Raw genomic sequence first — 72,089 nt, forward strand, 5'->3', positions numbered from 1 at the left:
TTGGCACTCAGATCTTCAGGCGTTGCAATGCCTAACTACCACTAAAAAACTGGGCCTAATGCCCCAAATCAGCAAAATATGTGCTTTAGCATTAAGGGCTTAATGCTGAGATTCTGAGTGCCTCCATTTCCAGCAAGCTTCCATGGGAGTGGAAACTGCTCAGCCCCTCACAGCACCAGGACCTAAGAGCGTAGAGGAAGGTTGTCTCATCAGGATATAGAACTGAATTTCAGGAGGTTGAGCACATACAGCTCCCATTCACTTCACTTGGAGTTGTGGGTCCTCTGCACTTGTAAATCCCACATTTAAGATGTTCACTGCCCTAAAGACAAGTCAGCCTCTGTCTCAGTACTGATCACACTTAGATTATTTTTGTTCATCTTTTGAATGTTTTGGCTGGGAAGGCTGGTAGCAAAAAATAGAATACATGATAGGAATATTTTGAAAAATGAGAGAAAGCTTAAATATGTATTTTAAAAGCTGGATGGAGCAAAAAGGATGGCAACATTTCCAAACAATTACTGCATTACCAACTTCAGCCCTCATTCTGTAGTGAGCACTACACAGGCAGACTCCTGACCCTACAAAAGCCTCACTGAAGTCAAGGGAGCTCTGCACATAGCTTCACCTACACCAAGATAATTGCAGGATTGGTTTGTTTGTTTTTTAATATGCAATGCTACAGCCCTTATTCATGGAATTAATCCTTTCACACTGGCTTCCAAAGGACTCCTCGTGGGGGGTGGGGGGGCAGGCTTCTGGATCAGGCCCAATCCAGCAATCCTCTTGCAAACTTCTGTGGCTAAAATTATCAAAAAGTTATCTCAGAGTGGATTCTTAAATGGACAGCCTAAGGCTAAAAATTCACAACTGCACATGAAGTCCATAGGAGCTGCAGGCGATCAGCCCTTTTCAGATCCAGTCCCTAACATGTCTCAGGTTGGGCAACCACACAATGAGGGATCAGAGGCCAACTTTTGAAAACTTCAGCCCAGGTTACATTCAATAGGAGTTGAAAGCACTCAAGCAACTCATACAAGCTCTTCAGCAAATTGCAAGATCTGGCCTTATGAAAACACTTTGTTTCCACGAGTTGTAGCTTTTTGCAATACCTGTATTTTATCCTTGAATGTTCATGTGAAAAATATCACTCTTCAGATGGCCTAAACTGAAACTCCTGCCTCCCAAAATTATTAGAAATGAAAATATCAATGTGTGTGTTGATGGTTATCACAGAAAGAGGGCCTGATCCAGAGTCCCCGGATGTCAACGAGAGGCTTTCCCTGACACTGGGCCAGGCTCATTTTCTCCTTTAAGTCCATATAAATATTTGGTCCGTTTTGAAAGAACGAATGGGTTGATACTATAGTTCCTATAACAATGTCAGACTTTGCCCCATGCTAAAGGTTTCACACATTTCTTCTCATAGTCAGCACAGCCAGCACAAAGCCATTTTCAGAAGCAAGAAAAAGAAAATATAGACACCATTTCTACAATCTGACAGGCAGGAAAAATATTTAGCAGAAATGTTAAGAGTAAATTATAGCTGTTTACGCTACAATGAAGGACAAGAAGCTGCAAAATCTTGCAAAACGGAAACAATGAAGGATTGGACTAGGAAAGGGTTTGCTCTTTAAAAAAAAGACAATTGAGGTAACAAAACAAACACACAAATACAAACATCTAAAAATAAGCATTTTATACATTTCTTGTCAGTGCTTCTCTGAGAGCAAGTTCTTTAAACAGAACTTAACAATTTAACGATTTTTTTAAAAAAAATATGTCATCCTAAAATAGTCCACCAACCCTGCCCCAAACTTTCTGTATTTCTACAAAAATCGACACACAACACACTGCAAAACCCCTGTTCCTGAAAGGATGAGCACTGGAGTCAAGGCACAGTCTTTTCCCTACCATCAAGGCTGTGCATAAAAAAAAAAAACCAACAACAACCAGAACAAACAAAACCAAACACTGGGAAAGGAGCAAAACGGAGTTAGGTTGCACAGCTGCAGTAGGGCTCAGATGAGGAAAGAAAGAAAAACAAGTTTTTTTTTCTTCTATGTTCTGGGACCCAGAAGTGGCCTGCCAAAGAAAAGGCTCAATAGCAAAACCAGAATGACTGGCTCTTCCTCTTCTCCTTAGCGGTGTGTCCTCTGCCCCCAGGCAGAAACAGTCAAGAGTTTCAATATCATCATCCCAGCTGTGGGGATGCTATCTGGTGCTCAGATGCATCTGATCTTCAGAACCAAGAAGATTCCTTGCTCTTGTCCTGATGCTGTAGACCTAGTTTTAGGGAAGGGGGAAAAAAATGAATGAACATTTGATAAAACATTCCCTTCACCCAAAGAAAGTGAGCTGGGGTAAATATATTTATAAAAATCCTGTATTAATAGTCCATCTACACTACAACTGGGTTGGGGGGGGGACCTGTTTACAACACTGCTGTCCCCCCAGGATAAGTAAGTAGCCCTAAACTACACTAACGCCTTAGAAATGCTTGCATACTTCAGTAATGCTGATAGTTTACACTGAGCAAAACTGTATCATGTTTTAACTTCATTGGGAGTTGTAATCAGTGTAATCTAAGTGTTGTGTTTGTAGTATAGATGGGCCTTCATGGAGCATAAGCAGTTTTCTCACAGAATTAGCTCATGGTTCTACGAGAACTTTACCTCTTTTCTAGAAAGCCTGATACATTTTAACATTTTAGGATCTCAGAGCCATCTGCAGTTTTTCACCTTGAATAGAGGGTACCAGGGGTGGGGGGAATTCCCACAGCAGGTGAAAATATCAAGCAATTTCACCTATAGCACATCAGATTTTTAGCCAAGAATTGCTTGTGTTTTCACACAGGGAAAATAAATGACTTTTAGCTTGACTTTGGTATGAGTTTCTCTGATATTTTCCTTTATAAACGTCAAGGACCAGCCAATAAACGTGCTGTGCAGGGGCTTTCATGTTATAGCAGTAGAATCTGTGCTGTAATTTGGAATTTATCTAGTCCAGAGGGATTTACTCTTTGTTAGAGTTACATCATGAGAGAGCTAGCACTTAGAAACAGACAATACAAAGTGTAGAAAATATACATACAAAAATGTACTTGCTAGGTTACTTATAGCAAAACATATAAGCTAAGTGCTTTGATGTCCTATTACTTTAAGCAAAGTGAGAGAGACAAGGTGGGTGAGGTAATATCTTTTATTGGACCAACTTCTGTTGGTGAAAGAGACAAGCTTTTGAGCTGCACAGGGCTCTTCTTCAGGTCTGGGAAAGGTACTCAGAGTGTCACAGCTAAAGACAAGGTGGAAATTGAAAGATGTTTCCCATTATAGCCATAAAATGACAGTTATCACCATGAGAAATATTCAGCAGCATTTCTGCTCTATATTGAGCTATAAATAGTATTGTCTTCCTCTTTAGTACATGAACAGTGCCACTAACACATCTGTTGTAAATTCACTACTGGCCTAAGCAGGTGCAAATTCCCATTTGGCAAAAATGTCAGGAGAACAGCTTATTTTTATCATCATATTTAAACCCCAGTCCTGATTTGCTTAAACCTAACTGTAACATGTACTGGATCAGACCACCACCTCTTTCCCCCATGAATGTATATAGCTACACTGCTGATGATCAATAGCACCTCAGAAGCCAGCTACAAAGTGACTAGTTATCGCTAGTGGAAGAGAACAAAAATATATTGCTCCATCCATCCGAGGATTTCCAAGGCGTTTGCATATATTTGTGAGGGCTGCAATTGATAGGTGGGGAAAGTGAAGCACAGAGAGGTTTCGTGACTGTGATTATGCCAAGAACAGAACCCAGACTGTCCAACTGTCAGTCCTCTACTTTAATCACCAGCCAAGCACTGATCTTCAGCTTAACATAGGGATGGCAGAAGTGTGATCCAGGAACAAATGCAGCTTACAGACGAGCCAAATGAAGCATATGCCTACCCTAACCTTTAATAAGGAGACTACTGGTCCCAGGGTGCCAGGGTCCAGCTGCCTAGATCTGGATTGAACACAGCATGCTGGGACCTGTGGACTCTGCTGGCCATAATTCCATATTAAAGAGGAGGGAGGTTGTTGCTTGCTCCATTTTACATCTCCTATCAAATTCTCATTGTTCCCTTCAGTTAGGCAAAGTTTGGGCATCCTTGATGTAAAGTACCTGTCTTTAAACTTCACCCTGAGACTGAGACTACGGGACTTGGTTATGTGATGACACTCTCATTCTGTTTAGGTGTCAAATTTTGCTTCCCTGGGAGTGACACACACACCCAACCCAAAATACAGGGTTTTTTTAAAAGTTACTTCAAAACCAGCTGTTGTGATTATGTGTTATTTTCCCCTTCTATCTACAGAAATATTTTATAAAACAAGAGAGTCATTAGCCAGGCAGACACAATTAGAGGGTAAGAAAGTCATTAAGGTGCCCCAGCAAGCACTAAGGACTACTAAGAGGCCATAAAAGAGGGTGCGGGGAAAGGAGTTAATATGGTTCTAACAGCCTTAAAAACAAAGACATCTGTTTAAGAGGATGTAGGTTTGTCGACAGAATGCAATAGCAAGGGACTAACTCACTGATCAGCTCCACCCTTTCCACTAGGTGTCTTTGCGGTGAACAGATAGACGAGGTACAGTAATTAAGCCCATGCATCTATAATTCATAGCTACTGAAAAAACAAACAAAAAACTGAAGTTTCACTTATAAATCTTGAGCACGGAACAGTTTATATGCCTTTTCTTCATTATCTCCTCACCCCTTTTACTGGAAGACAATCTGCAGTTCTACAAGCATGCTGTCCCAGTCTAGCCAAGTTTCTGAACAACAGTGCTTTAACTGATAATAGGCTTATTGAGCAAACATTTTCCTCTTTATAAAAATGTCTTCACTTGTCTTGCATGACTCAGTATTTCCACATTTGAGAGAAGTGTCTATCTGTGAAATGCTGGCACTGTGATTAATTACTGCTTGTATTCAAAAATCAAGTCATTTAGAAGAAGTCTAACCCAGCTAGTGAAATTCAAAGACAAAGGGTCAAATTTATGGCAGGTGTAAATGGAGTCAACTCTCCTGAAGACTGTAGGCTGTGCTCACTTAAGCATGCATTGAATTTGCCACAGTGGCTTCTAAATATTTCCAAAAGGAGGGCTGCATAGGCAGCTGGACAAGGAGACAGAAGACTACATTTGATTTACTTAAATTGTATTTTATTCAGGTGATCCTCACCTTCAATATTGAGATATAGACCTCAAATACTCTAAAATCCTCCGTTACGTGGGAACAGGAAAGCTCTTCTTCTACTCCCAGAACATCTGTACAGCAGCAGCGCTTCTAGCGCACTCTTAATGGGTAAATAATCCTGTTCCCATTCCCCCCTGGACTACCAATGGTTCTGGAGGCAGCAGAATGAGTATGGGTCCACTGTACTGGGGGGGGGGGGTGGACAGGATGAAGGATGCCTACACTCCCTGGGTGCTGTACAGCACTGTTCTGCCACAGGCATGCTGTATCCCAGTGCATGGGAGGTGAGGAGTGGATTCTGAGGGTGGAGTTGGTTGGACCACAAGTTCCAGCAGCCATTCCCCAGGACTGTGAAGCCAGGCAGTCACAGCTTACTGCGAAGTTGTGACAGCTGTGGAGCAGCTTTGTAGTCTGAGGGGTAGGGTGTGGATTCCCCCTTCTCCTGGGGCCCTGGCTAAGTGCACAGCCAAGTTGTTAGACCTGCACATAGACAAAAGGGATTTAATCCAAGCAAAAGTCTCAAAGGTGCCCACTAGGGGTCATGGCCTAGTCAACGGCCTCTTTACATAGGCAGCAAGTGCTGGCAGGCTACTCTGTTACAGCCCGATCTAAAGCTTATTGAAGTCAATGGAGTTACACCAGTGTCAGGACCAGTTACACATAACGCACCGTAACGTCAGTTTTCTCCAAATTCTGTGCCTTGGGCTCTCGACTCTTCACCAGTTTATAATGTATTAAGAGATTTTGCTTTTGCTTAAAAATTGTTTAAGAAAAAACCCACAGCATTAAAGTGAAAGTTCGTAGGCATGTTAATTTTCAGCACAACATGTGGGGATTAAACTACATTTAATGGAAACGAGGTACCTAACACCCACCCCCGCACCACACAAAAACTGAATCCTTGGAAGTGTAAGAAGATGTGCAAAACAGAGATCAGTACTTTACCGAATCATTGTTCATGGAGCTAACAATGTTCTGAATCACAAATTCCCTGGGTGTTGATAATATACAAAGGAATCCCCTCTTCATGACATTAGTCACTGAAGTATTTTGGCATCATCTACTCATGAGACCAGAGATCTGACTTAGAACAGCAGAATTGCAGCAGTGTTACTGGCAAAATTACAGGCTGGTCTCCTCTGGTGATCAGAACACCCTCATTCAACATAATTCAAAATGAAGAATTTTGCAAAATATTTTTTTTATAATCCCATGTGAAGTGTGGCCCACAGTAATTATTAGAAAAAGGATAATTGCTTAAATATCGGCATGCCTGTAAAATGTATGCCAAATGATTTTTTATACTAATAATTTAAAGCTCATGGGATGTGATACTTGACAACTATAGAGGCTGATGTCCTTCTTTTCACCAAAGAGGTACAAGCAATGACAGCTAGAGTTCAAGTTTTCCTGCCAATATGCCGCTATCCTGTTCTGGATGGACCATCTCTCTGAAAGAGGCTAGTTCATTCCCCACAGCCATTGAGTTCTTAGCCTTTCTGCTGATACTGTCAGCATGGCTGCCAATTAATGCCAAATGTCATTATCCTTACCCTTATCCACTTAGAATCAATTTTCAGGTAGGCCCCTGAACAGTCGCCAATTGATATAAACTTGGTTGCTGCCAGCCTGAGCTAGATGTGAACCACTGATTTAGAAGTGAAAGGCTCCATATGCCATTACTATTCTCCTGGGCAGCCCACTCCCCTTCCCATGCAGGATACAAAGTAAGGTAGTCATAGTCAACCCAAGGCCTTAGAATGACATAGCTTTGGGGCCGTGTATGAGGCTCTGGGGGAGTGCATGCACATGATTGAAACTCCTTTGCTCTGCTTGATCTCATGCAGAATGCCAGTCACAAGAGCACTCCCCCATTCCACCCAACTCAGGCAAAGCTGGAGGAATCAGTTCCAAGCCATGCCCTTTCCAACAACCAGAAAGGGGGTAGAAGGGAAGAAAAGAGAGAGAGATTGAATATTGAATATAGTCAGAGAGCAAAGATAATCATGATGCAACATCCTACAATTTGCCTTTCAATGTCTTTATTGCGTCAGTACACAACTATGTTGAGTCATGAGGATGCAAATATTTCAATACAATGTTAGACTGCTGTGTCTCATGAGCCATTCCTCTGAGTTGCCCAGCCTTCCCGCCCCCCCAGAATCATAGAATATCAGGGTTGGAAGGGACCTCAGGATGTCATCTAGTCCAACCCCCTGCTCAAAGCAGGACCAATCCCCAACTAAATCATCCCAGCCAGGACTTTGTCAAGCCTGACCTTAAAAATATCTAAGGAAGGAGATTCCACCACCTCCCTAGGTAATGCATTCCAGTGTTTCACCACCCTCCTAGTGAAAAAGTTTTTCCTAATATCCAACTAAACCTCCCCCACTGCAACTTGAGACCATTACTCCTCGTTCTGTCATCAGCTACCACTGAGAACAGTCTAGATCCATTCTCTTTGGAACCCCCTTTCAGGTAGTTGAAAGCAACTATTAAATCCCCCCTCATTCTTCTCTTCTGCAGACTAAACAATCCCAGTTCCCTCAGCCTTCCTCATAAGTCATGTGTTCCAGTCCCCGAATCATTTTTGTTGCCCTCCGCTGGACTATTTCCAATTTTTCCACATCATTCTTGTAGTGTGAGGCCCAAAACTGGACACAGTACTCCAGATGAGGCCTCACCCATGTCGAATAGAGGGGAACGATCACGTCCCTCGATCTGCTGGCAATGCCCCTACCTATACATCCCAAAATGCCATTTGCCTTCTTGGCAACAAGGGCACACTGTTGACTCATATCCAGCTTCTCGTCCACTGTAATCCCTCGGTCCTTTTCTGCAGAACTGCTGGCGAGCCATTCGGTCCCTAGTCTGTAGCAGTGCATGGGATTCTTCCGTCCTAAGTGCAGGACTCTGAACTTGTCCTTGTTGAACCTCATCAGATTTCTTTTGGCCCAATCCTGTAATTTGTCTAGGTCCTTCTGTATCCTATCCCTACCCTTCAGCGTATCTACCTCTCCTCCCAGTTTAGTGTCACCTGCAAACTTGCTGAGGGTGCAATCCACGCCATCCTCCAGATCACTTATGAAGATATTGAACAAAACCGGCCCGAGGACCGACCCTTGGGGCACTCCACTTGATACCGCTGCCAACTAGACATGGAGTCATTGATCACTACCCGTTGAGCCCGACAATCTAGCCAACTTTCTATCCACCTTTAGTCCATTCATCCAGCCCATACTACTTTAACTTGCTGGCAAGAATACTGTGGGAGACCGTGTCAAAAGCTTTGCTAAAGTCAAGGAACAACACGTCCATCGCTTTCCCCTCATCCACAGACCAGTTATCTCGTCATAGAAGGCAATTAGATTAGTCAGGCATGACTTGCCCTTGGTGAATCCATGCTGACTGTTCCTGATCACTTTCCTCTCCTCTAAGTGCTTCAGAACCGATTCCTTGAGGACCTGCTCCATGATTAGGGTTATACACGGTGCTTAATTTGTGCCTGGGCTTGCCAGGGCTGTGCCCTGGCACCTGTAGTCTTGGCAATTCATAGCCCCGGCACCGCAGGGCTTTCTGCATCAGTTATGAAAATAATTAAATAATTGCTTGAGCCCCGGAACCTCTTTCATTACAAAATTAAGCACTGGCTATATACCAAACTGGGGACACTCCAGTGAGTCTGCATGACTGTGCTTACAGCACATGGCATTCTGAATAGTAAGAAGTAAGTAAAACATCTGTCAGTTTGAATCCTGATGCTTCTGCAAATGTATCAGCTTTCTCATAGGTTTTCAGAGGGATATATCAGAAGGATAAATACCAGGGAGGGAGAGGAATTATTTAAGCTCAGTACCAATGTGGACCCAAGAACAAATGATATAAACTGGCCATCAGGAAGTTTAGACTTGAAACTAGATGGAAAGTTTCTAATCATCAGAGGAGTGAAGTTCTGGAACAGCCTTCCAAGAGAAGCAGTGGGGGCAAAAGACCTATCTGGCTTCAAGATTAAGCTTGATAAGTTTATGGAGGAGATGGTATGATGGGATAACATGATTTTGGCAATTAACTGATCTTTAACTATTCAGGGTAAATAGACCCAATGGCCTGTGATGGGATGTTAGATGGGGTAGGATCTGAGTTACTACAGAGAATTCTTTCCTGGGTATCTGGCTGGTGAACCTTGCCCACATGCTCAGGGTTCAGCTGATCGCCATATCTGAGGTCGGGAAGGAATTTTCCTCCAGGGCAGATTGGCAGAGGCCCTGGGGGTTTTTCACCTTCCTCTGCAGCATGGGGCACGGGTCACTTGCTGGAGGATTCTCTGCACCTTGAAGTCTTTAAACCATGATTTGAGGACTTCAATAGCTCAGACATAGGTGAGAGGTTTATTGCAGGAGTGGGTGGGTGAGATTCTGTGGCCTGCATTGTGTAGGAGGTCAGACTAGATGATCACAATGGTCCCTTCTGACCTTAATGTCTATGAGTCTAACATAGCACTACAGAGTTGAGCTGCGAGCATAGATTGGCAATTATAGTCCAGGTTCTCTTCATTGCCTTGCACCTTGTGTAGTCACTTACACCTATGCAAAATGCATGTAAATACTACCAAATCAGAATTATCCACCAACTGTACCTGTGCACCAGGGATTTACACATAGGAGCAAGGCAGTGTGTTTCAGGCTCAATTAAACCAGTAAGGAGGTGCCAAGCTCTGTGACCTATGTTGAACAGTTAGCACTCTGTTCTCAAAGAAAAGAGTGAAAGCAATTGGTAGGTTGAAACTACAAGTTTAAAATGAAAAAAAAACCAAACAAACAAAAACAACAACAACAAAAAGCAAGTAGTTCGTAAATCACCTTCCCACCAGCTTGCATTGAACACAAACAAGTCAGGACCTATGGAGTAATCCACACCATGATAAAAAAAAAATGGGTTTTCTGATCTATGCTTCCTTAAATAACTCCCTATATCATCCTCAGAAAGTTGAGTCAACTGCCTGCCTTCATGACTGTTGGAATTGCTATCATGCTGAATCAGCCCACTAGTCTATCATTGGCAATGGCAATTTGCTGATTCTTCAGAAGGAGGTAAAACCCTCTCATTAATGTAACTTGCCTAAAACCACGTCATATGAGGAGGAAAACATTTGTTCCCAATCCTGGCAGATTATCAGTTTACAATGTGAAACATAATTACCCTTGTATCATCTGCACTGCTGCAGATGTTATTAATGGCCATAAAATTGTCCAGTACTTTAAAGAATCCTGTTATGCTATTTTTCTTAATTTCTTGAGGCAACAAGTACATAAGTACATAAGAACAGCCATACTGGATCAGACCAAAGGTCCATCTAGCCCAGTATCCTGTCTTCCGACAGTGGCCAATGCCAGGTGCCCCAGAGGGAATGAACAGAACAAGTAATCATCTAGTGATCCATCCCCTGTTGCTCATTCCCAGCTTCTGGCAAACAGGGGCTAAGGACATCATCCCTGCCCATCCTGCCTAATAGCCATTAATAGACCTATCCTCCATGAACGTATCTAGTCCTTTTTTTAACACTGTTATAGTTGTGATGAAGCACAGTTTGACTATATGTTGTATAAAGGAGGGTTCTGGCTGGGGTCTGCTGAGTTGTAGCAGTTAATATAGGAGACAGAAAGAAATGTTAAAGAGATTTTTAGCAGTTGACTTTAGCTTAATTATAATTGGGTTTTGGTTTCATGTTATTTTGACTGAAAAAAGATCCAACACTGTGTTCATCTGGCACAAGCCTTCCCCACCTGTTCTTTTCCCCCTGACACACATTAGACTAAGTAAGAGAGTGGATCATACTCTAGCAAATAGATCAGTCAACCAGAGGTATGAAAAACCCTCCCTCAACTGAAATCCAACAAACATCTCAAGGAAAGGGGAGCTGGAGGAACCTAATATTCCTTCAGTAACATAATTGCATGGAAGGGATTCCAAAAGTAACATATGGTCTGCATTGCTGCTGGTAGATAACAGATCAGATAAACACCCATCAAAGAAGGAAGAGCATGCAGTATAAACAAGCTCTAGGATACTTATCAGTCATTAGTGCCCTGCACACATGCTCCCATACAGATGCTAACAGTGGTGCTAGACTGCTACTGAAACTGAAGTTCTGCTACAATAAGGCGTAGCTACACTACAGCCTGCGGGTCAAGTGTGACCTGCAGTGCAGTAACTCCTCGCTTAACCTTGTAGTTATGTTCCTGAAAAATGCTCCTTTAAGCGAAACGATGTTTAGCTAATCTGATTTCCCCATAGGAATTAATGTAAATAGGGGGGGTTAGGTTCCAGGGAAATTTTTTTCACCAGACAAAAGACTATATATATACACACACACACAGTATAAGTTTTAGACAAACAATTTAATACTGTACACAGCGATGATGATTGTGAAGCTTGGTTGAGGTGGTGAAGTCAGAGGCTGGAAGACGGTGGGATATTTCCCGGGGAATGCCTTACTGCTAAATGATGAACTAGCACTCGGCTGAGCCCTCAAGGGTTAACTCACTGTTGTTAATGTAGCCTCACACTCTACAAGGCAGCAGGAATGGAGGGAGGGGAGACAGCATGGCAGAGAGAGACAGAGACACATACCCGGTGTGAGAGAGAGAGAGACACACATTGCCCCTTTAAAAACGCTGACCCCCCTCTTAATACACTGCCTTTTTAAGTAGATCAGCAAGTTGAGACAGCAGCCGCTGCCAGCAAGCTCCCTCAGTCCTGAGCCCCGTTGTGTCCCGTCCCCCCACACCGGCTGTGGATGGGGTAAAGGAGCGGAGGGAGGGGGACACCCTGACATTAGCACCCCTCTTCTCTCCTCGCTTGCACAGTAAGCAGGAGGCTCCCAGGAGCAGCTCCAAGGCAGAGGGCAGGAGCAGCACGGGGCAGTGGGGGGAGGGACAGCTGAACTGCCTGGCAATTGATAGCCTGCTGGGCGGCTGCTGCACAGGGAACTTAGGGGAGCAGGGGGCTGATAGCGGGCTGCCGGTCCAGCCTGGTTCCAAGCCCCCACCACTACCTCCAATGGGATGCTCTTCTTGCAAGCAGTGGATAAAGCAGGTGGCTGCCAAACACCGTTACAAGGGAGCATTGCACAACTTTAAATGAGCATGTTCCCTAACTGCTCAGTAACATAACAATGTTAATTGAGATGACTTTAAGTGAGGAGTTACTGTATTCTAAATGTGGCCTGTAGGTGCTCTCATCTCACCTATGAAGAGTGCAGTACAGTCATTATGGAATGATGTCTAATACAAAGACATCAGTCTGGAGTCTACATGATCACTATAAAGACTTTTAGGATGAAGACATTGCTTGCCGGCACTTGTGGTCTCTTTACATTGCATCCCCATATTACAGATGAAGGAGGCTGCAAACTGTTCCATTTTACAGAAGGTAGGTATGGTAATCAGGCGCCCCATGTAAAATGAATACATAAACTGCCTGGGCACTTCTTTATGAATTCACTCATTATTTCCTGCAAGATTTTTTTAAAAAACAAAATGCTTCGTGTAAATCATTTGGCTGGGTCAGGCTAAATGCTAGGAGCCCAGTTCCTACTGAAAGTCAGTGAGAGCATCAGTAGGAAGAAGTCACTGTGATGTTGCACCCCATAAGGCTTTATGGAAATATGCTTCTGAATGTATATATGACATAACTGGAATATGTCTTATGCTACATATGCCATGTAACGTATCTCTGTAAAGGTTATGGTCTACTGAATCTATTCATCCTATCTGTATGCATGTGTCATTTTGGTACAGGGAATCTATTTAGTCACTGCAAATAACTCCAGTTAGTCAAGCCACAGAAATGAACAAATGACCTTACCTGTGTCAAACCCAAAGCTTGGCACGATGTCCACAGTTCCGTGAAAGGCTCCAGCCCATGCTGAGGTAGCACTGGTGACCGTAGTAGGATCTGTCTTTGTCATGTCACACTGTGGAGCAGGAATCCTGGCTGCACGTACTGAAGGCATCAATAGGGATCCATACCGTGGGTCAAGGTGAGAGCTGGGATGGTGATGATGCATGTGTGGATGGGGGTGATGGTGATGCATGTACACATCATGCATGTGCGCATATGAAGGGCTAACCTGAGATGCTAAAGGATAATGCCAGGATTCTGATGCGGTAGAGGGAGGAGGTGGGGCAGTCTGATGAAGGCTGTGTCCTGGCCAGCTGCTAGGATCTGCTGTGTGGAAGGTGCCTGGTGCAGTGACTGGGAAGTCAGGGTGGACTCCACTCAAGCATGGCGGAGGTGGAGGTTGATAAGAGCTGGTCCAAAATGAAGTTGGGAAACTGCTCCGTTGGCTTGAAATTGTAGAGCTCTCTAGAAAAAAAAAGTATAAATACTGAAAGCAATTGACAGATTAGAACTACCAGTTAAAAACAAAAACACAGCACAAGTAGTGGGTGAAGTAGCTTGCCACCAGTTTGCATTGCACAGGAACAAGTCAGGACCTGTGGAGTAGTCCACACAATGCTCATTGAATGCTCTTTCTAATCTATCCGTCCTTAAGTAACAGGTTAGATTAATATATCTCAAGGACAGCAGGAACCCTTATGATCATCTAGTTTGATCTCCTGTACATCACAAGCCATGGAATCTCACCCAATGATTCTTGCATCAAGCTCATAATTTCTGTCTGAACTAGAGCAAATAATTTAGAAAGAATCCAGTCTTCATTTAGAGACTTTGAGTGATTGAGAATCCACCACTACTGCTACAGTATAAAGCTTTTCCTGAAAAGAAAGCTTTTTCTGAAAGACATTTGCTACTAGTTCTGCATATGGATAATGGCAGGATAAAAGATCTTGTTAAATTGATTACCTTGTTAAATTGGTGGGGTATATCATGCATAATACATCTTATGTTACTTCCTTATAGAATTGCATTTGGCTCTAAGTCCAGTATACAATTGCTGTTATCTTGCAACTTTACTAAAAACAAGGTATGAACCTCAAAAGCTGCATGCAAAATAAATCTGTGTTTTCATATTCTGAGTCCTCTCTCTGTCAAGTTACCAACAAGAACTTTAGTTTGTTACACAACTTTGGGTGAACTCTAGCTAAAGAACTTTAATAGGACAAATCATTTAATTGGAAATAAAAGACCTATTTACATTCACAATTGGGGTTCAATCTATGCTTAAGGAGAATTCCAATATCACTGTATCATAAAATCACATTTAAACATTCCCTCTTTGTAAGCAGTGGTTAGTGTTTTTGATGCAGTGACTAATACCTCCAATCTACTGGCTTCCTTGTCAAAAAACTCATGGTTTTTAAGTATTACTTAAAAGAATAGCCCCATTTTTAATAGAGGGGGTTTGAGGCCAAAGATTGAAATATATTAAAATATGGGACTCCACCCTGTTATGAAAGAACACAGTCATAAAAATACCCAATGGAGGGGAAAAAGTTGGTGAAGTTTTATGTTTGACTAGTCAGGGAATCCTCTGTGCCCCATATAAAGTTTATAACAATACTTATATTAATTGAGAACTATTCATTTTTTACAAGGATCCCCAAAGAGACTTGGGTGAAGACTTCTTTTAAAATGAATAGATGCTTCAAAAGCCATTAAACTGCACTCTGCTGACTTTAAACAAAAACAGTCTTAAAAATAAAAACTGTAAAATTGCTTTGTTTGTCTGTCTGAACCATTAAGACATATTTATGGGCTGATTCAAGGTCCATTAGAATCCTTCTGTTGATTTCAGTGGCTTTGAATCTAGCCACTATTAATAACTTTAGCTTATTGTGTATGAAATAAACTTCTATAATGGGTATTTTTTTTGGCAAACACTATACGCACAAAAGCAAAAGTTACCTTCATGCCAAACTGCTTTGAATGTTACAGGGCTATTTAGTAAAATACTGCATGTGTCTTTATTTAATGGGGCTGCATTCCATTTTTTTTTTTTTTTTGGTAATCTTCTTCTAAAGCACCTGATATTAGAAGATCATAAAGTGCATCAGAAATATGACTGATGTAAGCCTCACTACACCCCTGTGACTTAGGTATTCTCTCCATTTTACAAATGGGCATACTGAGGTAGAGAGTTAAACTCTGTTGCCAACTCTCCAGGCAAGTTATTTAAACATCTTCCCCCACACATATATTCTCCCCTGTGACTGTGTTCCTCACTCCCAGTGCTTCATTCTCTTTGAAAGATAATACATGCTTATTTTATTCAGCTCATTGCCAGTATTTTGAGGAATCCATCCCCATTTTTGGGTGTGTGTGAAATACTGTGGCTCTTATCAATGCTGAAAGGCTCCAAATCTGAACAACCCCATAAAACAAACAAGACACACATACACACACACACGCCAAACAAATGTTCAAATGCTAGTCATCCCTTGGATAATTCTAGGTTACTAACAATGGGGCAAAACCTTCAACCACTACATTACCAATCTGGTTGAATTCATGATGGCAAAAAAAAAAGTTTTAATATACACCAGGTATAGAGAAAAGGAGGACTTGTGGCACCTTAGAGACTAAAAAAATGTATTTGAGCATAAGCTTCCGTGAGCTAGAGCTCACTTCATTGGCTGCATGAAACTACCTTTGTTACTAAGGTGCCACAAGTACTCCTTTCTTTTTGCAAATACAGACTAACATGGCCGCTACTCTGAAACAGGTATAGAGTAGATCAAATATCTGGTTGTTGCAAGCCAGTTCCCACTGAACAAGTCGACCAATGGCAGTAGTTGGCTCTTGTTGTCAGACTCAGTTCAGAGTCCTAGGGACTGAATGGTCCAGGGAGGTCTCTAGTGGACAAGGTGTTACACTTCCACCCTGAGTGGTAGGGATCAGTGGAGAAGTTTGCACTTCTGCTGCCCATGCTGTACTTCTACTTGTGGATAAACAGGAGGACTATCAAGCCAGCATTTTTTATGAGCACTATGTAAGCAAATGACATTACCAACAAAAATGTCTATTATACTTTCTATGAGCCTTTCAGTTGAGCCACAGCCCAAAATGGCACACATGGGAATGTCAGTTTCCATTGTAGCAGAAAGTTGTTCCTTCTCCTTACTTTTCAGAATGAATGAGCATAACCAATAGTCTTTACAGACACTACAGTGTCAGATACCTATGAAAGAACCTACATCCTAAGGTGGCATTTTAATGGTGAGACAATCATTTGGGCAGGGGAGATGTCAATTTGGCCATCTGGTTGATGTCAACCTGACACTGTCCCTATGAAAGAAAACAAAAATACCAATCAGCTTACATTGGCCTCCATAAAAAACAAAACAAAACACATGCCATTTGCCAACAGATTTACCACAGTCATTTCCTTTTCTCAGTATGAGGGAAGAGGTGCCAAGAGCCTGCAATATCTGAGATACCATAGGGGTAAACTAATGGAAATTGTTAACTTTTTAATGGTGGTCAGCATACAGTGTATTGCACTGAAAACATAACAGGCTTGCATGCTAAGAAAGGAGACAATTCTTTTTAGAATTCTCTGCAGTATAACATTACTCTTCAGTTACTGCTACCTGAGAAAAACTTTCAGTTATGAAGAATAATGGGAAAAAATATGATTAATCTTAAAAACCATCTTCCAATGTAGTCTATGCCCAAGATTTCAGGGAATTTTGAAGAACCTGTGTTGTTCAGATTTTTTAAGGACAAAACTGTCTGACACTGGTGCTAAATTAATTTTGGTTCAAACTAATAAATGATTTTCTTATAAATTCATTCAACATTCAAAAGGATAAGGTTTGCCATTTTGGGAAGGATGCCTTCTATTTTGCACTCTTTCTTATTAATGCAAAATACAAGGCATCCTCCCCAAAACGGCAACCCTTATCCTTTTGAGTGGAAAACTCAATTCAACCTTAATCACAACTAGTGCCTCGCCCCCATCTCAAAAGCAGGAGCTCTTTAAATATTTCCTGGATCCAACTTATGCCTAATTCAGGGTTCAGGAGAGATAATGCAGGAAGAATAATGTACAACACACTCCTACCCACTCCCAATTTTTTCTCTGTATCTTTCCACAAGGCAATTATAAATGCACTGCTTATTTCTTTTGCTGACCTTTCAAGGAGTTTGTTGACTATGAAATTGAATGAAACTCCAAACTACCCTTGATTATTATTAATAATGTTAACATCTCCAAACTAACAAAGCATCAACTTCCTCCATACAAACGAATATACATTAGCTAACTAGAGCACATTAACCTTAATGAATGAACTGGAAGATTGAAATATCAGAGTAACTATCTTTTTTCCTTCTTTCAAACTAGAATGCTGGAAGATTAGTTTGGGCATGACAAAAATCTATTTCATCCTAATTTACCTTGAAAAACAAGTATGCTACTTATTTCTCTGACTATAATCTGCAGAATCAAAGAGCTCTTTTCAGCATTCCACTGGGGCACCTTTACACTAGTTAGACTGGTGCAAAGGGGCCAGAAGGGATGCATATCCTCCTTTCTTCCCCCATCCATTGAATACTTTCAGGGCAGGTGGTTACATGGGGTATTCTGTGTCAAAAGACAATATTGGATGAGGCATTTTTATGCTGGGCTATTCTGTACCCCTGCAAAGCCCCACAGGAGACATGGATAGAGCTGATCAGGAATTAGTTTTGAGATTTGAAAAAAAAAATCCGATTCTGCACTGGGACAAACTAAGACCTTTCAAAAATGTTATGAACTCCCCCTCCCAAAAAACCCAACAGACCGAAACACCCCAGAATATCCTATAGCCCAGTGGTCAGGGCTTTCACCTGGGAGGTAGGAGACCCAGGGTCCAGTCCCTGCTCCGTCTCATTTGGAGCATGGACTTAAACCCACAGTCTTCCACATCTCAGATGAGAGCCCTGACCACCAGGATTTTGGCTATTCTGGGGCACATGTGTCCGTCTGTTTCCCTCTCATCCTAGACTTGAGAAATCTTCCCAATTAAAGTTTTGTCAAAACTGACCCTTTTCAGCAAAAAGGTTCGGTGGGTTCGGTTTCAATAAATTGGCATTTTTTGACACAAGAAGTTGGAAAATTCCTAACCAGCTCTAGTCCCGGAACCATAGAGAGGTGCTGGAGAAGAAGTGAAGAGCGTATGATGCCATAGATGTGACAGACTCTTCCCCTCCAGCACGGAATGTGTGAGGTCTGCATGTGGACAGATCTTTTCCTTTTCCCAGTGGTGTTCAAAAATCCTCCCTTTTATCAACCGTGAATTTCATTAATGTGCTGTTTGTTCCTTCTTCCAGATCATTAATTAAGATGTCAAACATGATCAGCCCAACACAGATCCCCCATGGCATCTCACTCACCCAACTTGATATGTAGCCATTTCTCACCACTGTTGGCTTACAGCCCTTCTGCTAATTTCAATACACATCACAAGATTGTTTCAATTATTTTTGAGTAAGGTTGTGAGAAACACTGTATAAAATGCTTTGTTTACCAAAATCCAAATATATTATATCTACTACTCTGTCTTCATCCACTAATCTCGTAATCCTATTAAAACAAGCAATCTAGTTTATCTGGCAAGATCTGCTCTTTATAAAACTCACACTGCTTGTTTGTTCATCCTTTGACAGACACATACTTTACGTACTTATTTAGCCCACGTTACTATCATATACAAACACCTCACAATCTCCATTGTGTTTGTAACCCTTCTGCCAGGTGGAGCCAGCAGCAACCAGGGCTGTGTTCAATATCTAGGGGTTCCTTTTCAACAATACAACTGGCTCAAGCCCCCAGCCAGTAACCTGGGAAAATTACACCCCACCCGATTGCCTTTGGGAGGCACTATTTCCCCACTCGCAAGCACAGAGTCTGAATGTTGAAAAGAAACGTTTAATGAAAGGAGGGAAGTCACCAGACAATGAGGGAAAATGCCACAAACAGGATTCCTAATCATAAAACGGTGAGCAGAACACCCACCCTAGAGTGCGTGGGGCAGTACCTTCCGCCTCATGTTCTTGAGTTCTACAAGCAAAAGTTCCTTTTCTGTGCCCCTCTCTGCTCCCTCACCATATTCCACTCATAGTGGTTGTCCTTGGTCAGTGAGGACCCAGGGTTCAGAGGTGCATCTGTGTGAGTTCACCTCCCACCCAGGAAAGAAGGCACCTGCTTGCTCCACCATCTGAGCACTTGCTCTGGCTGGCCACCCTGCCAGCCGCACATTCCACTTCCGCCGGCCAACTGCTTGCTGCTCCTGCTGGCTGACTGTCAGTTACCTTCTGCTGCCACCTGCCTCTCTGCTGTGACCTCTGCAGGTCAGTCTCTTAGTGATGGACAGCTCTTAGTGATTTTCAGCTTTTAGCAGGATGGGCAGAAATGCTGTCCCACCACAAGTGATTTCATCTCTCATTTAAGCACTTGAAATAACAAAGTCTCCTAATGAAGGCTATTTAGTTCTATCTTTGAACAGTGGGGAAGAACAAGTTAAACCAAACAAGGGACCCTTAGGGAGAATCCACACCTCCTGGCTGGGACACCTGTCACCACCCCTCTGACTTTCACAGGGTTCTGGCATTCAAGCCCTTTGCTTAGCAAGGTTCTTTCAGCTGAGGGTGACCCCCTCATTTGGGACAGGTTAAGCACAGTTCTGCTCTCTTTTATTCATATAATAAACACAACAACATTGATGACAGCATTTCACTATCCCTGCATTCAGTAATAAAGTGATTTGTAATGCCCAACACCACCAAAGTTGATCACTTTGAGCAACACCGCTCTATCTGCTGGATATCTAAGCAGAGTAGGTGTGTTCATGTAAATACAGTTTGCTCCTGAAATTTCTCCCCCTCACAGCTAGCTATCAGGGGAGAGTTCATTCATACCCTGCTTACATATTTATGATCACAACACCTCAGCATGGAAGCACTGTACTATTATCTCCAATTTACAGATGGGGATCTGAGACACAGAGAGACCCAATGACCCTGTCCAGGGTCATACAGGAAGTCTGTGGCAGAGCAGGGAATTGAACCTGGGCCTCCTGAGTCCCTGGCTAGTGCCCTTTATCCTCTATGACCAATTTTTTCAAACTTTGGGGCTTAAAGTTATGCCTTAGATCTCACAGCAGTTCCTTCTGAAGCCACATTAGCTCCTTCCTGTTCCTCAAAGCCTTCAGTTGCCCCACTGAATGCCAGGTGGGATTTGAAAAGCCTACATCCTGTACATCTTTGATTCTTGCTCTCTGCCCATCACTTCCAGCCATTTACCTCCAAGAAGTTCCTTGCTGCTTCCACATACTCTGGAGCAAGGGCATATTTCTACCGCAAATAAATCAGCAAGATTCCAGCCATAATGCAGCATGTGTTGTCATAAAACGTATTGACTGCGTAAGCTAGACAGCATGTAGTCAAACTATTGCTTCTCTTACCTCTCCACAGAGGGCTTAGCCCTGCCTTGTTTTTTGAAAGGGCAGTTTCTGGGTTGAAGCTGCTGGCTTGATTCAAAGCTCTTGAGAAGTGTTCGTCCACTACTGACCCAATGTCTCCCTGGAAGTAAGTGAAAAGGACACAGCGAGAGTTAAGGTATTCCATCTCAGCAGGCTGGTCTTTCTCATCCTCCTCCTGCTTGCTGGGAAGGGTCACCTCCAGGGACTCTTGCATCTTGTTGTAAACAGCTAACTTCTTCTGGGATTAAAAACAAAAACAAAACAAGAAGATGCATCACTAGTGGCAGTTTATGGAAGCACAACACCCAGTTTCCTGATAGGAAATTACATATATTTAATATACACATTGCGTAATGTCTTAAGAGTAAAGCTGGTAGAAAAAAAAAGGAACATTTTAATGAACATGTTCACAAAAAAGACTGTCCCTGTTTTTCATAGAAAGTTTTCAAAATTTTTCAACCAGCCCCACTTCAGAGTTTCCCGTTGCTCAAGCACTCATTAAAGTCCCAGTTCTCACGAGTACTGAGCAGCCACCACTGCAAGTAAAGTTAATGGGAGCTGCAGTACCTCAGCACCTCTGAAAAAACAAACATAATGCAGATGATACAGCTCAATCCTGAAGTCTTTACTCATCTTCTCTGCGATGAATAGGCCCCAAACACTGTAGGCATGGACCCTAACTTTACAGAAGAGTGGGCTACACACGGTATAATTTAAAACATTCACTTTAGAACAGATTTTGTCATCCCCATTCCCTATAAACACCACCTCATTTGACACATACTAGCACCCTGGGATGCAATGGAACCTGTTGTAACAACTGGACCAACAACCTAACTGTCGTTAAAAGTATATAGTATCGGGGGTAGCCGTGTTAGTCTGTATCCACAAAAACGACAAGGAGTCCGGTTGCACCTTAAAGACTAACAGATTTATTTGGGCATAAGCTTTCATGGGTAAAATCCACTTCTTCAGATGCATGGAGTGAAAATTACAGATGCAGGCATTATATACTGACACATGAAGAGAAGGGAGTCACCTCACAAGTGGAGAACCAGTGTTGACAGGGCCAATTCGATCAGGGTGGACGTAGTCCACTCCCAACAATAGATGAGGAGGTGTCAATTCCAGGAGAGGTAAAGCTGCTTTTGCAATGGGCCAGCCACTCCCAGTCCCTATTCAAATTAATGGTGTTAAATTTGCAAATGAATGTTAGTTCTGCTGTTTCTCTTGAAGTCTGTTTCTGAAGTTTTTTTGTTCAAGTATAGCTACTTTTAAATCTGTTGTAGAATGTCCAGGAAGATTGAAGTGTTCGCCTACTGGTTTTTGTATGTTACCATTCCTGATGTCCGATTTGTGTCCATTTATTCTTTTATGTAGGGACTGTCCGGTTTGGCCAATGTACATGGCAGAGGGTATGTAAACATTCATGATATGTCACAATAACCTATAATAACAAATGTTGATGGGAAAAGGTACAAAAGGGAGACAGATCCACTAAATTAGTCTAAACAAAGGGCCTACTGACATAACTCAACGACTGTGTTGAGATCATGATTGGTAAACAGGAAAATGTAGGTCCGAAAAATCAGTGAACCAAAATTGGTGTGTTAGAAACTAGGCCTAACAGGTGGACAAAATAATGAGGGGATGGTCTTGTCCACCTGACACTTCCTTAAAAAAAATTAGGAGAGGGGGAGAAGAGGAAAGAACAGACATGGGCTGCTGGAAAGGGCATCAGCATCATGGCTGCCTCTCAATCGATTCCTGGGATACCGGAACTTTGTCATCCTGATCCTGAGAAATGTCGTATGCAAACCAGGCTGGGGAGAGGGATCCAGATGACATCATCACCCTTACAAGCACCAGCTGAACCCCAAACACCACCTGACATGAAGCAGGATCAGACTTTAACAACAGCAGCTCCAGCCCATCACAACTAACTTCTTCTCTTTTCCCAAAAAAGGACAGTTATTACCATCTTTGATATCATCTAAGAAACTATCAAACAAGCTTTTTCCTTCTAAAACTCTCTTCATCTGAAGCAAAAGAGAACAAAAAATGTTGTTAAAATGAAAAGACTTACTTAAAATTTTACATTTCAAATGTTTTAACTGTTTTTCCTTCTTTCCTGTATCTTTAATAAAATGTTAAAATGGTGAGTTTCCCACAGTAGTAAGCAGGCTGAGGTCTCTGTCTCCCAAACCCCGGAACTTGTTTAACACTGTTTAATGTAAGACAGTGACTGGATTATGCTAACAGTTTTGGCCCATTTATTACATCTAAATTAATACACCATTTTTGGTGCCCAATGTGGGTCTTTAAGGGTTTACAAGCTGGCACCTTAGCAAACAAGCAATTTTAACCAAAGTTTAAAACCAAAGTTTGCTTTAAAATTCTTAAATGTGTTGGGCTTGTTTGAGATAATAGTGAAAGCAAACCATTAATGATTTTGCTTTAAAAAAAAAAAAAAGAAAAGAAAAGAACAAAAGGAAAAGGGTTGACAATGGTTTTAAAGTTATTAATTTTAAAAAAATCTTTAAACAAATCGTTTGTTTCTTTTTTGTTTTGTTTTAAAGTTCATGGTTTCTGTAATTAGTAATCATTTTAACGGTTTAATGAAAAAGTAATTTTTTTAAAAGAAACAAAAAGTGGCAAAAATAAAGTGTTTTAAACTGCTGAAGTTGCTAATGCAGACTTTTACTGAAATAACCTTCTTGTTCACAAAATGCCAGCTTAGTTCAGGTCTGCTACTGCATTAGTTGTGAATTAAACCTCAAATCACCCTTCAAACAACAACTTAATAAGGTGTCAAAACATTTTGGGTATGCTACATCCTGGCTTTAAGGTTTTGGTTTTGTATTTTAGGCAACCCTAGATGTAAAAGGGTCTGAAACACAGTGGTGTTTGATTTTTAAAATATAACAAATGAGTTTAACAGTGCATGTTAAACTATACTATCCTAATGTATGCAAGACCAAGGTTCCTACCCTTAGGTGAAGGTATGCAGTATATATGATTTATTCTGATTTCACTACAGAAATGTAAATAGTTGTACCAATATGATTTTTCCATATTTGATAAAGTACTGCCAAGCCAATCTAAGTTAATGTAATGTTAAGAAAATTTAAAGTTTTATTTTGTTTATAACTGAGTTTATGAGCAAACTTCCAATTATGGGAAGAAATGGTTCATAAAGGAGATGGATTATATTCTGTTAACTGGGTCTACAAATTCACTTTGTGAGTTCAACTATGAAAAGTAAGTGAAAGTACATAAGATGTCAAAATAACCTGTAACATTTTCCCTGCTTGGGAAATAATTGTGGAAAATAAGAACAGCCATACTGGGTCAGACCAAAGGTCCATCTAGCCCAGTGGCCAATGCCAACTGCTTCAGAAGGAATAAACAAAACAGGTAATCATCAAGTGATCCATCCCCTGTCGCACATTCCCAGCTTCTGGCAAACAGAGGCTAGGGAAACGATCCCTGCCCATCCTGGCTAATAGCCATTCACGGACCTATCCTCCATAAATGTATCTAGTTCTCTTTTGAACCCTGTTATAGTCTTGGCCTTCACAACATCCTCTGGTAAAGAGTTCCACAGGTTGACTGTGAATTGTGTGAAGAAATACTTCCTTTTGTTTGTTTTAAACCTGCTACCTATTGATTTCATCTGGGGACCCCAAGTTCTTGGGTTATGAGAAAGAGTAAATAACACTTCCTTATTTACTTTCTCCACACCAGTCATGATTTTACATACCTCTATCCTATCCTCCCTTTCCAAGCTGAAAAGTCCAAGTTTTATTAATCTCTCCTGATATGGAAGCTGTTCCATACCCCGCAATCATATTTGTTGCTTGTTGTTAAAATAGGCCAAGTTGTTTTCAGTAATGAATGTTATGAACAAGTGCAAGAAAACTAGACAGGGAAACCAAATAAGTCCAAAAAAAAAAAAAAAAAGGCCTAATGATAGGATTCAAGAATTCTGTTGAGGTTGGACTTAATACACAAGATGATACGGGTCCAGAAATTAATGGACCAATATTGGTGTGGCTCTAATTGGTGGACAAAATAATGAGGGGGTGTATTATGCCACCACTTTTCCCCTTTACGGGGTTCTTAAGAGACACTTTGAAAACAAAATCTACCTCATCTCATCCCAGCTCACCTTGACCCAACTCGGCTTCCCAGCTTGTATCATCCCAACTCATCTCAACTAACCTTCCTCCACCCCAAGACCAGATGGAAGTATTTCCTTCCCAAGAAGAAGGGATCTGGCCTTGCTCTTATTCAAGAAACTGTTTTTCACTTCTGAGTCCTGAGAGTCATCATATCATAAGGACATCCAGTCCTCAGTCCATCAGTGAGGATACTGAGTTGTCAGCACTGCAAAGGTACATGAGATCCTGTTCTCTCTCCCTTCCCTTTTGTGTTACTTTCTGCCCCAATGTTTTTTCCCTCCTACGATCTCTCTCAATCTCTCAGCTTTTCACTGAATCCTGAAATCAACTATGCTGCATGTACTATCACAGCAAGATGAGACGGCCCAGTCCTGTCTTGTCTGAGGAGAAAGGACCCAACCAGATGACATCCCTGACTGGCATCTGAGCCTGAGTCCAAGCAACAGGTGTCCTGGCCAACCTGAAAGATTAAAGCATCCATTCCTAACTGACCAGCCTCCCAGTGTTTCAGAAACATCAACAAAAACCGTATTTCCCCCATCAGTCTCTCTTCCACCTTGTGTCTGACTGTTAAAAACAGAAGTGAATACTCTTTCACACATCAGGACAGAGTAAAATTAATGCTTCCTTTTCATCAAAGAAAGTCGTTAATGAAAATGAGAGATGCTTATATTTTCCCTCCAAAAGCATAGAGGACTTTAATACGTTTTTGTTACGTTTGTTTTGTGTAATCATTCAATTTCAGTTTCAATATAAATGTTTGTTTTGATTTCTTGGGTGCGGGGTTGTTTGATCAATCAACTCTCAACTTTAGAATGAATGCTTTGGGTGTTTGCCAAGAAACCGAGTAAACCAGGACCTCTGTAGAAAAAACCCTGAACCTATGTATCACTGTTTTAATGTTTGACAGTGAAAAAGTTCATAAGCCTTTTGGCCCCTGAGATCAATTCACAGACGACTTACAGAGTGAGGTACTACTACACATGAGTAAAGATGGCAGAATCTGACCTTTCTTGAGAAGTTTCATAGCACAAAGCATTGCCACCCATAGTAGAGAAAACCTGTTTTCCTCCCTCACTCAAGCCTGTGTTGCATTTTTCTTTTTACATAACAATTTGTAAAAAAAAAAAAAAAAGGGGGGGGTAGCAAAAACAGTCAAGTCAGAAATAAACAAACATAATTCTGGAAGGAAAAAAAAAATTGACAAACCCCCAAACAATGAATATTGAAACTTTAACAAACAAAAAAAGTCAGAAGCCTGTGAACAAGCCCAACTCTTTGCTCCCTCAAATCAAACCAAAATGTCAAAATAAATGTGTGTGAAGATCAATTTGGCATGGAACATATTTTTCAGATGTTCCACTTTACAACAGTTTTCACAGGAAGCAAGCTCACCACAACCAACAGGCTGCAGTGTCAACAGCTCGCAGCCAGCCAGTCATTTAAACAACCAACTCTACAAACAGACAAGATTCAGCAACACAGACATGACTGAAATGCACATGCATCAGTACTCAGTAGCTTCTTTTAAAAAGTAGAGCTTGACCCATTTATTATGATCTGCTTGGCAACATTTAGCGTCATCAGTATCTTCTCATGGTTATGGCTATTACCTTTTCCTACAAATGTATTATTTATATAGCAAATTTTGGTTTCTAGATAGTTTATGAACTTCCTTCTGCAGAACCGCACAGTAAATTGATTTTAATATTTTATATCATCGGAAGCTCTATTGCAATTTGAAAACTACAGAATCAGTTACATTTGAGATATTTAAAAAGACAGCGTTTAATTACTGTGAAATAAAGTAGAAACACAACTATTACTTAAGTGATTACTAGAAAATGATGTTATTTAAATCAATTCACTACAATCATCATAATCCAAATACTGCAAATGGAACTAACAAACCTATAAGCTTGACAACCACAATTTTATTATAGAGTCAACATACTGCAGAAGCTAGTCTTGGATTGTATCATTAAGGTAATAGTTTAGTTAACTGAACACTGCAACAATGAAGTAATCTTTCAAATTCTGATGATGTTACACAAAATTCTATGGTAGATATAATAGCCATAGGTTACTTTATTTTATTTGTCATTCAGATGATCCTAAATGACTTTTGGAAATTCAATTCAAGCTAATAGAGAGCAAGTCTCACTGAGCAATTGCTTAGTGGAATATTGTCTAGTTAGACATAAGGTTAGAGGAACACACATTTTATACCAAGCCCCTTCCACATATACACAAACTGGGGGAGGAAAGAAATGTGCAGAATATAATAGCAAAACCTGAATGGTTTCACTTTAAAAGTGAACTGCTTTACTTTAAAAGTGAAAACATAGCTAACTGTGTATTAAATTATGTCAGGCAATTTTTTTGAATGGAGGAGTTTTGGGCGATGAGAACATAATATATGTTATTAATGTTTTTTAAAATAAAAACCCTGAAAGAAATTTCATAAAATGATGTTCTCCTAATGTCTGATCTTGCAATTCTTACTCAGGAAAGACTTCCAATGAAGTTAATATTTTTGTCTAAGCAAGCACTGAAGGATCAGGCCTTAATACACTATATGGGGTTATAGAATTTACAATATATAGTACTATCTTGTACTTCATATATATGAGAGTGCCATAACATTACACATACTCTAGAAGTGCAGAGGAACCCCAGTTCTCATTAAAAACCAGGCCAGAAGTGTGCGAGTTTTTATTGTTGTTTCTGTTTTAAACCAAGAGAGAAAGCTTTATAAATATCTAACAGATATTGATATATTAGGGTCTATATCAGACCCTAGGCCAGGAGTAGTCAAGAGGGAGACTGCAGGCCAAATCCAGACCACCAGATACTTTTGAACGGACCCTGAAATCTTTTTATTTACTTATTATCATCACTATGGGTTTTTTTTTTTTAATTATTTTCTCTGGAGTCTGGACTTTGACTATACCTTGACCAAGAAATTTGGACTTTGACAAAAAATAATTGACTACCCCTGCCCTAGGCTATATGCCAGACCTTAATAAAGTATGTATAGAGCACTGTAGAAGTTGATATATATCATGGATATACCACATTTATTTACACTGCAAATGTACGAATACATATGCATGCACACAATTAAGGTCAGGCTTGACAAAGCCCTGGCTGGGATGATTTAATTGGGGATCGGTCCTGCTTTGAGCAGAGGGCTGGACTAGATGACCTCCTGAGGTCCCTCCCAACCCTGATATTCTATGATTCTATGTAGACATACACTGTTTAATATAGCCTCTGGGTTGACTTAGTTGTCAGGAAGGAAGTCTTTCAATGTTCCTATAAAGAGACTGGAGTTCAGGAAATTAAAACTTATCTCCCGAGTTGCTTCTTTGTGCAGGAATGTTCTGCTTACCACAGTCAAAGAATCTGATTTATTTTCCATTTCAATCTTCCTTTCTAGTCCACGAGAGGAACTATTACAAGTTATTCTAAGCGGTTGTCTGATTGGTTTTAGCAAACACTGAATCTTTGGTATTCTTCCTCTCTTTTTAATTCAGTAGTTCCAATTATTGACAAGTGTAAGCTTTTGGGCACAGATTAATGTGAAATGACTGACAGTCACAATTGATGATTCTTGCAAAGAATAAGAGCTCTATGTTAAAATAAAATTTTCAGGATCTATGAATGATTCTGTTTACCATTATGAAAAGACTATTGAACAGGTTGGTTTTTTTTTAAAGACATATGCAATTTTATGCCACAAGTGGAAAGCTCTGACAATCAAAATGCAAGTTACAGTCAATCCTCTCTTCACTAAATACAGCATACTATTGAATAAGAAGCTCTAATGAGATCACTTAATGGTGACATATCTCCCTTCTCAGAGGACATTTCCTTTAACAGAAATCAAATTGTTCTCTCCCCCTGCAAACTTCTCTACCTGCCAGCTTACTGGTGAGCTGCTTCTTTGGATGTGAGTAGTGATCTCTTTGTGAGCATTTATATTTGCATCAGTGCTATTTGAAATATATGCAAGATTCTTGACCATTGCCTGAGTTTGCCTACCCATATTTTTGCTTGTGTTGGTTAAGCTGCTGATAACGTAACCACAGTCTGTGCTAACCCAGTTTCACTTGCACATTTGTCATACCATCAGTTCTGCCACGTATTTAAGCAGCTGCAGATTGCACAATATCATCAGTAAAGTCTAAGACTGCTAGTCTTCTCTTTTAGATAGAGCCAAAAGTATGGCATTGTATGTGGAGTAATAGGTATCAGATCCCATCTCACACAACACACTTTCCAATTATGTGCAGATTTCCGATATGCTCATGTACTAGTCATGATATCCTCCTTTCCATTTCCCTACCACCTCTAGCTTGTAAGCCTTCCTATCTGTTTTGAAGTTTTATAGTCTCTGGAAACCTATGTCTCTACATGTGCCAGAAGGTAGAATTAAAGCTCAGTTTAGCACACAGGACAAGGGTGGCCAATAAGGGAATTCAGTCTCTGCAGCAGCCTTCTATTAAGATTAGGTCATAGATAAGGAATCCAGCATGGCATTTAAGGTAGTGGGTCAAATCATATTCATATGCCATTGGATCTTTGGACAAGTACAGCCACCTACATTTTTGACATCTGTTCACAAGCAGGCCCGTCCTACAGGGAGAAAAATAGGGTTCTTGATTTTTAGATCCTACTATGCCTAGTTAAAAAAAAAAGTCTATAGCAAATCATTAGGGACAAGCGAGCCATAAAAAATATGAAGGTTCAGGTTGGATGAGCATTCAGAGTTTTGGATAAATATATACACTGATCAAGAAATCAAACTGAAATTGCTAAACTTTCTATTGGTGTAAATGGATTGAAAATCTTGTGCAAGAAGGCTGAGAAAACAGCACATAACCCCCTCAAAAGAAAAAGCCTGTCATTCTAGTAGAAGCCACCAAAAAGGAATTTTAGTAGCAAACTGTGGCACAGCTCTGTGTAAAAGAGGCTCCTGTACATAAATTATAAAGCATTTAACAAAAAAGGGAAAAAGAGGACATTCTTAAATAATCAGACGCTAGCTAACTAGCTAGATTCCTTAATGCAGCTCTGGGCTACAAGTTAGTATTTGCAGGGTGCTTTGAAAATATAAAGCGCTAATTGTTATAATTACAAATGAATAAGTAAGGAGATGGAGCATATGCAGAATAGCTCGCACAGCAAAGTTAGTGTAATTTTTTCACCTGAATCTTTGGATTATCAGTTGCAGTGCAGAGGAAAGGGAACTGAGGCCGGCACAGTTAAAATGACCCTTTGTTAAACAGTGTATTGGGCTGGTGGCCATATAGTTTAATAAACTATTTCCCTGGAAGATACCTGAATTAAACAATATATACTTGGCGTTAATAAAGTTTCCACAGGGACACTGGGTGGGTCGGCAGATTGGGAATGGGATACTGAGCCTCTCTTCTTTAGGTCACTATCTTAAATCTGGTTTGAGATGGAATGAATGGAAGTAGGTATCATCTGACCGTATGTTGGTGGCCCATGTCAAATGGAGAGGCTACAAAATTTAGATCTCACTCCAGCTCCCAAATAAACCAGTCATGGTCCACTCAACTATTGTCACCCTGGTTGGCAATCTCAGCTGATGAGGAAAGCAAGTGGAAGAGAAAGAAACCACCAATTCAGAGGATGAGAATAAGAGGGGGCATATACTTGATAAGTATAATTATTTATACTGAGTAGACCTGGGAAGAAACTCATACTAGCAACAATAGCAGGAATACAGCATGCCAGCCCATATATACTGATGTTAATGGGATTGCATTGGGTGTAAATTATGGCAGGATTTGGCCAACTATATGTATAATGTGAACTTGACGGATGCTTTTAAAGATGACCCTTATGGGCTTGATCAAAAGCCCAATGAAGTTAATGGAAAGGCTCCCATTGGACTTGAATCAGGTCCTGAGGAAGCATTTTGATAAAAATGAGAAGACAGATTTTAATATCTTGAATATTGTGGAATTCTATAAGCATGGGTCCTGACTGCACATCAATAGGAGCAGTATATCCCTCAAATAACACTATCACACATATACAGGTACAGTGTACTTTTCAACTCTTTGGTACTTTGGCAAGAGGAAAAAAGGAAAACTCAATATGCACGCGGATGCTTAATCCAGGGTCGCACCTCACTTTCACTTGTCCAACCTGGCACTTTGTGTGTGCGTACGTGCACACATGCATACCCCATCTATTTTCTTGGACGGATGCCCTGGACTTCAGCATTCCTACAGATCTAGGTAAAATTAAAAAAATAAAACCCAAGGGTGTTAGGACCCAACTCCCATTGAATGTTAATGGCTGTTGGGTTCTAATCCCCTTAAACTCTTTTTAAAATCCCATGCTAAATTAGTTTGCAATCAAGGGATTTTTTTGGCTACAGAATTGTGAAAAGCCAAGGCTCTAGAAATTCTGCATTGATTTTAGGTCATGCAGAATTACAGATATAGAAATAAAGGGGCAGAGGGATTACTCTTAAAGGAGTGATGAATCGTTTACTTTAAAAAAAAAAAAATCTACCCAAGACTTCACTTCTGCATGCAACAAGTACTTGATATTCCATAATTCTGAATCATGTGATTACTATAAAAGACGATGCCATTGCATTCTCACCCCCTTTTTTAAAAATTACCTTCAAAATCCTTTCACAGCTAATAGGGCTGATGTGACAACAGTTAGTTGCATGCCAAAAGCACACTTGCCAACACACCTATACAATATCAATAAAAATAAGTGAGGATTATCTTTCCAAATAGTTATTATGGGTTAAATCTTCATCTTGTGTACAACAGATTAGTTCCTCTAGCTGAGGAACTAGCTAGATCTATTAAAAGATGCAACCCAGATAGCAAAAACAAGTATAGAAACTTTTGTATGCAACACAGATTTTATTCCCCAAAAAATCCTTCAAGAGGCCTAAACTTCAGCGAAAGGAACACACCACCAAATCCCTACAAAGAATCTGAAACTCCAAGGCCAAAAGGAATCCACTACAGATTACTCTTCTTTATCATAAAATTGATTTTTTTTTTCCAAATTGAGTACAAAACACAACAACAGTTGTGTAATGACATTGGAAAAGGTAGGTCGAATTCTTGGAAATGTCAAGTATAAGCTCCCTCCACCTCGTTAGCTCTGATACAGAGTTTTGTTTTTAAGATGTCCCATTAACGCACTTTTCCAAAAAAATACTCTTAATTCTGGTAAAGAAGAAAATTCTTTAAAATATTTCTTAAAATATTTAAAATATTACCAAGCACTTAGACGAGCATTACAAGGTGATCACAAAAAGAGGAATAAAATCCCAGCAATAGTTACATTTATAAAGCATTAGGGAGTGTCAGGCAATCAAATTGCTTGATTGGGTGAATATCCCTGGCAATCTGATTTTGAAGAAACCTGTCTGTTTTGTGCAGTATGGAATACTGTCTGAACAACAATTTGTTTCACTGTGATTGCACAGATAGAAGAGAAACCTACTATATAGTTTTTGTGTTTTATTTTTAAGTGTTGGATTTCAGGGCACTACAACGTAAATTTATGAACTGCTCCAAACTTCACAGTTGTTAGAACATCCAAAATTCCTGGTTCAGTGAGCTATAGAACTGCTCTACTTTCTAGTCCTACCGCCTGAATTTCAACAGTTCATAACGAACCCTCTTATTCCAACAGAAGTAGTGTGAACTATTTAATGGGATGAACTGATTAAAAACAAATAATTGATACAACTTTTGTAATAACAGCATTTTTTTTATTTGCAGTAACCCATAAATTGTATTGGTTCAACTCTACGTTCTCTCATCTTGTATATTTAACACCATTCCTTTTATTGTTAAAGCAGTAAAAAAAAGTTGACCCAACAACAATTCTCTTTATTAATAAAATAAGATTACTAGCAACTAAGCTTTCATTGTGGTGCTTCTGGGACATTTTATACTTGGTGGAACTTATAGTGGATGAGCAAACATCATGTTCATATTTAAAACCTCTGATATCCTTAAATGCATAATGCAAGCTCATTTTTCTATCATTTGAAGACAATCACAACCTAAAGTGTGAAGCAGCAGGTACAGCTACATCAAACTGTAGTTTAGTTAAAGCTAATGACTGTTTAATGTATTTCCTTACAAAAAGTACTGTGCACATTATAGCAAAAGCCTAAGAACAATGTAACCAAATCAGACAAAACCTAAAACCTCATTTTCAACCCTAATTTTAAGCTTTTAGGTCTTCCAGTCAAATGGAGCATTTTTATTTTCAGTACATATTTTTAAAGTTAACAAGTATGCTTATAGACACCAAGAAAAAAATTTAAAACTACAATTCCCAGACAAGTTAGATCCTTCCATTCTGCAAGCTCTGACCTAGATCTGAAAAATCAATTTGAAAGCATGTTGCAATGGATAAAAACACCAAACTTTCCTATTGCCCATGAACAACATGAGCAACCTGGAAAAGTCAGCTTTCGTATAATTTCTGCAAAAACTCTCTCTCACACACACAACAATAAAAAGGAAACAATAACATTCAGTAGGAATTTTAATGTTTTTGTCCATATTTGTGTCTCCCAGGCAAGTTGATATTAGGGGGTCACTTCCCATGTATGGAGAAAACAATCTTCATGGATAATAATGATAAAACCTTATGGAATGCAGCAACAACCAAAAAATGTATTCTCAGATGACTACGTTAGGGCCAAGTCAATATTAGTCCCACTTCACCCACGCACTGCATAGTCTAAAAATGCTGTCAGCCTGATAAGAATTTCCTGATTCAGATCACCAAGTTCAAGTGTAAAATTAGCTGATATTCCAAAAGAGCAAGGTTTTGTTCAAAAATTCCCCTTGTCCCCACTAACATTTTATGGACTTTAACAGCTACACCAGTTGAAAGCTGCACTGGAAAGTAAAGCTAGGTGGGCATAAAATTACATGCCTTTTTGTAAGCAAAACACAGATTCAGAAAACAGGATGCTTCATATGAAGTAGTCTGTCCTATCCCTAAAACATCTTCAGCTATGTATCTGTATCAGGTGCCTCAGTACAGATAGTGATTTTTGTAATCACAGTGTAGATTTGACAACTATCAAATACAAGTAACCATTAACATTAAAACACAAAATACTCTAAAGCAGCAGACCTTATGTGGGATGGGGCTTACTAGGGTGTGCCTGGAAACGAGAACAGGGGGTAAAGATTGGCTTCCTCCCACCTTTAAAATGAGACATAACTTTCTAGGCTTAAAAAAAACCCGCCTCACTAGTTCCTAAAAGATGTCTCTTTGAAACACACCTGCCCAGGGCTTAATTTTTGTCAGGATTTGCCAGGGCTGAGCCCCGACACCTCTGGGCTTGCTCCCTCAATTACGAAAGTAAAAAAAAAAAAGAAATGTGTTTAGCTTGAGCCCAGGCACCTCTTTCGTTACAAATTAAGCACCTACTTCACCTCCCCTCCCCTCAATGTTACACCCGAGATATTCTGAAGAGAGACTTAAACGTCTCCGCTTGCTTGTCATGTATATTTCACACGTTGATATCTAGGAGTGCCAAGTACATTCCCCGAGCCTGGTGAAAACCTGCCAGCTAACTCACTCCTGCTCTCAAAGCCAGGGCAGCCTGCGGAGATTCTCTCACCAACCCGGAGCGATTCCCTTTCCTTTCCAGATTGCCCGATGTGTCCACTATCAGCACAAGGTCTCGGTTCCGAAGGTCTCCGGAGGCAACCGACACGCCCTGCCTCCGTCCCCTCGGACTCAGCCCAAGCCCAAGCCCAAGCCCAAGCCCCGGGATCCGAGGGAAACTCACCCCAGGAGCCTGACGCCTGCCGCTTCCTCCCTCCTGGCTGTCATCGCAGGTTGGCAACTTCCCCTCAGTGAACTGACAGCAGGACGTGGGAAAGCGCCCCCCACTGCCAGCCCCCGGGGCTTGGAGAGCTGCCCGCCGCGGGGATGGCAGACCCCGCTCGCTCATCTCGCAGCCCCCATCCCAGAATCAGCCCAGCCCAGCCGCGCTCCCTGGTCCTTTGCAAGGTGCCCCCGCGCTAGGGACAGAGGAATAACACAGGGAGTGGGGGCGCAGCGATGCGAGCCGGTCCCCACGGGACCGCAGAGAACAGCCCGGCAGCTACGCGGCGGTGCCACTCACGAGCCGACCAGCCCCGGCCGGGACACAGGCACGGGCGGTGCAGGGAGACTCCCTCCACGCACCAACACCCCGTGCACCGAGACAGCCCCGCTGCATGGTCCACACACACGGCTGCAGGCGCGCCGCTCTGCCTCGGCCCCTCCAGACAGGTGGGGCTCCGCAGGGAAGTCCCCGAGCGAGGCGCCCTGACCGTGCCCGCCCAGAGGGTGCCCCCTTTGGCTGGATTCCCCCCAGCGCTGCCGCTCCGATGGAGAGATCCCGCAGCACCCCGGCTCCGGCTCCTCTGGCCCGAGGGAGTCCCACCCTGCCCCTCCCGACCCACGCCCGGGCCAGCGCTCCTCCCCGCTTCGCTCGGCCCGAGCCCCCGCGGAGAGCGGCGGCTCACCTGCTGGCTGGGCGCAGGAAGGGGGCAATACGCGGCTGCCGCCCCCGGGCTTGGCAGATACTGGGGCGCCCCACACGCCGCCGGGGAATGGTGCAGCACCACGTCGGAGCAGCTCATGGCAGCGGCCGCGGGGGCAGGGGAGCCGCCAGCGCTCTGCAGCTACTCCCTGCGCCGCTGCCCTGCGCGGCCCCCTGCCGCGGCTGCTGGGCGCTGGGCTGGGCTCTCCCCGGGCAGGCGGCCGGCCAGAAGCGCGGAGCTCTGCAGAGAGGACGGAGGCGGCGGAGCCCTCATCTTCAGCAGCCCCCTGGGTCCCGCTCCGACCCTTATACAGGAGCCCGGCGGCGGGGCAGCTGGGGCAGCGGCGGCGCTGGGCGCAGAACGGCGAGGGCAGCGGCGGCGCAGCCCCGGGGAGCCGGAGCGGGGCACAGCGCCGCAGCCGCTTATTACCATACACACAATGAGCAGCCCCGGGGTCTGCCAATGGCCAGCGCCCAGCGCAGGAGGGGGGAGAAGGAACCAAAGTCCCGAAACTCCGCCCCGCTGCCTCCGGGTTGGAGCCAAGTTTGCTTCTGGCCAGCGGGGCCGGAAGCTGAGTGGACCAGAAAGGGGGCGTGTCCTCGGAAAGGGTGACCGGCCCCCTCTTCAGTTTGTGGTCCTGGGAGGCGCTGGGTCCTCTTGCAGCCGCTGAAGCCTAAGAGACGCCGCCAGAGGATGGCAGTGGCACCTGCAGGAGGATTGGAGCTAGCTGACAGGAGTCTTGCCCGCTGTGTGCAGGGAGACGCTAGCAGTGGGGCTACACCTTGGTAGTCAGGTGCTGTCTGCCTTTGGCCTGAACGTGATTTCTTAAAGGGAGGTTCAAAGATGTAGTACCTTAGCAAAGTATTTTTACCCTGCCTCCCCTGAAAAGTTTGGGCTCCATCCTGCAATCAGCTCGTTTCCCTCTGGTCCCACTGGCAGCCAGTTCAGATGAGAGCATTGCTTCTCTGTCTGCACAAGTGAAGAGAAACCTCATAATTCACCACCTTGGTGGTCCATCAAAAATTGGTTACCTAGTAGAAGTGGGACACGCTATCTTTACATAAGTGAAGCTAAATTGCACTAGAAGCCTTTAGAACACTTTAAAGTAGTGTGAGGCATAAGGTAGCCAGATGAATGTGTCCCTTAGTCTAGGTTTCATTGTAGATTAGTTGTTTTCTACTGCATTTTCTTTTTATATGAACCTTTCTTCTAATTGCACTTGTTATTCTTTGGTTGGGAGGAGGAGGGCAGAAGAGGGGCTACTTTGAAGGGTTTCTTTTAGTTTCATAGTCATGTATACCAAGGCTCCTCCAGAAGCATTGGAATAATTTATAGTGAGCGAGGTTGGGGGGGCAGGGGTTTGATTTTTTAAAAATGTCTCAATATAACACTCTCGAATCCTTCGTGCCTAGAAGGAGAAACTCTAAACTGACTGAAAATGAATCTACAATGAGTGAGACTCCCACCAACTGAACAGGAGTTGTCAGGCCATAGATGTATCTGCCAGACAGAGAACAAGGTAAGGCGTGACTGAGATGCACTGAGTTATTGTTCTTTGCTGCGCCTGCTAATGATAACATCCCAGATGCTGCAAACACTTACATATGTGCTTACATTTATGCATGTGAGTAGTCCCATTCGGTTCTTCTCACTTGACTGCAATGGGACTGTTAACATGGACAAAGGTTAGAAGGTGCATAAAAGTGTTTGCAGGACTGGGGTCACCATATTCAGATTCTGGTTCACAGATATGGAAATTTTCTCAAATGAGATTTGACTTTTATTTTGGACAGGAGTGACCTACAGACTTGAGGGAGTTATATATATTTTTAAATAGTTCATTTGTTGGTCATAAAACTTAATTTTCCCCCCTCCACAGTAGTTTTCACAATTTCTACATCTCATTAAAGGGGCTCTGCTGAGTGCTAACCTTGAAGACTAATCAGAAGCTTCAGCTAAGGCAGAATGCAGCTCCTCACCTTTCAGATAAAGTGAGAGCGAATAGTACTTATCTACATTATATCTTAAGGAGGATGGTGGTATTTATACAGTGTCTATAGATTGCTAGGTTTGTGAAGAAGATATTCCGGTTCTCAAAGCAGAACTGGACCAAAATAAAAAATATGATATAATTTACTATACCAAGGGAAGATATATTTCAGCCTAGTACAGTAATTTAATGATTTCTAAATGTAGTGCATGCAGGAGGCTTACAGAAGAAAGTAAAACACATGTACTATTTTGCAAGATGCCAAAATGCTCAAATATTCAGTTATTGCATATTCCATATTGTTTTTGACAGAATCATTTCAGTTCCATGAGGTTCTTTTAAGGTGAAAAACAGTGACATGATGCTTCATTAGCAGGCAGATGTTTGACATGATGAATCATGTCTATCAGCAGCATCAAACCATTAATGAAAATAATTTAGCCATGATACAGTGTATCAAATCAAATGGGGATATGCACTGGTTTTACACCAGTATTAACTTCTTTAACATAGAAAAGGATTTAAATGACAACCCATCAGTGATGTTGATTGATCTTTATCCTACCTTCTAGTTTTCTAAATTCAACAGGGCAGATTCATTCCCAGTGTAACTTCATTAAAGTCAGCTAAGGGCAACCCTAGGAAACACAAACCTGAAAGCCCTGCTTCAGTACCAGATATAATGTTTAAATGTTGTTTCAACCAGTTTAAGACAATGTGATAGGACAAATCTGCACAGCTTCCATAAAGGAAAATCAGGTCTTTCATCTACTGCAATTCTTTGATGGCTACAAGAAAATAGCAGAAAAATGAGAAACAGTTGGCATAGTTTGTTTGGACTTTCCAAAAGTCTTTGACAAAGTCCCTCACAGAGGCTTTGAAAAGAGTCTCTCCCACTGGGAGGTGTGGGTGCTTAGCATTTCTAAGGACAAGACCACTTATTTAGGTGTCTAAATAACTGTTTGAAGGTAGTTACTAATATTTCAAATATTTTAATATATTTCATATATAATTAAATAGTGTTTGTCTCATTGCAACTATCTTCCTGGGGAGATATAGTAGAGTACCATAACAATTCCACAGAAATTAAAAACAACACCAACCAGCAAGCATCTTTTCCCCACCTCTTCCTTGGGTTCAGCTTTCCGCTGGCATTCTATAAATACTTAATAATCAGCGATGACACCAACAGTTTTATACTCTGAGTAAAAAATGTAAACAAGCAGTTATTTTAAAGCATTCTTCATTTTCAGTAAATGAGGACAGCAGATCAGAATAAATGCAATGTCGGAAGAAAATGAAAACAAGGAAAGGATAACTGTCCTTACATAAAAGGAGAGAAGGGAAATAGAGGATCAAATAAATTCACACCACCACTTTTCATTTACATAGTCCCTTTTATCCCAAAGGAACCCAAAGCACTTTGCCCACCAGGTGCATACATCGAGCTCATGCACCCATCACTGAAGTACTGTCACCCCTGGAGTGTAATGCAGCAGTCATTCTGTGGCAACTGCACCTCATAAGAGGTTTCAGGAGGGGATATGAAGTTGAACATCTCTGGTTGATGCCCAAAGGAAAAAAAAATTAATTAGCCACAGTTAGAGCTGGTTGAAGGTTGTTGTTTGTTTGTTTTCATTGAAAAATGCTCTCTCTTCTTCTTTGCCTAAAGATGCAACTAAGCACCCAGTGGGATTTTCAAAGGGTGCCTAGGCACCTAACACCAATCAAATTCCATTATAGAGTGGGGAAGTATGGTTTTGTGATTAAGGCACTGCACCAGGACCCAGACAGATCCAGGTTCAAATCTTACCTCCACTATAAACTTTCCCTATGTCCGTATGCAAGCCGTAAGTTAATTTCTTCATATCTCAGTTCTCCATTTTAGGAATTTCTCTACCTCACAGGATTGTTGGGGGAAAAAAATGAATTCATTAACATTTGTGAGGCACTCTGCTACTATTACAATGGAGGAAGAGGGGATATAAGTACCTATGCAAACATTCACTGAATGTAATGCTTGGGATTGATGAATCATCAAAGTCTTCTGTTAATCCACAAAAGAGATGCATCATAGGCATTGGTGATGGAAGCTTCCCTAAAATGCTCACTACAGTCTGTCAACCCGCACCTCGAGGGACTATGGAAATGATCCAATACAGTGTAATCAACAGAAGCCTTTCCACTGAATTCCATGGGCACTGGATCAAACCCTGTAAGTGAGAGGGTAGCTCATTTCTGTCTCCATTCAATCCTTTGTCTCTTTGCTGAGATTACCAGTAAGGAGGCCTGTTAGTGCCTGTTGTGATGTAAACATGAGTCCGTTGCAAAAGGGCCAGAGACCAAACAGCTAATTCTGCATAGGCCAAACAGCCATCAGATGGTAACAATTTATGATTACTGCAAACTAAAATTACTTTCATGTGCATTTGTGTATTCTGGTATTATAAAATTTAGTTCAGTTAAAAAGGTCCTTCATGGAAAGGCAAGTAATTTTATTTATTCTTTTTAAAATTAGAAATGACAAAAACCTGCAGACAGAGACTGGCAGGAATTTAGCACCTTTAATAGTGAAGCATATGACATACAGAGAAGCTAATGAAATATTATTTACACTTAATTCCAAAGACAACAAAACATCCAAACTACAGCCAGACTGTGGGCTCGATGTATTGTGGCACCTATGTTGATACATACCATCTGATGATCTTGCCCACATATGAATATCAATCCCCTTTATAGGGTGGTTGCTTTTTGAGATACAAGCAAGGCTGCAGTGCTACTTGCAGTAAATAGCTTTCTTTCTTCAAGCCACAAGAAACTGTCACATCTGCCAACCTTCAGCAAACTGAGCAGGGACTGTTACTCATTTTAGTGCCCAACTGCATTATATTTATCCTGGCTATAATATTCTCTATTACCACTGAAAATGTTCGGCTCCCAAAGAAAAAAAGGAATTGTGTCAAAGGTCCAAATTCCTCCCTGAGATGTGAATAATTTTCAGTGACTTTAATGGGAGCTGTGCACATAAATTTCTAGGTGGAATCTGACTCCAAAGCCCACCCATCTATACTGGATTTTTTTCAGCAGATCTTTTTCATATTAGTGTATTAGACATGCTTTAATCTCAATGGGCTGAATCTTTGGGCCCTCTTGCATCTGCTTTGGATGGTGATGTCATGCAAAGTAACTGAAGAGCTGCACTAAAGGGGAGGCTGAGAATTTCATCTGACAGGGGAATCCTCAAGTGGTGCGAACCTGGTGTAGCTGGTTCTATATCTCCTGCCCTCCCCCTGCCACATGGGAGCCTGTTGGAGTAGTGCATAGTGCTCCATTAGATCTGCAGCTATCCTAACTTAGAACATCTTCAGGGCTGTTCCAAGAAAGACTAAGGGCTGTTTTGGTCCCTGACTGACCTGGGATCACAGGTGCAGAAAGGGGACTTATAGCCACCTATCTTCCAACTCCATGGCTACAATGAGTGCATGGACATAGACAAAACTCTAGTCCCCTTTTTCACCCCTTTCTCCAAAAATAAAAAAAGTTGTCTATGCCTATGGAGTGTGAACTCGGAGCACATGAGGCCTGGATCCAACTGTTGCTACATTGGTTGCTAACATGATCTGATAGTTCAGTTGTGTTGAAAACATGATTGAAAAGCCTGGGAAGATATGGTCTTAAATGTTCTGTGGACTACATTCTGATGCCCTTATAATATTGAGTAACACTTTATCCTGCAATTAGTCCCACTGGTGACTATGAAGCTGCTCAGAGAGTAAGAAACTACTCAATGTAAGTAAGGTATCAGATTCTGGCCCTTTCTGTTTTTGAATATAAATGGTTCCTGGGTTTCCTTAATTGATAACTAGTGGCTTCACTGATGCTTGCTGCCATCTAGCATTTGCATCTCCCAGTGTGCAGAAAAATAGCAACATTTTTGTGTTCCTACTTTATCTCTAAATTAGTACCACAATCACACAATATCATAGCCAGATGTGACAGGTGTGGCCTTTCCCAATTAGGTTGCTTTAGAGCATTCTTTATGCAAAAAAGCAATTGCCTGGTGAACATTTAAACAAACATTCATTTTCTTTGTTCTCTTTCTCCACTTGTTGCAAGTGGTTTCTGTATAAATTTAGCTAGAAGTGCTCATTGTATTTTCGGGGTGTCATTAGTGAACATGGCAGAACTTTTGCTGAATGGACCAGCTTATATAGATGGGAAGTTTCTAGTGGCCTAAGGAATGGAAAATATTTACTGCAGGTAGCACTGCAGTATTTTTAAAATCAAGTACCACTCTCCATTTCAGATTATACATGCTGCAGGTAAAGAAAGTTGTTTTGCTGCTGGAAAGTGCAGGTTTATAAATGCACTTAACTACCCATAACAAAATGTCCTCTTATTTGTGCTTTCAGCAAACATACGCAGTAGAGTAGCTGGATAATAAATAGCATCATTTACTGCCACTCTAGATTTCATCACAATAGTCATGATTGTTACCCTTCTTTCAGTTTATATGAAAACTGTTTCTTGTAATCTCCTGAGTTCAGTTTTCTGTTTAGCTATTACATGTTTACTCATCTTCTGGAGAAGTTTGTATGTCTGGCAGGGGAAGAGTTACTCTAACAATCCTTCTTAACTATTTACCATCATCTATTATTATTATTATTAAGTTATTAATAAGAGGAGCTGCACATTATCTACAATACCCTCCCAGTGTTAGCCCACACAGAACGGGAGTGGTGTAAAAAGAGATGAACGATGCTTAGAACTTATAGTAATGTATATCTTCAAAATATGATTATGTAAATAATCAACAACACTATGAAATACATACTTTTGCACCCATTTTATAGATGGAGAAAGGCAGGCTGATGGGGTTAGAAGACTTTCCCAACACCAGAGGTGTAGTCAGGGTCTTGGTTCCAGGCCTGGGCTGAAATCATGCAGGTTGTTTAGCTTCTCATAGGAAGTGAGATCCTTCAATAAGAATTTCTCCCACCCCATACACCTTGACTCTCAGTTATGCTAAGCCTGTGTACTACTCTGTGGCAGGAGAGGCCAGAAACAGATCCCTGAAAATAACCCCCTGCACAGAGGGCCTCCCAGCTGGTGTAGGACTGGCACCAAGGCTCCAGCACTGCTTCCAGACCCCAGTGGATGAGATTGGAGTGCACTGCACTATGGCTACTATCTGTTTCTCAAGGGGTCGCGGGAAGCAGGCCTTGAATAAGAGTGCCTCTACAGCCTCTTTAACTTTACACCAGGACTGAGCAGGATCCAGGATGGGGCTTCTGTCCCCAAGCGCAGGACCAGAGTAACTGAAAATCAGGCCTGTTTCTCCAGCTATGGATTGGATTCTCCAGTGAATGCATATTATTCACAGCCACTCCTTACACACACACACTCTCTCTCTCTCTCTTTACTTGGCTTCTTAATGAAATACAGCCCTCCTCTTCTTCCTTAAGAAATTACACCTATACCAAAAGCCTCCTGTAACAGTCTGATTGTTTGAGGACATGCACCCAAACTAGAGTTGCCAGCTGTCCGGTCAAAAAGGGAACCTGATAGTGCCTGGTCAGCACTGTTGACCAGCCACCTAAAGTCTGGTTACCTGCAGTAACCAGCCTCTGCCACCAGGCGGTGGGAAGAGCAGCAGCTGCTGCTGGAGCTTGGAGGAGCAGTGGAGCACTATTTAGTTCAGAAAGTTATTCCTTTAAAAATGAAGGGGCAGATTCTGCCCCTTTTATCACATTGAATAGTATAGTCCTTTGTTTGCCAGGTATTACTACATTGTGAGTAATGGGGCTCCTGCCACAGGAGGAAGATTAGCTACTTATCTGGCCCCCATCACCACAGAATCGGAGCACCTCACAATCGTTAATGCATTGGAACTTGTTAGGTAGGGAAGTGTTATTATCCCCATTTTACAACATGGGAGGTGAGGCACAGAGAGACTCAGACTGTCCAGGTCACACAGGAAGCAGTGTCAGAGCAGGGAATTGACCATACAGTGCCTAGTCCCAGGCTACCAGTCCACTGTTCCCTCTAAGCTGTGCGTGTGTGCGGACGCACACACAGATCCTAAACCCTGCGCACACGCGCACAAAAATTTGCACAGAAGCACAACAATTTGCACAGAAGACATTTTTTGTGTGAACGGCCTGTCAAAAATTAGAGGGAACATATGCTATCACCCTACACACTGGACCATCCTTCCTCTCCATTTTCTATCTCGTGAGACTGAGTAAAGGGAGGTTTCAGAGCAGCAGCCGTGTTAGTCTGTATTCGCAAAAGAAAAGGAGTACTTGTGGCACCTTAGAGACTAACCAATTTATTTGAGCATGAGCTTTCGTGAGCTACAGCTCACTTCCTCAGATGCATATCGTGGAAACTGCAGCAGACTTTATATATACACAGAGAATATGAAACAATACCTCCTCCCGCCCCACTGTCCAGCTGGTAATAGCTTATCTAAAGTGATCATCAGATTCTGGCCCAAACCAAGAAGATCTTCTGCCACCTAAAGTATACACAGACGTGAAATGAAATGAGGGGAAACAAATAAGGGTATATTATAGGAAGCACTGCAAATTATGAGATCGTCAAGTGACTTTTGTAGTCCCTGAATGTGTCAGGTGTTCTTAATTAAGGATGATATTTTGATCCCTTTAATCATGTTAAATAATACTTTACCTCTGAAATCAGTGGAACTACTTGTGGCATGAGGTGTACTGTGTGAGCAGAGTCTGGCCGTAAATGTGGATAACCATTTTCATTTTATTGCCCAGTACAAAAAAATCTGTACTACACATACACGCTCTCCAAAGAAGTGTACACAATCACATTCCAACCAACTGTTAGTCTCCTCAAATTAGCTCTTATTTAGAAGTCATGGAAACAAAAATAAAATACATCTGTTGACAAGCCCAAAAATTAGGAGCAGTGTGTAAAAATCCTTTCCCTTGTTTTTCCTTTCACACTGTAAGAGACATGAAGAAAGATGAAAATTCTTTTTAAAATAAATGTTTTTGTAAGGCCGTTGTAGTGGTCATTTTAAAATGTACACATGAAAGAGCCATGAGAAAATTAGTCAAGAGTTCTGACAGTTTATGTTGATAATAACTTGCTCATTTATCATCTCATATCCCAAAAGGACATTCATAGCTCTTTACAGATTACAATACATAGAGTATGGTGGTACCAAGTGATCATTTGGGCTTTTGTTTTAACATGCATCAGTATGAAAACTAAGGCCTAACAGGCAAAGATATGCTCTCATGAACCTGAGCATGGAGCCCGAATTAACATCTCACTACAGCCCTGGAGATCTGAAGCCGATTGATAGGGAGGAGTAAAGAAGCTTGCATAGCCAGAATTTATGCTGCAACTCTTCTCTGTATAAAGAAAGCACTTAATTCTTCAGGATTGTCAATACCACAATTTTCATAAGCATTAGATTCACTATCTTCTTTTTCTTTTTTAAATACTAATCTTGATTAGCACCCTACTTAGTACTCAAGTCACAACACAAGCTGGTAGAAGTAGAAAATAAAAGTTGCTCACCTGCGACAGGAGCAGACATGTCAAACCTGCAAAAAAACATAGAAATTGGGCTTGTTTTTGGCTTAATTGGCTTGTGAGTTACTTGTTAGGTAGTTTTTGGCTTGTAGCTTGTTGCTTAGTTTTTTTGATCAGCTCCCAGCAAGCAGGGACGAGAGTCAGGGGTGCACAGCGGCACAGTCCCAGACTACAGGCTGAGGGGACTGAACAGGACCTTTCTAAATCTGTCAGTCCTATGGCTTACATTGTCAGGTACTGTGATGAGGGTCTGGGTGATAAATCTGGCTGTTTTGCTGAGGCAACAGGGCTGTGGGCACAGGAAGAGGTTGATATACTGCTCTGGAAAGATGAAGGTGGTCTAGAAACCATGTCTCTCTCACGCTGGGAAAATCAGTTATTTTGGCTTCATCTTGCTTTATCTTTCTGTCACGGTGCGGGACTCACCCCTGTGGCGCCTCCTGCTGGTCTCTCAGGGAATTAGCTCTTCCAGCCTCCAGAGCGCCCTCTGCAGGCCAGTGTCCCACTTGCCGCTGGCCCCTGTGTCCCTCCCAGACCCTGGTGCTGCCCTCTGGCAGTACCTCCACAGTCTCTGGGTCTCCCCTCCTCAGAGAACCCCCACCCAGTATCCCCACCTTGCCTCAGTCTTTGGCTACTGCCAGTCACCACTGAGCCCCTGCACACTGGGGCGGATTGCAGTGTATCAGCCAATCATCACAGGCAAGGAGGGTTTGGACCTGCTGCCTCTGCCTACCCGTGAGCTGCCCTGTTGTAACTCCAGTACCCTGTCTTAGGCCATCTGCCAGGCCTGCAGCCTGGGGCTTTTCCAGTCTGGAGCCTCCCAGCTCCTCTGGCCTTCCCCAGCCCTGCTTCACCTCAGTACCCTGGTACACTCCCCCAGCAGCCAGGCCCATCTCCCCCCACAGCTAGAGAAGACTCTGTCTGCTCCTGGCCCACTGCCCTCTTATAAGGGCCAGCTGAGCCCTCATTGGGGTGTGGCCATAGATGAGCCTGCTTCCCCCAAACAGCTTGGGAACTGCTTGCTCCCAGTCACAGCCCTCTCCCAGGGCTGATTTAAGCCCTTCAGGAGTGGGTGACCTCCCCACTACACTTCCTTATTACTCTTTGGATGAGAGGAAATGGGAGAAGGTGAAGAGGAGACCTATTCATCAGTTGAGTAGGAAAGCATCCAGAATGGACTGACTGTCTGCTCCTTCTGTCAAGCACAACTTTGGCCTTCGGGCATTGTGCCTTGTTGCAAACAGATCTATTTCTGGATTACACCACAAGCAAAGATCTCATCCATCCCAGAAGCATTTAGAGACCTTTCATGTAGTTCTCTCCTACCCTGTTGAGTTGATCTGTTAGGGTGTATGTGTAAACATTGTAATGGATGCACCAGTCCCTTAGAGCCACAGCTTCTTTGCACAGCTGAATTGAATGAACTCCTCTTTGCTTGTTCCCATAGCACATTTTTGTCATGTTGTCCGTAATAAGTTTGACTGCCTTGCCTTGCAAATGAGGAAGAAAAGACTTGAGCACCCAGAAAATTGTCCTCAGTTCTAGTATGTTGATATGTGTCTTCTTCACCAAGAGCTTCCAATGTCTGTGAACTTCTAAGTTGTTGAAGTGGGCTCTCCATACCATACTGGAAGCGCTGGAGGTCACAGTTACTTATGGCACTGGAGGATTGAATGCTACCTTTTTCAGAACAGTGTGATTTGTGTCCAGCATGAGATGGATACAAGTACTTCCCCAGGGAGAGAGCTCTGCAGATAATGTTTTGCTAGCCAGTGCTACAGAACTCTCATCTTGAGTTAAGCATAAAGGATTCTGTATGTAGCTGAGGCCATGAGACCCATCAGTCTGAGGAAGACCATTATTGTCTGGTTGGCATTCTCTGGAAGTTAGTGTATAGCTGACTAAATTCTCAGGAGTCTTTCCTCTGGAATGAAGGTTCTTCCTGCTTGAAAATCCAAAAATGCCACAATGAATGGCACATAGTGTGTAAGTGTGACTTTTTCCAATTTATTCTGAGTCTCAGTTTCTCAAAAAGGGAGCATGTGCATGTCCTTGGACAGGCATTCTTGTGATGTCTTTAGGAGCCAATCATCTAAAATGTATATATACTCGTCTTAGTTGTGTGTCACCACAGATAGGCACTTTGTAAATATGCAAAGGGTGGCAGAAAGGCCAAAGGGAAGGCTTTCTACTGATAATAATCTTCCCCCCTAAAGGAAGCAATGGTATTTGCGATGTGAAGGCCTGACAGTGATGTGGAAATATGCCTCCCATAAATGAAGAGCTCTGAACTGCTCTTTGGTGGATACAGGGGGACTTAAAGATGCTAGGCTCAACATGCAGAATTTGAATTTCCTGATGGAGCAGTTGGCCTTTCTCATATCTAAGGTGGGTCGGAGACCTCTATCCTTCTTCAGAATTAGAAAAATCTGAAATAGATTCCCTTTCCTGTGAATTCCATTGTAACTTCCTGTATATGTCCTTCTTCCAAGAGCAAGTCTCTCTTCTTGGTTGTGATCGGGGTCCCTGAATAGGGAGGGAAGTGCCGGGTTAGTGGAAAGGATGGCGTTGAATTGTGTGAAATAATCCCTTTGTACTGTTTCACTTGTCTGTGGTGATGTATTTCAATAATTAAAAGATTAGCAGTCATGGGAGAATGACCAATTAAGACTGGTCTGCAGCTCTCTAGCCTCACATCAAGCCTGGAGTCTAAGGCCTGGCACAGAAGACAAAGGTGTGTTTTGCTTGCTATATAGGTGGAGCTTGAATGTCTTTCTCCCCTGCTGTTGTTGAGTAGGAAGCTGTTGGTGCTAATAGTGGCACCTGTGTGAAATACGAATATGAGGGCGAAGAAGAGTATTGCTGACTATGACATCTGAAGACGGGAGCTTCAAAACTGCTCCTTGGGGGTTGATAAACCCCTGGCAGCGTAGCTGTTGATCATCTTCTCTAGCACTTCATTCATCCTTGCACTGAAGAAATCATCACCTTCAAATGGAATATTTTCCACATGTGCTCTGGTTTCAGGTGGAAGACCAGAAGATCTAAGCCATGCATGTCTTCTCAGTGTGATGATTGAAGTCAATGCCCTCTGTATCCCCAATGCAGATAGAGGTAAGAAACTGTTTTCAGGCTCTCTGCACAGGTACTACAGCAGAGAATGGTTTGGAAGAGTCATATGAGGGAAGGGATCAGAAGGAGACCCCATTGACCGGAAGGCATGCGGTGCATTGTCCTAGGGATGGTCATTCCATGACCACCACTCCCAAATGGAGGAGATGGGTGATGGTGGTCGGGGACTCCCTCCTAAGGGAAACGGAATCATCCATCTACCATCCAGACTGGGAGACTCGAGAAGAGTGTTGCTTGCCTGGAGCTAGAATTCAGGATGTGACAGAGTGTCTGCCGAGACTGATAAAGCCCTCAGACTACTACACCTTCCTACTTCTCCACGTGGGCACCAAAGATACTGCCAAGAATGACCTTGAGATGGTCACTGCAGACTACATGGCTCTGCGAAGAAGGATAAAGGCGTTTGAGGTGCAAGTCGTATTCTCATCCATCCTCCCTGTTGAAGGAAAAGGCCCAGGTAGGGACCATCAAATTGTGGAGGTAAATGCGTCGTTATGCAGGTGGTGTCGGAGTGAGGGCTTTGAATTCTTCGACCATGGGATATTGTTCCAGGAAGAAGGATTGCTAGGAAGAGATGGGATCCACCTAACTAAGAAAGGGAAGAGCATCTTCCCAGGCAGGCTTGCTAACCTAGTGAGGAGGGCTTTAAACTAGGTTTGCCAGGGGATGGTGACCAAAGTCCAGAGCTAAGTGGGGAACTGGGATACCAGGAGGAAACACAGGGAGGAGGGTGCAATAGGGGAGGCCTCCTGATTCATACTGAGAAAGTAGGGCAATTGGCTAGTTATCTTAAGTGCCTGTACACAAACGCAAGAAGCCTGAGTAACAAGTAAGGAGAACTGGAACTCCTGGCACTGTCAAGGAACTATGATGTGACTGGAATAACAGAGACTTGGTGGGGTAACTCACATGACTGGATCACTGTCATGGATGGGTATAAACTCTTCAGGAAGGACAGGTGAGGGAGAAAAGTTGGAGGAGCTGCACAGTATGTAAGAGAGCAGTATGATTGCTCAGAGCTCCAGTAAGAAACTGGAGAAAAGCCTGTTGAGAGTTTTTGGGTTAAGTTTAGAGGCGAGAGCAACAAGGGTGATGTCGTGGTGGGCATCTGCTCTCGACCCCCAGGATGAGGGATGAGGATGAGGTAAATGAGGCTTTCTTCAGACAACTAACAGAAGTTTCTAGATCACAGGCCCTGGTTCTCATCGGGGACTTCAGTCACCCTGACATCTGCTGGGAGAGCAATACAGCTGTGCACAGACAATCCAGGCAGTTTTTGGAGAGTGTTGGGGGACAACTTCCTGGTGTGAGTGCTGGAGTAACCAACTACAAGTCCTGCTCCTCTTGACCTGCTGCTCAGAAACAAGGAAGAATTGGTAAGGGAAGTAGAAGTGGGTGGCAACCTGGGCAGCAGTGACCATGAGAGGGTCGAGTTCAGGATCCTGACAAAAGGAAGAAAGGAGAGGAGCAGAATACAGACCCTGGACTTCAGAAAAGCAGACTGACTCCCTCAGGGATCTGTTGGGCAGGATCCTCTGGGAGGCTAATATGAAGGGGAAAGGAGGCCAGGAGAGCTGGCTGTATCTTACAGAAGCCTTATTGAGGGCACAGGAACAGATCATCCCAATGTGCAGAAAGAATAGTAAATATTGCAGACGACCAGCTTGGCTTAACAGAGATATCTTTGGTGAGCTTAAACACAAAAAGGAAGCTTACAAGAAGTGGAAACTTGGACAGATGACTAGGGAGAAGTATAAAAATATTGCTCAAGCATGAAGGGTGTAATCAGGAAGGCCAAAGCACAATTGGAGTTGCAGCTAGCAAGGGATGTGAAGGGTAACAAGAAGGGTTTCTACAGCAATGTCAGCAACAACAAGAAGGTCAGGGAAAGTGTGGGCCCGTTACTGAATGCAGGAGGCAACCTAGTGACAGATGATGTGGAAAAAGCTGGAGTACTCAATGCCTTTTTTGCCTCGGTCTTCACAGACAAGGTCAGCTCCCAGACTGCTGCACTGGTCAGCACAGTACAGGGAGGAGATGAGCAGCCCTAAGTGGTGTAAGAACAGGTTAAGGACTAATTAGAAAAGCTGGACATGCACAAGTCCATGGGTCCAGATCCTGGATGGTGCTGAGCATTCTGGTCCTGATCCAGCAAAACACTTAAACATATTCTCAACTTTAAGCACGCAAGTATTCACAATGGTTTGTAAAAATCAAACTCTGTGTGTGTGGAATGCCACTCAAGTTAATGGGAGTTCCACATACATAGGAATGGGAAGTTGGACCTTCAGTTTGTCCATGCTTCATAGTTCTCTCACATACCCAAAGAAAATTACCAACCCCAATGTTTCCACATGTACTCTGGTGATAAATTCAAAAGGAGGAAACTGATAAATTCAAAAGGAGGAAGGCCAAATTTTGCCTCTATCTGAACTTGAGAAAATCGCGCTGACTTCATGGGGTTGCATGGATGAAACTGAGGTGCAAGAGCAGAATGTGTCTCTCAAGAGTTAAAGGCAAATTAAAGGAAAGCATAGCACCAGAGGAAAACCTCCATAATGCTTCAAGAATTTCAGAACAACTTAATCTTGAGATAAAAACAAACAAATCTCATTTTTAAAAAAATACTAAAAATAAAACTTAAAAGTTTTCAGTGTTGTTGTATCCATATTGATTCCAGCATATTCGAGAGACAAGGTGGCTGAGGTAATATCTTTTATTGGACCAATTTCTGTTGGTGAGAGAGACAAACTTTTGAGCTACACAGAGCTCCTTCAAGAAGCCTTCTTCTGGAAGAAGAGCTCTGTGTAGCTCAAAAGCTTGTCTCTCTCACCAACAGAAATTGGTCCAATAAAAGACATAACGTCAGCCACCTTGTCTCTCTAATAAAACGTAATGAATGTTTTTGCTGTTGTGATGCAGTGTTGTGTCCACTAGATGGACCTCAATTTTATAAAGTGAAATGGGTTTTCCTCTGTATTCAGTTCTTATGTTCATATGTTTCTACAGTAATCATACGCAGCGTTCTTTCTTTTGTGAGTAAGGGTAATACTGCTTGCATTGTGACCTGTATATATTAAAACAATTTTCTGATTACATCTTTTTACATACCTGTTTTGCAATTGTCTTTATATTAGATAAAGCAAGTACTGATTGTGAGCATTCCTCTCAGGTTACCCAGAGATCACAATACAAAAATTGTCAGATGCTTTCCCTAACTCTGATAAACCTATTATATGAAAGCAGTACTGCCAACGTCGAGTGATCAGTCATGAGTTAGCCATCCCAAAAAAATCATGAGATTTAAAACTTAATACGTTTGGGGGTTCTTATTTGCCTTCCGGCTTTTGAGTCTTTGGGGTACACTCTGGTAATGTTTTCATGTGTTTCACTGTAACCATGAGGTTTAGAAATTTGCCTTTTTTCAAAAAATGAAAGCTGAGATGCTCACATAATTCACTCCAGGAGCTAGAGCTTTGAGGAGAACATCAAATATTGCAAGACTTGCAATAAAAACAAAAATTGTGAGAGCTGGCAACACTGGAGAGGCAGACTGTTTCCAAGCCATTTGTTTGTTTCACTTACTTACACACACACACACACTCTCACTTAGAATCCCACATGGCTTAGCTTGCTGACATATAAAAATAAATGTAAAAAAACCTAAGAAATTGGATATGGAGGCCAAATTTTGTACAGTCTACAATATAAACACAAGTTCTTCTGGATCTCAGCAGGCCTGGGTTTCAAAAGGACAGATTAACAAAGGATGTTTTACCTGTGGGAATCCAGAATGCATGCATTCCTTTTGGAAGCGCTTTGCAACAGCAGCATAGAAACATAGTTCAGACTCTAGGCAGTTATGCAGCAGCCTGCAAAAAAGCACCCAGGATCTAGGATCTTGCAGCCCTTTACTTATGTCAGTAGATTGTGATCCACCAAAGTCAATGGAACTTAATTAATAGTTGGAGGAGAAATTCCATATTGTGAGGGGGGAGAAAAGCAACATTTCTCTGGCAGCTTTTCTTTTCTTAAAGAGCAATCCAAGTGAGGTGGATCAGTGGGCAGAGTGCAACAGGGTCTATGGGATAAATGCAGTTTATCACATGGCACTACAGTCTCCACACATGGAACCAGATCCTTAGCTTGGGTAAATCAGCACATTTCCATTGATTTCAATGATTTGTGCAGATTTATACCAAGGGAAGTTCTAGTAGGCTGCATGTGTGTGCATTTAATATGCACAAAGTTAAACTGAAGAGGGCAACATTTATTTTAAAAGATCCCAGCCTTTTATACACAGATCTGTTTTCTGTTCTTGGATAGTTTTTCAGGAATTTGGCTGGGACACGGAGGCTTTCTTTCAAAATTCATTTGTACAGCTTATACCTTGCAGAGCCAAATAGAGCATATGTAAATTCATTTCTCTATATCACTGCAGTACAGATCTCTGCCTAATTCAACAAGCTCCTTATAAACAAGGGATATTGAAAAATTTAATTCACCTTTAAACTGCAAAAGTTTAATAAAAAACAGACCTAAATTAGACCTAGATTACTGGCACCAACCCCATGAAGCCAAATTAACTTTTTATGCATCTACCAGGTATCTTACCCTCCCTATATCCTTAACTTTGAACATTTTTATTTTAAATATATATAATTAATTCTTAATATCATTATTCTAAGCAAATCTGTCAGTTCAGGTCAGCCAGGAATAGCTTTTTTTGCAAATTATTCAATTATTGAGCTCACTCCTTTAACTTCATCAGATAATCATCTTCCTTATACAGGGGTAGTTTGAAGTACTTCACGGAACAGGAGTAGAGGAATTGGATATTCCAAGTCTGCAAGTCTAGAGCCACAAAGATTTGGGACCATTAGTCCCAGTTATAATGTTGCCAAAGCTCATGATTTTACCTTGAGGTCTGGGATATTTGGTGTTTTTCTTAAATCCCCTGCTCATAGAGGAAGATGATTAAGCGAGAATCTCAGCGGTCATTAAAAAAAAAAAGTTTTTAGCCATCATGGTTGTGGAGAAACATTTGAAAACATAACGCAAGTGCACCCCAAAGACTCAAACCCCAGAAGGTGAATAAAAAAGTAAAAGCTATTTGGACTCCCCCACACCTCAGATAATTTTGAGTTTTTGGTGAAAAATCAAAATCCAACATATTTTGATTTGGAAATGCCACTGTGCTGCCTTATGGGAAGTGTAGTTCAGTTTCCTCATGCTCCCATTCTAGCCTGACCTATAAGGTGTAGTACAGTTAGGCATCACTGTTTCCCTGCTTGGTGGGGGGAGGCAGTGCATCATAGGAGATAACATCTAACCAGGGAGCCCAGCCCATAGAGGCGAGTAAGGACATGAGACAGCCAAACTACAACTCCCAAAATTTCTGTGGAAAGTAGATACTTTTTGCAAAAAGTTTTGTTTAGTTGAAAACCCAATTTTCTGTCAAACAGCTTCAATGGAACATTTTCTATCAGCCCTAATAAAGAGCACCCAAAGCATATTATTTTTGCCAAATCTCATGATTTTGGAGGCCATGGCTCATGATTTTTGAGCACGGTGTTGGCAATACTTCAGATAGGATGTGTGGGTGCTTAGTCATGAGAGACCACAGTGCCACAAAAACTGGTCACCATACATCTAGAATCTTTGATTAACAAAATCCTAAAGGATGCATCTTCTAGAAAGCAGAAAACCCTCATGATTAAATGAAACTACTTAGATTTGGAAGCTACTTTGCGTGTTCTTCATTTCCAATTAAAAACCTAAAGCCAATATTCCCTCACAAATCATTTACAGTAAAAATTGGGCTTATGTGAAAACATTAATATAGCCTTAAATTTTCATTGACATTGTTCTTTAATATAAGACACAAGATCATAGAATCATAGAATATCAGGGTTGGAAGGGACCTCAGGAGGTCATCTAGTCCAACCCCCTGCTCAAAGCAGGACCAATCCCCAATTAAATCATCCCAGCCAGGATGTCTAGCCTGACCTTTGTCAAGCCTGACCTTAAAAACTTCTAAGGAAGGAGATTCTACCACCTCCCTAGGTAATGCATTCCAGTGTTTCACCACCCTCCTAGTGAAAAAGTTTTTCCTAATATCCAACCTAAACCTCCCCCACTGCAACTTGAGACCATTGTTCCTTGTCCTGTCCTCTTCTATCACTGAGAATAGTCTAGAACCATCCTCTCTGGAACCACCTCTCAGGTAGTTGAAAGCAGCTATCAAATCCCCCCTCATTCTTCTCTTCTGCAGACTAAACAATCCCAGTTCCCTCAGCCTCTCCTCATAAGTCATGTGTTCCAGACCCCTAATCATTTTTGTTGCCCTTCGCTGGACTCTTTCCAATTTATCCACATCCTTCTTGTAGTGTGGGGCCGAAAACTGGACACAGTACTCCAGATGAGGCCTCACCAATGTCGAATAGAGGGGGACGATCACGTCCCTCCATCTGCTTGCTATGCCCCTACTTATACATCCCAAAATGCCATTGGCCTTCTTGGCAACAAGGGCACACTGCTGACTCATATCCAGCTTCTCGTCCACTGTCACCCCTAGGTCCTTTTCCGCAGAACTGCTGCCTAGCCATTCGGTCCCTAGTCTGTAGCTGTGCATTGGGTTCTTCCGTCCTAAGTGCAGGACCCTGCACTTATCCTTATTGAACCTCATCAGATTTCTTTTGGCCCAATCCTCCAATTTGTCTAGGTCCCTCTGTATCCTATCCCTGCCCTCCAGCGTATCTACCACTCCTCCCAGTTTAGTATCATCCGCAAATTTGCTGAGAGTGCAATCCACACCATCCTCCAGATCATTTATGAAGATATTGAACAAAACCGGCCTGAGGACCGACCCTTGGGGCACTCCACTTGACACCGGCTGCCAACTAGACATGGAGCCATTGATCACTACCCGTTGAGCCCGACAATCTAGCCAACTTTCTATCCACCTTATAGTGCATCTTATAAGATCTTATAAGATGTTCTGTGACAAAGGTAAAGTCTGCATCTAAGTTCCAGCTATCATTATGAAGGCAACAAGAGGTTTAGCTCTTTAGACAGTGTCTTGGAAGCAGTCATATAATGCTGGTGAACAATTATTTTGCTTGCGTATTTCAATATTTCATCCTTAGAAGCATTTTTATCAGCACTTGAAACACGTACTACTTGTTCCTGAATACTGAGTTTATGGAATACATTGTCTACATTCTAATACTGGGCATTTTATTAGTAGCGTAAGCTATATTGCTTGTATAAAGTGACCGTTGTCCCCTTACTAACATTCAGTGGGGGTGTTTTGGTTGGCTAACTCCCAGTACCAAAAGGGTAAGGGTCGATGGGAAATCAGGACCTGAGACTGACAGTCCCCAGGGGCAATGAGGAGAGGCCAATGCTCCAGCTCAGCCTGATTGAGGGGGCGGGCAAGCTAATCAGGGAGTCAGGAGGCCAGGGGGTCCTGTCCTCCGTGTGAGCTGGAATTGCCTGGGTCAGACAGAGTGGGGCCGAGCTAAGGAGAGAGCAGGGGCCCGAGCTGAGCTGGGGAGCAGAGCCGTGCCAGCCAGAGGGGCCAGAAAAGCAGCACAGGAAGCAGTTCAGAGCTGGGAGCAGAGTTACAGAAGCAGACCACAGAGCAGACCTGTCCTGGGGGAGAGCTGCAGCAACCAGAGCCAGAGACACAGCCCAGGGAGAGCAGAACCTGTGCTGGGAGCAGAGCTGCAGCCACAGAGCCAGGTGTGGTGAGCAGCTAGGGCCAGCCAAGAGGGCATCCTGGGCAAAGGGCCCAGCACAGAAAGACACACCCAGCCAAGGGTCCTTGCAGGCCCGACTGGGAGAGGGATCTTAACCTGACGGGGAGCTGATGCTGGGAAGAAGGGTCCCACCACCCAAAGCCCAGAGGTGTGTGGCCACCACCACAGCAAGTGTCCAGCCCTCAGCATCCCTGCAGCACAGCCAGGGCCTGAGAAGAAGGCCTGGGACCTACAAGAAACAGACAGTGAACTGCCCTGATGTACTGGAGACACTGTTTGTAATGTTCCCTGCCACAGAGCAGAATGAAGTGTTTTCCTTTAACCTTTCCCATTTTTCCTTATTCTTTTTTTAAATTAATTGTTGATTAAACAACTTGTATTTGCTTTAAATTGTATGTAATGATCAGTGGATCAGGGAAGTGCCCAGAGCAGAGAGAGTACCCCGGAGTGGGGACACCCTAGCCCCTGACCTAGGTGACCACAGCAGGGTTGGTGGTCGAGCCCCAGCTTTGTTGGGGTTACGAGGACTGCCAGACAGGAGAGTGGAAGGGGAGTCCTCAAGGGCAGGGAGGCCTCTGGGTAAAGAAAGTGGGAGTGAGGACTCAGATCCTTTTGCTAGCCCACCTCACCGGGGTAGTGCAGAATCCAGGAAAGTTCCCCCCAATAGCAGGACCATTCCCCCGCTTACACTTGCAATTTAATAGTGGTCTTTACTTTCAACCTATGATGCTGAATGTAGACATCTGCTAGAAACTGGGGGCTGTGACAATGTTAAAGTCTTTGTCATCTCATATTCCAAACAATCTTACAGGGGAAAATTGAATGAAATAAAAGTAATGTGAATTTTTTTCTTCATAAAGGAAAGGTTATGATGCTCATTTTAACCCACCTCGAAGGCTTTGATAAATTATAGCCTCTCTCATTTTCATTATATATTAACAACTGGGCTGAAATTTCTATTTGAGATTCCTAAGCAAAACAAAGTTAAAAACTGGCACTTTGTAACTTTTTGTATGTTCCAAGTTTCTGTTTGCAACAAAACTGCAGGAGACCAGTCAACTTATTTGTATGAGAGTGACTACACAAGTGAAAACATGCAATGTCAGTATTGCCGGGACTATGACAATGATTGTGGTAAATATCTAGTATACCCTGTGTGAACAAGATGTTTTCAGAAATCTAAGCAGACAAACTAACCTGAATGCTGATGCAGTTTATGAGTGTTGTGCCTTTTTCCAGAGAAACTGCACACCTGAATGAGTATTAAACAATACAAGCCTGGTCTACAGACAGATTTGCACCATTTTAATGAAAAGTGTGATTTTAAACTGATTTAGTTCAATTGATGCAACTTTGTAAGCAAACCACATGCTTACATGCTTATGTAGTTGTAAAACTTTATATTAGTTTAGCTTGCCCTGTATAGATACAGGGTGCAAGCTAAACACTTTTACGTCAATATAAATATCCCCATAGAGGGCTGCCTTGTTTTATCTTAAATCATTGACTTCCAATACTGTCCATCTCATCTGGAGGGTAGTGAAGCACTGGAACGGGTTACCTAGGGAGGTGGTGGAATCTCCGTCCTTAAAGGTTTTTAAGGTCAGGCTTGACAAAGCCCTGGCTGGGGTGATTTTGTTGGGGATTGATCCTGCTTTGAGCAGGGGGTTGGATTAGATGACCTGAGGTCCCTTCCAACCCTGATATTCTATAATTCATATTCTATGATCTCTAATCTTTTTCTTCTCTCAGTTCTAATCTCTCAATAGACACCATGCTTCTAATTACATGTAGATAACGGCTCTTAACATGCCTGGCAATCTCTTTTGGACCCAGGTCCATTGCAGTATTCAAATCTCATGCTCCCCAATGCATTTCTTTGTGCAGAGGTATACAATGTATTTTGGAGACATGAAACTTCAGACACCATAGCCACAGCTACCAAAGATGCCTCTTGTGTCAGAAATATTAAAGATATAAAAAATAAGAGAACATTACAGACCAAATTTTCAAATGGGTCTCCACTCTTTGCTTGCAAGTTTTCACTTGTCTTCTCAGAATTGAGATTTTGCGACCACAACTGGTAAAATATGCAGATTGTGTAGTCTAGTCAACCACCTCATTTGCAAACTTAATGCAGTTGGTGAGAGATTCTTACATGTGTAAATACTTGGAGGTGCACATTTAGAGGCCTTTTAAAAAAACTGGAACCAGTTTGGACTAGTTAAATAAATAATCATGTGTAGTGGTTTACTTTATAAAGTAATCCCTCTACTGATGGAAGATTTCCCTTAAAAAGAAAAACCTCTCATTTGTTATGCTATTTTGTAAGATTTTGATATAGAAAATAATTAACATGCTTATTATTGTGTTCCATTATTATCATGAACAATACAGCATACATAATACAAAAGCAACTCTTCTTCAGCATACATAATGAAGAAATGTTTTATGTGATATGTGAAAAAAGTACAGTTTACAACATGATGTTTGAAAGAATGCAAGCATCTAACAGAAAGACAAGAAGGGTATGGTGGCTGAGTAGTTGCTACACAGATGACCTCATTGGAGAAGGTTTTATCCCTATAGGACAAAGGTAGTTTTCTATAAAAACAACAAGGAGTCCGATGGCATCTTAAAGACTAACAGATTTATTTGAGCATAAGCTTTCAGTTTTGAGCATAAGCTTTAAGCATAAGCTTCAGATGCATGAAGTGAAAGTTACAGATGTAGACATAAATATACTGACACGTGAAGAGAAGGGAATTACTGCACAAGTGGAGAACCAGTGTTGACAGGGCCAATTCGATCAGGATGGATGTAGTCCACTCCCAACAATAGATGAGGAGGTGTCAATTCCAGGAGAGGCAAAGCTGCTTCTGTAATGAGCCAGCCACTCCCAGTCCTATCCAAGGCAAATTAATGGTGTTAAATTTGCAAATGAATGTTAGTTCTGCTGTTTCTCTTTGAAGTCTGTTTCTGCAGTTTTTTTTGTTCAAGTATAGCTACTTTTAAATCTGTTATAGAATGTCCAGGAAGATTGAAGTGTAGTTTTCTATGTGTGCATAACATAATTGGGCCATGAAGATCAGATACAGTGCCATGAAGTCAGCAGGGCTAGGATTTTCCCCCTAATGTCTACAAACTGAGTTTTCCCCTCCTATGGGTGGACATGTAGTAGTTCATGGCAGTTTGTAAAGGCCATGCACTAATATTCTGATTGATGAGTCATAGTTTAGTAAAAAGAACGAGGAGTACTTGTGGCACTTTGGAGACTAACAAATTTGTTTAAGCATAAGCTTTCGTGGGCTAAAACCCACTTCATCGGATGCATGCAGTGGAAAATACAGCAGGAAGATAGATAGATAGATATAGATATACACACAGAGAACATGAAAAAATGTGTGTTGCCATGCCCACTATAACGAGACTGATCAGTTAAGGTGAGTTATTATCAGCAGGAGAAAAAAATCCTGCTGATAATAGCTCATCTTAACTGATCACTCTCGTTATAGTGGGTATGGCAGCACCCATTTCTTCATGTTCCCTGTGTATATATATATATATCTTCCTACTGTATTTTCCACTGCATGCATCCGATGAAGTGGGTTTTAGCCCACGAAAGCTTATGCCCAAATAAATGTGTTAGTGTCTAAAGTGCCACAAGTCCTCCTTGTTCTTTTTGCTGATATAGACTAACACGGCTGCTACTATGAAACCTGTCATAGTTTAGTGTGTTCCTTTCTTTGGTTTCAACAGACCCCACCTGGAGCCTTTCCTCAGGCAAAGATTTCCTGCTCGCTTCAAAGAGTCTTGCTGCTTAAAAGCCTGCAGAATCAGGCCCAGAATATGTTTAATAGTCTGTGTCACACCACTTTATTACCTCCCTTGGCTTTCACCTTCCTGAATCGGGGGCATTATTTTAAAAAAAGGATTGTTTTGTAAATCTAGCCCAATATGGAAGGGGGAAATAACAGTTTGATTAGCGTAGATACATAATTGCCTCAGAAGCTGTCATTTAAATGAAGTGTTTCTATCTCTAATGGAAATAAAACTGTAATTCCTTTTTAATATTTCACTCTGGCAATATAATTTAAAGGATATGAATACTGATTGCTAAATTGTATACATTCACATCAGCACATAATGTCTCTGCTCTGTTTATAGAACACTAAATCATTCTGTGAATATATGAAAAATAAGCATCCTGTCACTGTCCACAGGATAATCAAAACCCTCATTAATGAGCCTCTTCTCATGTCAAGCCTTATTCAGTAAGTCCTAGTAAGAGTTTTTATACATTTTATAGTGCTTCAGCAGAGACTAATTCGTCATCAGCAACATGCAGTTCTTGTCTGCAGAAGCTGTTATTTAAGGAGACAAATGCTGTCTTCTATAAAATGCCTTTATTTTAGTGCAACAGACATGGGACACGTTTTCCAGCAAAATGCAATAGCCAGCTGGGCAGGGAGAACCATTTCACTGATTGTGGAAACTGGTTATCTGGCCTTGATTCCCCTCACCGCAGTCCACTGCCAGAAAAGTAGGCAGTGACCTCTCTTCCTTGTTAGGGTCACTATTTGAGCTGGGAGGATTTGTGAAAAGTGATTTCATGTAGGGTTGAATACAGACAAAGGACAGACAGAGGGCTTTGGAAGGGAAAGCAAGTGATTTAAAAGTGGCGTATTGTAGTTTAGCTTAAACTGACTCCTAATCAAACCCAGATAAGCCACTCTTCAACCAAAGCCAGAGCATCGACACAGCCCTTTGCAGTTGGTTTAATAGAATCACACTTTTAGATAAATCAGAGCAACTTTCTTCTGTTGGCAAGGACTAAGATTTAAAGATTAGCCCACTGAGTGAACTCAGGAAAACTGTAAATCCAGACTACGGTAGGAATATATTCCAAACATGCCTACTGGGAAGCCCGAATGGAAAAATCCTTTATCTGGCAGTATGCTAGGATAGCTAAAGATGCAGAACTAATTGGGAAATCACTGACAGCTTGGAGCAGTCAAAACCTTGTTCTATATTCTTTTTTGACTATGCTTATCATAAATAGTGTACATACACTCAGCATATCATGCATTTGTGTGGAACAGCAAGTATCCTTTTAAATCACTGCAGACTAGGTTACATGTAGGTAATGGAATTTTCTTTCTTACAGATATTCATCTTTCCTCCACTGAAAACTTTCCATCTATTAGAGACCAGAAGATGCTAATGACAGAGTATAGTAAGCTAGTAGCACAGAAAGAAAATGTCAAACTCATCAGTTCTGGAGGGGCGGGGGAGAGAAAAAAGCAAGCAAACAAAAACACTACACAGCATTAAAAAAAAAAAAAGCACTAAAGCAAAGATGATCACAAATTGGCACATTAGGTTTGTCACTCAGCAACCTACCTGTGGTACAGTTAAAATAAAAACATGCATTAGGGATAGAGAAGAATATTAGATTCACCTCTCTACCTACAAAAAGATGAGTTAAAAGCTGATGGTGGGTGAGTACTGTTACCAAAGTAAGCACTTCACTGTATATGTAGACATTTCAGTCCTTTGTTGCAGGCTCTTTATTATAGAGCATACTGAAAACTTAGAGCAGCTTTTCTGAAGGATCTGAAATGATGCTGTATTACTCTGACATCTGGGGTTTTCAGTTGCTGCCCTTTCTGAACTGGTTATGGAACATCTTAAATCCAGACAAGATAAGATTCTGTGTTTAGCTATTTTAAAAAAAAAATCTCTATTCTATTACTCAGGATTCCTTAGATAGGTCCTGATGCAGAAAGGTACGTAGACTCAATGGACTGACTCACACACTTGAAGTTAAGCACATACATAAGGACTTGCTGAATCAGGGCCTTAATTATTACAAGGGTCAGCTCTGCCCAAGTCTTGCAGTGGGATCCATACAAGCAGACCTTTTGTGCCCACCTGGAACCCCTGTAACTTCAGACATGGTCTGCCCACACATCTTACTGCATGATGAGAGCCCTAATCCACACTATCATCTTTTTTTTATAATTGGGCCAGATAGCAGCTCCTTACTGATTATGTTGCTTACATTTACTAACAGAGCTGCATGAATAGTTCATAACAAAGAATTATCAAATTTTGCTTCTTTTTCTTCACAGCTTGTGAGCAGATGCAAAGTTTTTGAATTTGCTGTTCAAAATTATCCTGAATTTCTTTGCCAAGTTTTCACCCCATAGGAAAAACTTGCAACAGTTCATTGCATATACTTGAACTTCAAAATTCATGCTGCAGTGGTTTATTCCATAGTCACATGGTAGTGTTTCAGTTGCCTGATTGGATGGCTTGTGTAACTACTCACCATAACAAGAACTTTACATGTTACAGCTGGAAATACACTATTCAAAATTTGCTTTCAGCAAATATTCAATATTAAAGTTTGTTTTTCATCAGTATTACAGCTTGTAAACTTCTAGTGCTCAAATATTCACAGAAATTGAATATTAAATAGACACAAACATGGTGAAATCAAAATTCAGTTTCAAGTTTGAACAAAAGTTCGTAGAAAAAAAAACTCTTTCCACTATCAACTCAAATATTACTAATTTGTGTAAAAACCTTGATTAAATTTGGTTTTAGCTGTGTGACTACATGTGTAGAAAAATTTTACATCCATCCAAACTTTTCTCTTTTAACTGGATTTCAGTAGAATACTTTAAGGTTTGTTAGAACATGGCTGCTGTTCTTTAGCCTGAAGGACACTGTGTTTTGCATCTGCAGGAGTTGCAAGTATCTTGGTTTAAGCATCTTGGGGAATTTCTTAGGTATTGGACTAAGTCACAGAATTCCCCAGAGTGGTGTTTGTATAACTATAGCAAGTTGTAGGACATTCTTCCTATTTGTTGTTAATAAATTTAGTTCAGGACACTGGGCATGTCTGTGTCTGTGTGTCACTTTGTTGTTGCAAATCTTAAAGACACCACAAAGCTATGGTGAGGAAAGGGAGAATGTGTATTCACTAGGAAGAACGGCCAGGTGTGGACTTAAAACATAAGCACACTTTTGTTGCAAAATTAGAAGTTACAAGCACAATTCCAATATATGTGTGGGTACTCTACAAAATACCAAAATGATTTATGAAATAGACTTCCAACTCATTTATTTTGATAGGCTGGATTTTATTCTGATCTCACACCTATGTACTTAAGGACTAATTCCATTTAAAACTCAATGGAATTACACTAATGTAAATCTCCTATGAGATCAGAACCGGGCACTTCTCACCTCGGTATCAAAGCACTCACTCAGTATGTTATGAAACAAAACGAGGTTTTAAAATGATATTCAGGACGGTTTCCAGTATATAAAGTATTCTATTATGGAGATAATCATTAATAAAAGCCATTAAGGGGTTATGGGTTTTGTTGGTTTCTTTTTTTAGTCCAAGCTAATAAGAGAAAACAAAAAAAGTGGATTCTTGTGTAATGTGATGAGTGTACAGGGTACTGTGTTTTTATTACATAAGCACAAATGACTTTAAAAAATGGCAATTAGGAAGTAATGAGAGGAATAGGAACTGACAGAAGTCAGGTGACTGAATACTTACTAACTTGGAATATATACCTGTTTTAATGTCTGCTTTGCTTCAATCTTCATTAAAAAGATAATTTGTGACCAGACACTTAATACAATTAATATTAACAATGAGACAGAAGGAACACAAGCCAAAATAGGGAAAAAACAGATTAAAGAATATTTACATAAATTAGATGTGTTTAAGTCAGCATGCCCTGATGAAATGCCTCCTAGGCCACTGAAGCAATCTCAGAACCATGTGTGACTATCTTTAAGGACTTATGGAGGACAGGTACTCCTGGGGGAATTCTGCAGTACTGTGTGTGCGCATAATTAACGAGCTGTGCATATTTTTAATTTTTTGCGCAAAAAAGCTTCTGCCAAAATGTTGCTGCTGTTCTGCCTTTTGCCTACCGGAGGGCACTGTGGCCCTAGAACAGTAGCTGCTCTAATCAGAAAATAACTTCTGCAGTTCTCCTTTTGCCCACCAGAGGGTGCTGTGGCAATAGAACACAGCAGCAGCTCCCAGCCAGCTAGGGAAGAGAAAGAGCCTGCTTTCTTTGCAGTGCCTGTTAGGCCCGGTCAGGAGACAGGGTCTGTGGGGAGACAGACAGTATGGAGTGATGGCGGGAGGAATCAGACAGGGGCTCATAAGGGCTAGTGTTGGAGGACAGACTGGGGCAAGGGCTGAATGGGAGTGGAGGTGCAAGAACACTGGGACAGGAGATGGCTGAGTGGGGGCACAGAGACACATGAGGACAGAGGGTGGGTGTAGGGACACATGGGGTTGGGGCAAATGGGTGTCTGAGTGGGGGTGGAGGGACACATGTAGACAGGGGATGCAAGGACACATGGGGATGCAGGAACACATGGGGACAAGCGCAGATGTGCTTGACTGAATGGGAGAAGCTAGGAGTCAGCCAGGGTCTGCATAGGGGAGCTCCCTAACAATCCCTTCCCACCCATCCCCAAAAAACCTGTTCCATACTTTTCCCACCCATGCCCAACAACCCTCCAAGTTCACACCCAAGCTCCTTCCCAGCAATTTACTTCCCTCTCCCTCAGCTCCTCCATTACTCCTGACTTCTCCAAGACTTTGCACTGCTTCTGAGGGGTGTGGGAAATATGGTTCTGTATTGTAGTTTAAATGAATTATTACTCAGAGTTCTGTATTAATATGCCGAGTAAGGAATCTATTTGTCAAAAAACATTTCCTGAATCTTTTTTGTTGTCTGGATTGTTACAGACATACTTTCTGACAGGTATTTTGAAATAAATGACCAAAAATATTTGAAATTAGTGTGATTATATTGTTTTATTTTGACAAATAAAATATGCAGAATTTAGCAGAATTTGAAACTATTGTGTGCAGAATTTTTTAATTTTTTGGTGCATGAGTAAGGACAGGAGTAAGGAGAGGGGAGGTTCCAGGAGTAAGGACAGGGGAGGTCCCAGAGGATGGGAGAAGGGCAAACATTATGCCTGTCTTTAAAAAGGAGAACAAAGAGGACCTGGGGAACTATAGACCAATCAGCCTAACTTTGATACCTGGAAAAATACTAGAACAAATTATTGAAAAATCAATTTGTAAGCACCTAGAGGATAATAGGGTTATAAGTAATAGACAACATGGATTTGTCAAGAACAAATCATGCCAAACCAGCGTTACTGACATAGTAGATGGGGGAGGGAGCAGAAGGTATAGATATGATATATTTTGAATTTAGTAAGGCTTTTGACACCATCCCACATGACAATCTCATAACCAAACTAGGGAAATGTAGTCTAGATTAAATGACTACAGGTGGGTGCAAAACTGGCTTAAAGGCTCTACTCAGAGAGTAGTTATCAATGGTTTGCTGTCAAATTGGGTTGGGGAGGTGTATCCAGTGGGGTCCAACAGGGATCAGTGCTTCCTTCCACCCTAGAGTTTAAGGTAATCCAAATCTTTGTGTGTGATTATCTGGTCTTCCTCCATATTGGCAATATCTCCCAAGTTAGTGTCATCAGCAAATTTTATTAGCACACACCCACTTTTTGTGCCAAGGTTAGTAATAAAAATGTTAAATAAGATTGGTCCCAAGACTGCTCCCTGAGAAACTCCACTAATAACCTCCCTCCTGCCTGACAGCTCACCTTTCAGTATTACCCGTTGTAGTTTCCCCAGTAACCAGTTCTTTATCCACTTTTCAATTCTCATATTAATCTCCAATTTAACTAATAATTTCCCATATGGAACTGTATCAAATGCCTTACTGAAATCCAGGTAGATTTGACAAACTGCACTTCCTTTGTCTAAAAAAATCAATTATCATCTCAAAGAAGGAGATCAGGTTGGTCTGGCGTGATCTACCTTTTGTAAAACCATGTTGTATTTGTTTCAAGACCTTGCATGCAATTAAGGTCAAACTAACAGGCTTCTAGTTTTCTGGATCACCTTTCTTCCCCTTTCTTAAAAATAGGAACTATATTAGCAATTCGCCAATCATAGGGTACGACCCCTGAGTTTACAGATTCATTAAAAATCCATACAATTAGACCTGCAATTTCATGCGCCAATTCCTTTAATATTCTTGGATGAAGATTATCCAGGCCCATGTCCCATTAAACCATATGAATCTGACTTCCACCTCAAATGCGGTCATTTCTAATTCCATATCCTCATTCCCATTAGCCACCCTGCCACTATCCCAAGCTCTTCATTACTTTTATTAAAAATTGGGGCAAAGTATTTGTTTAGGTATTGGGGCATGCCTAGATTATCTTTAATCTCCACTCCATTCTCAGCGCTTAGCAGTCCCACTTCTTTCTTTGTTTTCTTTTTATTTATATGGCTATAGAACCTTTTATTATTGGTTTTAATTTTCTTTGCAAGGTCCAACTCTACTTGGATTTTGGCGATTCTCATTTTATCCCTACACTTTCTAAACCCCAAGAGGTAGCTTTCCTTGCCAATCTTTCCCATCATTCATTCCCTAGGCCTTCTGCTTTTTCTTAGTAACATGTCCGAGATGCTTACTCATCCAGCTTGGTCTGCAATCCTTCCCTATAATTTTTCCCTTTGCTTGGGATACAGGCTTCAGATAGCTTCTGCAACTTTGACTTTAAGTAACTCCAAGCCTCCTCCACATTCAGACACTTGAGTTCTTCACTCCAGTCCACTTCCCTAACTAATTCCATTTATTTTTTAAAATGTGCCTTTTTCAAATCAAGGACCATAATTGCAGATCTATTTTTGTTTATTCTTCCATTTAGTTTCAACTGAATTAGCTAAAAAGCACTCGAACCAAGCTTGTCCCCTACAACCAGTTCTTCTATGGGGTCCCCACTACTCGCCAATTCCAAATCTAAAATGACATCACCGCTTGTTGGTTCTGCAACTATGTGGTGAAGAAATCTGTCATCTTTCACATCCAGGAAAGAGAGAAACCTTGTTTATTTATGCTGGAGGTAACATTTCCGGTCTTTGTAGCACAAGTTTTGTGTCCATCTAGCAGTGCTATTGTTGTATTAACTAATGCATTCAATTTTTTTTTTATTTTATGATTCTCTTTTTATACTTTGCCAGTAAAGTGCTTTATTTCAACTACATGAAAATGGATTGAGACACCTTGAAGAGAAAGAACATGAATTCTGATCATGAAAGAAGCTGGTTTATGAGTATTGTAATAGGGGGCTCAGAGGCCCAGGTGGGCAGTAGAGGGCCTTTGTCAGGGCAGCAGAGAGCCTTTGTCAGGGCAGCAGAGGTGCCTGCTTCTGAATTTAATCTTTGGCTTTCCACCTGCATCAGGGCCTTAGCCCTTAAGAGGGTGTGGTAGAGGGATCTGGGCCCTCCCTCTCCACTGGGTCCCAGCCCAGGACCCTGTGTGTAGTTACACTAGCAAGATCCTCCCTGCAGCAAGTCAAAGTTTGCTTCCCTGGACTACTTCCTACCAATAGGTCCCTTCAGTATGGGGTGTGGCTCCTACAGTCCAAACAGAGAGTCTCTCTACAACAGCAAAAGAAGAGTCCAAAGGAGCAGGTCTCTGCAAGTTCTCAAAGGGAGTGGTGGTTAGAGAAGGCACTGCCTGCAGGCCTTACCCACTCTATGCTCCCCTCTCTGGCTTCTTGGAGGTATCCTTTCTCCTGCAGCATGTCCACCACCCTTTACCTGAGCTTCTGAGCACCTTTTAACCTGCTACTGCAGCCGGCAGTCCCAGAGGGGCTGGGCTGCCTGGGCTCTGTATTGCCTTTTAACCCCTTCAGGCCCAGTTTTGGGTTTGTATATGCCATCAGAAGTATCATCAACATGAGCACTCAGCCAGAAGCAAAAGGAATCATGGTGAAAGAAAGCTCTCTGAAGGATTCCAAGCAAGGTTACAGAGACCAAGGGTAATCTTGACAATTGCTATCTGGAAGTAATATCAATCCCTAGTGAGATAGTGGTATAAATATTAAGAAAGAAAAAGTACCTAGAGGATGATATAAACATGATCATTAAGCAGCATGGATTTATATCAAGGAAATCATGTCAGGGAAACTCATTAGATTTTTAATCAAATTACAAAATTAACTAGTGGGTTGAGAGTACAGCAGATGTACAGCGTTTAAGACTGTGACTCACAAAATATTACTTGAAAAATGATTTCAAGTTAATGTGCATTGTCAGGGTAGAGGGGAGTTTATAAATAAAATGATTGGCTCGGTTATGAGCACTGTTAAATAGATTAAAAACTGACTGAAGTGCCATGAAGGAGAATAAGAAGCAATATATTAAATTGGAAGCTATCCTATGGGGATTGTGCACTAAAGCCTGATCTTGTTTAATTTGTTTGTTAGTGATCTAGAGCAGTGGTCCCCAAACTTGTTCTGCCGCTTGTGCAGGGAAACCCCTGGCAGGCCAGGCCTGTTTGTTTACCTGCTGCATCTGCAGGTTCGGCCGACCGCGGCTCCCAGTGGCCATGATTCGCTGCTCCAGGCCAATGGGAGCTGCTGGAAGTGGCAGCTAGTGAGTCCCTTGGAAAACACTGTCTGGTGGGGTCTCTCAATTCTGGTGGTGCAGAGCCAGATGGAAAAAGCTGATTTGAATACTGTTAAAGACTGGGTGGCTCAAGTGATCACTTTTGAGATAGGAGGAGCCTTTCACTTCTGGGTCAGCAGTTCAAATGCAGGCCATGCAAGTAGTGACTGAAAGAGGTTACCACCTGACAGCTCTTTAGTGCAACTATATGAAATAAACTTTTCTCTTTTCCGTGGTTAGGTGTCTCCATTATAAAAGTCACCATAATTGGTTGTCTCAGTAGAGAGGCTAGGAATTGAGTGTGCAGAGAGGCAACCATTATTAGCATAGAGGCAGTTCTCTCAGAACAGGAGTGACAAGTACATTAGAAGGACAGTATAGGAAAATGCATGCTGTCATTACCTGCTCTGTGACTAAAGAAGATGTCATGTGTTAGGGCAGTTGACACAGCACTTTCACAAGTGTTAAAACTCAAAACACACAAAAGTTATTTTTATGTATACATTATATAGCAAGAAAATATTGTGTTGGGAAACTGAAAGTTTTCAGTAGCTTTTTCCAGAATGAATTGGGTTTTATGAGATTGGATGCTATTTTGAAAATGTAGCCATTATTTTGTAAAGTCTCCCACAGATTCCTTTGGACACTGTGCTAAGTAATGATTGTTTTTCCATTGTGCAGTGTTTCCCAACACTAGTGATCCCTTATCTGAAGAAAAACATTTTCACAGCCCCTTTACATTTATTATGAAAGAGTAAAAACGTATCAGTGATAAAATGTTTGTGTGTGTGATTTGAGAGGTTGATAGAGAATACTTGACCTTGAAGGGTAAGGGGCGGGGAAGGGGGAGGAGTGATATTTGGTTTGCTTTAGATACCGATAAAATTTCCAGTGCCTCACCACACCCCTCACCCATGCCCTGGGAGTCACACACTGATTGAGAAATACTGCCCCCATGTAGTAGGAGAGCAGCTGGTTGGTTCTAAAACCTTTGGGTGTTCAATAGCGTAGGACATAGAACAAACATAATAGTGTCTTACAGAGCAAAAACTGTTTGAAAAGTATTTTGTTGCACCAGGGGAAGGTGAGAGCTGGGCTTCCATCCCTTTCATCTTATTTCCGAGGTGAGACTTACTATGGAAGGAAATGGACAGACAAAGCTCTCGACGGGACAAGAAAGAAATAGATGTCTTTCTACTTTTGTGAATTACACTTTACAGTTGCAAAAAGAAAAGGAGTACTTGTGGCACCTTAGAGACTAACCAATTTATTTGAGCATAAGCTTTCGTGAGCTACAGCTCACTTCATCGGGTGCATATTGTGGAAAGTGTAGATCTTTTTATACACACAAAGCATGAAAAAATACCTTTGTGTATTTTCATGCTTTGTGTGTATAAAAAGATCTTCTACACTTTCCACAGTATGCATCTGATGAAGTGAGCTGTAGCTCACGAAAGCTTATGCTCAAATAAATTGGTTAGTCTCTAAGGTGCCACAAGTACTCCTTTTCTTTTTGTGAATACAGACTAACACGGCTGTTACTCTGAAACCTGTCAGTTGCAAAAAGGTATCTGTTTATGGCAAAACTAAGTAAAAGTACATCATCGAAAAACTAGCCTTGGAGGATACATTTTAAAAAATAGCCACTTTAAACAATCAGAGTACAAAACCTCAAGATTGTCTGCTCTGTATATGTAAAAAAAAAAAAAAGACTATTCTACTCACAAGTAAAACTAAATTCTCTGTACTCATTCCATTTCCAATAATTTCTCCTTGGTTAGTGAAAGGGACTATACACAAAGACAAAGCGGAGAAAAAAATTCCCCCTGCCAAATCTTTCTGTCACTTATCACAATAGTAGCTGAAACACTTTCAGCCAAGAGTGGTTTTTAAGTTGATCCTTTCTCTTTAAAAATGAAGAGCACAGCTGACATGGAGACAAACATCAGCCTACAATGTTATGAACAGCATGAGCCTGCACCACTTCTCGCAAGTGGAGAATCCCAGGGCATGTCTGCTCTACAAAATTACCTCAACCTAAGGTACGTCAGTGCACAGCTAGCTACTGCCATAATTAAATCGCTTTTGCATGTCCACACTACACTCTTTGTGTCGGCAGTGCACGTCCTCACCAGAAGTGCTTATACCGATTGTACTGCCCGTGTGGGCACTGTGGGATGGCTTCTGAAAGGCAGTAACAGTATATGTAAGTGACACAGTGTCTACACGGGCACTGTGTCAACCTAACTACATAGCCATTGATTCTACACCTCTCATAGAGGTGGAGTTATTATGTCAGCGTAGCTGGGCAGTTACTTGGGTGGAAGCGAAATTTTAGTGTTGATACTTAAATAGGTTGATGTGAGCCACCTTGCGTCAACCTAACTCTGTAGTGTAGACCAGGCCCCAGATTGAAACTCATGTCAACCTGACTCAGAATGTGGTTTTTATCTATCTATGTTACCTCTTCACTATCTTCAATCCTTACAATACCCCTCTGAGGTAGTGAAGTGCTATTATCCCCATTTTACAGATGGGGAACTGAGGTACTGAGAAATAAGGGGTTTATCAAGGTGAACAGTTAGTGCATGGCAGTTCCCTAGTGCACATTGACCTACTCTTGTTTCAGTGTGGAATAAATCAAAGCACACTAGGGAACTTATAGTGCACAGTAGCAGGGTAGATGGACAGTTAGTGCACAGCATGGTAGTGTGCTGTAGGCTGACACCCCAGCTTGCCACACATTAAGGCCATGTCTACTCTGCCCCACTGTTCAGACTACAGAGCTGTGAATAAAAGCATGCACTAAAGTGCTGAGCTGTAACTCTACCGAGTGTATGCTGTGTGTGCGAACTAAAAGGTTCCTAGTTCACATTAATATAATCCTTGTCAAACAGGACTGCACTAATATGAACTAGGAACCTTTTAGTTCATGCCTGCAGTGTTGACACAGGAGTTACAGCTCAGCACTTTAGCGTGCACTGCTATTCACATCTCTGGAGTCCGAATTGCAGGGCAGTGTAGACAAGCCCTTTGTTTCTGGGTGGACAAGCCCAAAGAGACTTGCCCAAGGTCACAAAGGAAGTCTGTGGTGCAGCAAAGACTTGAATCTAGGTCTTCTGAGTCCTAGGCTAGCCCCCTATGCTCTGACCATCAGGGAGAATCTGTGCTCTTCCTTTCCCACCCTAATTTGTTCTGTGTCCTTTCCCAAAATAGTAAAAAGAACAGGAGTACTTGTGGCACCTTAGAGAGTAACCAATTTATTTGAGCATAAGCTTTCGTGAGCTACAGCTCACTTCATCGGATGCATCATGAAAGCTTATGCTCAAATAAATTGGTTAGTCTCTAAGGTGCCACAAGTACTCCTTTTCTTTTTGCGAATACAGACTAACACGGCTGCTACTCTGAAACCAAAATAGTAAATGTATCTTCCAATGTTAGTGTCAAGGTTCCTCCCGCACTCTGAACTCTAGGGTACAGATGTGGGGACCTGCATGAAAAACCTCCTAAGCTTATCTTTACCAGCTTAGGTCAAAACTTCCCCAAGGTACAAAATATTCCACCCGTCGTCCTTGGATTGGCCGCTACCACCACCAAACTAATACTGGTTACTGGGGAAGAGCTGTTT

General features: G+C 41.8%; 1 protein-coding gene across 2 annotated transcripts; it reads right to left on the reverse strand.

Annotated features, from left to right (window-relative positions):
* Window positions 1-1,700: 1,700 nt before the first annotated feature.
* Window positions 1,701-35,654, reverse strand: VGLL3 (vestigial like family member 3). Of its 2 annotated transcripts, none has more exons than XM_073328716.1 (4): window positions 35,431-35,654; window positions 20,664-20,916; window positions 13,120-13,620; window positions 1,701-2,286 (listed from the first exon to the last, which is right to left on the reverse strand). In XM_073328716.1, the coding sequence occupies exons 1-4, from the start codon at window positions 35,545-35,547 to the stop codon at window positions 2,243-2,245; spliced, it is 915 nt and encodes a 304-aa protein (XP_073184817.1). In that variant the 5' UTR covers window positions 35,548-35,654; the 3' UTR covers window positions 1,701-2,242. The 2 variants fall into 2 exon arrangements, with proteins under 2 accessions (XP_073184817.1, XP_073184806.1); XM_073328705.1 differs by having other exon boundaries at window positions 20,664-20,919.
* Window positions 35,655-72,089: the final 36,435 nt, after the last annotated feature.

This window comes from Lepidochelys kempii, chromosome 1, assembly GCF_965140265.1.
Source record: "Lepidochelys kempii isolate rLepKem1 chromosome 1, rLepKem1.hap2, whole genome shotgun sequence".
NCBI lineage: Eukaryota > Metazoa > Chordata > Testudines > Cheloniidae > Lepidochelys > Lepidochelys kempii.

Bases quoted from the DNA above. Each gene is read 5' to 3' on its own strand.
- VGLL3 (XM_073328705.1), bottom strand. From the start codon at position 35,547: ATGAGCTGCTCCGACGTGGTGCTGCACCATTCCCCGGCGGCGTGTGGG. The intron at 20,920-35,430 runs GTGAGCCGCCGC...TTTTAATCCCAG, and splicing joins TTCCTGCGCCCAGCCAGCAG to AAGAAGTTAGCTGTTTACAA. The intron at 13,621-20,663 runs GTAAGAGAAGCA...TTTTTTTTCTAG, and splicing joins GCTAAGCCCTCTGTGGAGAG to AGAGCTCTACAATTTCAAGC.